The following is a 72,089-nucleotide window of genomic DNA, read 5'->3' as shown; positions in this document are numbered from 1 at the left end:
CAGAAGTTAATATAATAACAAGTGAAAAAACAAAGCAAGTAGACTGTTTAAAGTATGTAGTATTACTGCAGCAGAAGGCAGGTTACAGCCAGAAGAGTGGCGAAAAATATTGAAAGAAAAGAGAGGAATTTTGAATGATAACAACCTGCTGAAGATAGCAGAAGCCTGGTTTAATGTTACCAAGGCTGTCCAGAGAAAAATGGACCGAGCAGGAGATAGAAAAGGGAGGGAAGATTGTTTTAATTGTGGTGTGACTGATTTATCTATACTCACTCCTTTGTTACCTTCGCTCCCAGCTCCAGCAGCACCCCCACCTATACAACCCACTACCCCGCCCACAGATGACAAACCAACCTTGACTGTTCATGCAGCAGAACTATATCCTGTGATGCAGGCGGATGGTTCCTATTACACCCCGACTGTGCCCCTAATGCCCCTGATGCCAGTCCTTTCACCCCAAACAATCACTGCCCCAGCAGTAGGGATTCAAGTCTACCCTGACACAACAATAGCACACAGACCCAGCAGCAGTGTCCACTATAGTACGCCTGGTAGTTTTGACTCAGATAGTGAGTCACAGGCCGTTGCACAGGAGGCAAACATGACCTGGAATACTAACCCCAGACACCCCCCAGTACCCGACCCCTGCCCATGGTTATATGGGCAGATGCCCAAGCAGGTAGAAAGCGCCCCAATAATGTATGTCACCTCACCCCCTTCCTGGTAGACACAGGTGCAGCCAGGAGCGTAATTAGAGCTGCAGACATACCTGACCCTTCCTATTTGTCTGATATTGATGTTTCATGTGTGGGGGTAGATGGCACACCGCGCTCTAGCCCATTAACACGACCCCTACAGATAGGTCCCTACCCTGAACTATTTGCACGATTTGTAGTTTCCTCTACTTGCCCGCTTAATCTGCTTGGTGCTGATGTTTTGTCCAGGTTACAGGCCTCCATAATATTCTCCGAGGACGGCACCATTGATGTAACCTCCCTGCTCTGGGAGTCAGATGTCTCTGCCCTTTGTTCCCTTCCAATACTTTTGGCATTAGCGGACAAACCCTCAGCCGCCAGTATACCGCCCGCTGTCATGGATAGGATCCTGTCCAAATTATGGTCCACAGGCCCTGAGGATATCGGGCACCTAAGGGTACCACCCATTGTTGTACAGCTCAAACAAGGGGCCCCGCTTCCCCATAAACTGCAATACCCCTCTTTTCCCTGTGAAGAAACGCACCGCGAAGGGTGAACCTGATAAGTATAGAATGGTTCAAGATCCTCAAGCAGTAAAAGATGCAACCATTGTACGATGTCTTAACAACAAATCTTTTCCAGATGACCCCAGAGGCTTCCAAGAATTTCACTGTTCTCAAACAGGTAATATCCTCGGCCCCTGCCTTGGGCCTCCCAGACTATGATTTACCCTTTAAGCTTTTCGTATCAGAACGAAATGGACATGCAACTGGAGTGTTAACGCAGCCACATGCTGGCCGATGTCGACCTATTGGTTATTACTCCAGCCGTCTCGATGCTGTGGCTCGTGGTGGACCGTCCTGTCTTCGTGCTGTCTTTGCTGCTCAAGCACTGCTGGATAAAACTTTGGATATTGTTCTAGGGCATGACCTCATTCTCCTGGCACCACATGACATTGCTGCTATTCTCAATCAGACACAGCCAAAACATCTGTCCGCTGCCAGACACCTCAAGTTGCAATGCTCGCTTCTCATTCCAGACAATGTCACCCTTCCTCGTTCTCCGGTGACAAGTGCTTAACCCCTCCACTCTTCTTCCACTTCCCGAGGGGGGAGATGTGCAGGGACACGAACAAGAATAAAGCACAGCTGGAGTCGACCTACCCTATGATTGCTTCGAACTCATGAAGCTAGAAACTGCTCATCTGCCCACGGTGAGTGAAACGCCGATACAGAACCCAGATCTAATCCTGTTTGTGGATGGTTCTCGATATGCTGATCAACAAGGCACCTACTATACGGGTTATGCTGTCACCACAGACTCTGTGGTCCTACTGGCAAGCACACTACCGTCAACAGGATCTACACAGGAGGCCGAATTACAAGCTCTCACTGCAGCGTGTAAACTGGCAGAAGGACAAACGGCGAATATCTACACTGACTCTAGATATGCCTTTGGAGTAGCACATGATTTTGGCGTCATTTGGCAAACCAGGGGATTTCTGACAGCAGCAGGAACACCAGTGAAACACAGCTCAGCCATACAAGCTCTGGATGGACGCCCTACTCCTTCCAAGCCATGTGGCCATCCTGAAGGTAAAAGCCCATGGGAAACTGAACACAGAAGAAGCCAGAGGAAACCATCTGGCGGATGCTGCGGAAAAACAAGCTGCCAGCGGGATACGAGAAGTGGAAGATCGAGTGGACACGACAAGGATGGTTCCGTTAATGCAGAACCTCCCAGTGAATCGAGAATATCTGAAGAAGTTGCAAGAATCTGCAACAAAGGAAGAAAAGGAAAGCTGGAAGAAAAGAGGTGCATCGCCCCAAGAAGGAATTTATGAGTACAAAAAGAAACTTTGTCTGCCACGGGCACTGTATCCTGCTGTGGTACAATGGGCACATGGAGCAGCACATCTCTCAAAGACTCTTATGAATGCATTGATCGACAAATACTATGTGGCACCTGGAATTACCCCAATGACTAGTAATTTCTGCAAATTATGTACAATTTGTGCAACGTGTAACCCAGGATGTGTGGAAAAACCACCGCAGAAATACCTTGCAAGGCCCTGCTTTCACTGCTACGCTAGCTAAAGAAATTTGGTCTTCGCTAGGGACCACCCTTGCTTTCCACACACCATACCATCCCCAGAGTAGCGGAAAGGTAGAAAGAATGAATGGCACACTAAAAACTAGAATGTTGAAAATGGCCCAGGAAACAAATATGCCCTGGCCAGATAGTCTACCCCAGCGGTGCGCAAACTGTGGGGCGCGACCCCCAGGGGGGGCGCGACACTGCTGACGGGGGGCGCGGGGTTTACAGAGGCCCCGCGCGCTTCCCGAAGGCACTTAAATTAAGTGCCGGGGGAGCTGCAGGGCCTCTGTAAACCTAACTTACCGTGGCTCCGGCGGCTTCCTCCCTGCGGCGCCATGGCAACGCGGCGTCAAAATGACGCTGCGAGGTCATGTGACGTCACGTTGCTATGGCAACGTGACGTCATTACGCCGGAGCGCGGGTAAGTTGGGGTTGGGAGGGGGAGCGCGGGTAAGTTGGGGTTGGGAGGGGGGGCGCGGGAGCGAGGGGACAGCCGTCAGGGGGCGCAGGGAAAAAAGTTTGCGCCCCCCTGGTCTACCCATTGCTTTGTTCAGTATTCGATATACCCCACGAGGGGAATATGCTCTATCCCCATTTGAGATACTGTTTGGTACTGCCCCCAAACTTGGTTGTTACTACCCACAGCAGTTATAGATGCAGTCTGATGTTTTGACCAAATATGTAACTGCCTTAGCGCAAGGACTAACCAATATGCATGGTCGAGTGTTTTCTTCTATTCCAGATCCAGATCTAGATACCGGGACTCATAAACTCGTGCCCGGAGACTGGGTGCTCGTGAAGAAATTTGTAAGGAAACATTCCCTAGAGCCCAGATATGATGGTCCTTTCCAAGTTCTGTTGACCACAGCGACATCAGTCAAGCTAGCTGGCAAGAACACCTGGATACACACCTCTCATGGCAAGAAGGTTCCAGCTCCCAACGAGGACACCTCAGAAGGAAAATGATGCCATATATCCTTTGCTTGTTGGGTCTAGGGGGGGCACAAGAGATTGCTATCACCCAACATGAAGGGATAGTCACGTTTTGGTATAATTCATCCAATACTCATGTAGCTACCTTCTCCTTTGATTATTGTAATATTGTCAGCTGCCCCTCAACACATTGGCAATATAATCGATACAGCAATGTCGGTTTCAGGTCTACTTATATATGCGTAACGGATTCCTACTGGGGAAAGGAATGTGATTACTGGGGAGCAGTAGGATGGAACACGGGAACAGATTGGGGATACCGACCACAAAATGGTCTAGCAAGGAAAGACGGGATGGCAAAAGATTCTTGCCCAAATAGGCATCGCAATAGTTATTATTTTTGTTTTGTTTGTGATTATTGTCTGCTGTGTTCTCCCATGTTTTAAAAAGTTCATGACCAAAGCTGTTGACAATAGCACACCTACCTTTTTTCTGCAGTCAGATAATAATACTCCACTCTCGGAAGATGGTCCATTTACTCCGTTACAGTCCCTCCCAGTTAAGTACAATAGTATAAATCCATAGGGACAGCATCTGACTTCCTTATGTGCAAAGTCTGTGGCAAGGGGGGTCATGGACAAGCCATGACTCGTCTAACGTACAGCACAAAAGAGTTCCCAGGCACATCTGGACAGATGAGTTAGTATACATCTAGGGACAGACTCAGAAATAGACATTTCAAGGGGGGACTGTGATGGATTGGATAAAATGCCTATTTTTTCATCTGTAATACTTTGCTATGATTCCTTACTCAAAATGGCTACCACAGCTACCCCTCCCATCAAGTAAGGAAGATGGCACCGAGGAATTCCCCTCAAATGCTGATGTGTCCAAGAAAACCTACAATAACAAGACCATAAATCATAACAACAAGACCATACAAGGACGAGACCTAACAAAGAACCACTGAGACAGCTCTTTTGCATACAAACCCCCTCCCCTACAGCCCCTGTATATGAACGCAGGCTGTGTAGGAATAAAGTCAGACATTATCATACTGAACTCTTGTGTGTCAGCGTGATATTTTCTCAGTGCATGCACTATATATATATATAGGGAAAATAATCTGGACGGGGACAGATACTCTGCAGACGTTTTTGGTCTGATCCAAATTATCCAAATCACTGGTTACGGGAGACACTTTGCACAATGGTCTCTCCTGTTCACCAGCTCGCAACTGTGGGCCAGGAAGCTCACACCCAGCTCCTCCCTCAGACAACTCGGGTCTTGCCTGGCAGAGATAGAGACCCCTCCCCCTGGTGAATATTTGGGGAGGGTCCCACAAGTTAATTGGATGTCCTTTAATTGAGGCCGCACCTCTTTCAGTCCTAGAGGGCGCGGCCTCAGCTTTCGTGCCATACCCCCCATCAGGGCGGGGCTCACCTGTTGGCGCCGCTCTCGGCCAACTCCCTGCAATTTTTGCATTTGCAGAATTTTCTGCAACTGGCCCACGCGGTCTCCCAGGGAAGCAGGAACCGCCATTTTGGATCGCTCTGCCATCCATATTCGCAGCAGCTGCAACTTCATATTCCTCTATCTCATCCATTAGCCTACTCAAGGACAGGGGGTCACCCCGCATCCAGGAGCACCGCATCTTGGCCACGACAGGATGGTCAGGTCTCGCTCCTCTCAGAATTTGATCACAAAAGTACGCCTCCACCTCAGTGGCCTTAATACAATCCCCCTTTCGCATCTCCCATAAGGCGATTCCAATCCGCAGGAGGAACCCAGGTAGATCCTCTCCGTCTTTCTGACGAAGACTGAAGTACCGCTTCATCAATTGTCCCATGTCCTCATCACACACAACGGACTGATTGCGCATTACTACTGACTCCAACGCCGTCGCCATCTTGCGTTGCGGTGTTTGTTCTGATTGTATATGGGCTCCGCTCTGCGGGGCAGCCACCACACCGATACAATAAAGATTGCCCTGATGCACCACCACATGTGTACCTAATGTAGGCTGGACTCATGTATGCACTACCTCAGGCTAGGCTCACTCTCTCAGTGTCTGCTGTGACTCCTTCCTCCCAGTCTGTGCTCCCTACGGTAAGAGGTCTGGAATGGGCTAGAGTACTCTGGAGCATCCATGCAGTACTTGGGGCGTCTACCTGTCTTGGTTAGCCTAGCGCAGACCCTCTCCAGGATTCCTGACCACGTTAACAGGCTATCCCTTCTGGCATCCTACCAACTAGCACTACCTCACGGTGACTAGAACAGCTATAGCCCGGCTCCAAACCCCCCACTCCTTTCAGGCCCCTAGGTCGTCCCTGCGAACTGACAATACCCCGTCAGCCCCTTGACCACCCCTAGGTCCGTCCCAACGCAGCACAAAGTGGCAGCAGACACTCTCCCTGTTTCCCAGTGACCTAGCAAAAGCCTGTCCTGTTGACAGGTCTCTCAGCAGCGCCTCCAAATGTAACGGGTTTTGTGGACCGGCCTGACCCACCCAATCTCATATTGGCCCCTGTGGTCTAACCAGTCCCCATTACAGTGTGATTGTGTCTGGTGGTGCACCTGTTGGCTACAGGACTCCTGAGTCTCCCGCATGATGGTGTATGGGGATGACCCGTCCAGACAGGCAGCTGAGGTAGTGGGCTTGAGTCCTACCTAGATCCAGTGCAGCGCCTCCACCTCATCAGGATCCCTGCGTCCGCATGGGGATGGTTCTGATGAGGAACTCCTCTGTGGTGCCTCCCTCTGCAGAGTAATCCCAGACTCACACACGAGGGTGTCTTTGATCAGATGCATCTTTATTGCTTGAGGTGGGCTAGCTGCCCCTCGCAGTAGTCTCTTTAGCCACACATAATCATTAGTGCTTCCCTTTGAAAGGTATGTCCTTGTCTTAATTGGTGGGTTCCCTATCTCCCCTTCAGGGAGATATCCCTGTGCCAGGTCCCTGGTCAGTCTTATAAACTGTCTCCTCCCAAGCCTGCACTCAGATTTGCTCCTTGTCTCATAGTTCTTACATCAGCCACCAACAGCTTTTCTCTGTCTGCTTTGTGCTGCCAGACTCACAGCTCTGCATCAGACTTCTTCAACAATGTTGCAGACCTCCATGTGCCTCTTACTGACAGAGGCAGCACAGCAACAGGAACTCACTCTAACAACTCAGCAACAACTAACTTTTGATCAGTGCTGTGCCTTATGTATACTCTGGAGGCTGACACACCTCTGACATCACTAACCATGGAGTCAGAGCCTGTGACCACTCCCATCCATACATAGGGCACCTCACCAGGGTGTGAGGGCAAACCTCCATAATTACTGCTGGCATGCCCACAACTTACCAGGCCTTACTGTCAGCAGGAGAGATGACTGTAGCCATTTTACAGGACCGCTACATGTATAAAGTCGTGTTGGGCTATATATTTCCCATTGTATAAAGTCGTGTTAGGCTGTATATTTCCCATTGTATAAAGTCGTGTTAGGCTGTATATTTCCCATTGTATAAAGTCGTGTTAGGCTGTATATTTCCCATTGTATAAAGTCGTGTTAGGCTGTATATTTCCCATTGTATAAAGTCGTGTTAGGCTGTATATTTCCCATTGTATAAAGTCGTGTTAGGCTGTATATTTCCCATTGTATAAAGTCGTGTTAGGCTGTATATTACCCATTGTATAAAGTCGTGTTAGGCTGTATATTTCCCATTGTATAAAGTCGTGTTAGGCTGTATATTTCCCATTGTATAAAGTCGTGTTGGGCTGTATATTTCCCATTGTATAAAGTCGTGTTGGGCTGTATATTTCCCATTGTATAAAGTCGTGTTGGGCTGTATATTTCCCATTGTATAAAGTCGTGTTGGGCTGTATATTTCCCATTGTATAAAGTCGTGTTGGGCTGTATATTTCCCATTGTATAAAGTCGTGTTGGGCTGTATATTTCCCATTGTATAAAGTCGTGTTAGGCTGTATATTTCCCATTGTATAAAGTCGTGTTAGGCTGTATATTTCCCATTGTATAAAGTCGTGTTAGGCTGTATATTTCCCATTGTATAAAGTCGTGTTAGGCTGTATATTTCCCATTGTATAAAGTCGTGTTAGGCTGTATATTTCCCATTGTATAAAGTCGTGTTGGGCTGTATATTTCCCATTGTATAAAGTCGTGTTGGGCTGTATATTTCCCATTGTATAAAGTCGTGTTGGGCTGTATATTTCCCATTGTATAAAGTCGTGATGGGCTGTATATTTCCCATTGTATAAAGTCGTGTTAGGCTGTATATTTCCCATTGTATAAAGTCGTGTTAGGCTGTATATTTCCCATTGTATAAAGTCGTGTTAGGCTGTATATTTCCCATTGTATAAAGTCGTGTTAGGCTGTATATTTCCCATTGTATAAAGTCGTGTTCGGCTGTATATTTCCCATTGTATAAAGTAGTGTTAGGCTGTATATTTCCCATTGTATAAAGTCGTGTTAGGCTGTATATTTCCCATTGTATAAAGTCGTGTTAGGCTGTATATTTCCCATTGTATAAAGTCGTGTTAGGCTGTATATTTCCCATTGTATAAAGTCGTGTTAGGCTGTATATTTCCCATTGTATAAAGTCGTGTTAGGCTGTATATTTCCCATTGTATAAAGTCGTGTTAGGCTGTATATTTCCCATTGTATAAAGTCGTGTTAGGCTGTATATTTCCCATTGTATAAAGTCGTGTTAGGCTGTATATTTCCCATTGTATAAAGTCGTGTTATGAGCATTGTTGTGAATGTTTTCTCATGCGGGGGCTGATGAGGTCTTTGTTAGGGGGAGAGTGTAGCAGGGTACTCTCCCTTCTCTCCTCCCTGGCAGTGGTCCCGTCGCGTGGGAGGGTTTGAGTGAGCTGTGTTGGCCATGTTGTGGTTGGCGCAGCCACATACATATGTACTGTGTGTAAGGCAGTGGCCATCTTGAGGTTGGTGCTGCAGGAAGAGGAGGTCCTGTGTTCAGCGTGCTCAGTCCTCAGTCGGCGAAGGGAGAGGTAGTGTCCGGGGAGCTAGTTAAGCCCCCTGGACTAGGATAGACCCATTCCCCGTAGGCCCCAGCTAGTTTCCCCTACACCGTAGTGGAGTACTGTAGAGCTGGACAATAGTTAGGTACTTGCCCCTTAGTGTGCGGAAGATCTAGCAGAGCAGACGGAACCGCAGTGGACGATTCCCCAGGCCTGGTGTAACGGCCACGCGGTGCTACTGGACGTAAGACGAGAGGGGATTGTGTCGGAGGCCCTGCATCGTGGGATCACGGATGTGGCTTGTCTGAGCATACCCTGGTGTACCCGAGTACCCAGGAAGGTACCCACGTGCACCTGTTTGGGATTGTTCTGCCGGACACTGGGTTCTAGGTGCCCAGGGCATCCTAAGTACTTTGGGGGACAATTGGGTTCTTGTTACCTACCAGGGATTGTGTATTGTGTGTATATTGTATTGCGGGCAGTACTACGGGACCATAGTAAAGTGTGTTGCATATACATTGTTTGGATTGTGGTTATTTGAGGTATACCCGGAGGCTCAGGCCTCTTGTAAGCCTAACAGGTCAGCACCAGAACACCCATATCAGCCAGGTCTCCCTGAGGAGGAGGCGTGTTACAAGAGGTATGGTGTGTTTACAGGTGATCCTGCCCATAAAGACAAAGACCTGTGGATGATTCCTGGTCCGGAAGCATGTGGCCCTTTTTGGATTAGGGCCAAATGGAGGAATATAAGACCTTATCCATGGACCCTGTCAAGATTAGACCATTAAAATAGTCAGTCTTGTAATAATCTGGTTGTAAGGAATCGGGGAACACGTCCTTTGTGACGTGTTCCCTCCTTACCTGCATTACTTCAGACCTCCGCTCTGGCACCAGTGCGTGCGCGCAACCCCGCTCTGTCTCTCGCACGCGGCGCACACACGTGATGACGTGCACTGCTCCCCAGCTGCGTGTCAAGTGTTCTATTAGCCCACTTGTCTCCTAGCCTATCCGTGTCTCCGCGGAGGCCGCGCCTCCGCCTCCGGTCTCATTGGATCTGGTATCCTTTCTATGCCTTGCTCATTCACTCCTGCGTTGCTGAGCATAACTGGTTGTAGCCTGTGAGGAGTTTGGGATACCGGCGCCCGTGGCCAGGCCCCTCCTCACCTTCGTTAACCCCCGCTGCCGTGGTGCGTGCCCCTCAATGGCGTCACTTACCTCCTGCTGTCCTGGAGGCCCCTCGCCGTCCCCGGCGGTCTCCCGTGCCTGCTGGCTCTTCCCTCTCCCATGCGGCTGCCATGTGTCCCGGCCACGCGCGTGTACAGCGCGCGCCAGGTGAAGATAATTTATTCACTGCTCTAGCAGTGAAACCACGCCCCCAGCAGAGTAATAGGACCTCCTACCAAAACAAGAGTCCTCACATGCCTGCCAATCAAGTGGACCTATCCAGGATAGCTCCACGCACTCCTCCAGGCCTGCCTCCACCTCTGATTGGTCAGCCGCACTTTATAATGCCTGTCCTTCCACTCATTCATTGCTCGACATAGTTTCCACTAGAATTACTACTCTGGCGTTTTCTCTCTCTTATTCTCTCAGGTTACTACTTGGCTTGGCGGACGTTCTTCTCTGGCTCTCGACCCCTGCTTGGACAACGACCTTCCGGAATTCTCCAATCCCTGATCTTGGCTAAAACGGCAACGACGACGGCACTCTTTCTCCGGTACCGGCAAGTATTGCTAGCTAACATCACCTGGCTTGGCAACGCCTAATACCACACTCCGGACATGCTCCTTTTGCTGCGGGTGCGTGCCCATATACGTTCCTCAACTCAGTAGAAGGGACGGGTCTGGTCTGCGGGCAGCACCGGCGTAACATTATGTCGAGCCCACAAGACGCAGACCAGACTGATGTGGACTCTATGATGACGGCCATGTACCAACAAATCCAGGCCTTAACGGATCAAGTGGATCTCCTCTCCCAACAGGTACAGGACCTTTCTCTACAGGCACCACCTGCGCCTGCGCCGCCGGCGCAGTCCGATTCAACATCCACTTTATCCTCAGCTCCGAAGATTCCGGCTCTGAAGCCCTACGCAGGGGACCCCCACACTTGTCGTGGCTTTCTCAACCAGTGTGAGATCCAGTTCGAGATGGCTCCAAGATGGCTCCGCAGTTGTATTCTACTGGTCGGAAAAAGGTAGCTTATGTGTACAGTCTGCTTACAGGTAATGCACTGGCATGGGCCTCTCCGATATGGGAACTGTGCCCTGATATTACCCGAGATTACGCAGCCTTCAGACGAGACTTTCGACAGGTCTTTGATACCCCCGCATGACAAGAGACTGCTTCTGATTCCCTGCTGCAGCTTACACAGGGACGTCGGCCTGTGGCCCAATACGCCTTGGAATTCAGGACCATAGCAGCTGAGACTCGTTGGGGTCAGGAGGCATTAGTCTCCGTCTTCTGGAAAGGCCTATAGGACTCCCTGAAGCATGAACTTGCTTCTCAACCCAGCCAGGACTGCTGGAGGACCTCATCACCCTGGCCATTCGTATGGACCAGCGTCTTCAGGTACGCCGCGCTCAGCGTCAGCAACCACGGTCTACGCCTTTCTGTGCTCCCTTCTCCAGGTTCTCTACGACCTCGAGACCTGTCTTCTCCCCGCTGCCTGCGCTGGAAGCCCCAGAGCCGATGCAACTCAGAGTCCAGCAACCTCAGGCATCCTTCCGACAATCTCGCTCAACCGGAGAGTCGTGCCATCATTGCGGATCTTCTCAGCAGCGTACCCATGACAATCCACCATCTCCGGGAAACGACCAAACCCAGTGAGTACGCAGGGGCGCTTTCTGGGTGCTAAATCTCCTTGCCCCTTACCCAGAAGGGAACTCCCTAAAAAATTGACCATTCCCGTTTCCCTTTCTGGTCCTACCTTCTGCACCTCCACAGCAGCTTTTATCGATTCCGGCGCAGGAGGGAACTTCATGGATCAGACCTTTTCTGAACAAAATCAGATTCCACTTTCCAAGAAGAAGTCCCCCGTTGCCTTGGTCGGGATTGATAATCGGCCACTCACTCTGGCATATATCTCCTTGGAGACCGGACCTATCACCCTTTCTTCTCACTCTCACAAAGAGACCCTGGGTTTTGACGTGATTCATGCCCCGGGTACACCGGTCACGCTTGGCCTGCCCTGGTTGCAGAAGCACAATCCGCGCATCGATTGGGTATCTTCTAATCCCATTGACTGGAGGTCAAGGTCAGAAGAATCTCCTTTGTCTACTGAACGTCCGTCCCATCTACTAGCTAACACATCCAATCCTCAGAGGGAGTTACCTTCCCCTTACGCTGAATTTTTGGATGTTTTTAGCAAGGCGCAATCTGAGCTCTTACCTCCTCATCGTTCCTATGACTGTCCGATTGACCTGGTACCTGGATACACCTTGCCCAAGGCCAAATCTTATCCTCTGTCGTTGCCCGAGACGGAAGCCATGGATGAATATATTCGGGAGAACCTAAAGTGGGGCTTTATACGTCATTCCAACTCTCCCGCGGGGGCCGGATTCTTCTTCGTCAAGAAGAAGGATGGTACTCTCAGACCATGTATTGATTACCGGGGTCTGAACCATATTACGGTGAAAAATCGTTATCCACTCCCACTCATCTCCGAACTCTTCGACAGACTTCAGGGGGCCAACCTCTTTATCAAACTTGACCTCCGTGGGGCATACAACCTCATCCGTATCCGTAAAGGCGATGAATGGAAGACTGCCTTCAACACCCGTAGTGGGCACTACGAATACTTAGTGATGCCCTTCAGTTTGTGCAATGCACCAGCAGTTTTTCAGGACTTTATCAATGACATCTTTCGGGATGTCCTTAATCGCTTTGTGATTGTTTACCTGGATGACATCCTTGTTTTTTCCCAAAACTTACAGGACCATATCATCCACACAAAGTTTGTGCTTTCACACCTCCGAGAGAACCGGTTGTTTGCTAAAATGGAGAAATGCATTTTTCACCAGTCTACCACTTCCTTTCTTGGGTATATTATCTCCAACAGAGGCTTGGCCATGGACCCAGAGAAACTGAAAGCCGTCGTGGATTGGCCGCAACCCAATTCTCTCAAATCTATTCAGCGATTTTTAGGTTTTTCCAACTATTACCGGAAGTTTATTCATAACTTTTCTACCATCATCGCTCCTATCACGGCACTGACCAAAAAAGGTGCAGATCCTTCCGTTTGGTCACCCGAGGCAGCCACGGCTTTCAAAACGCTGAAACAAGCCTTTGTCTCTGCTCCCATCCTTCGACTTCCGAACACTAATTTTCCATTCACCCTAGAAGTTGATGCTTCTGACTGTGGGGCTGGTGCGGTTCTGTCTCAGAAATTTTCTCCCCAGGATAAACTTCACCCTTGCGGGTTTTTCTCTAAAAAATTCTCCCCAGCGGAAAGAAATTATGACATTGGCAATAGGGAACTTTTGGCCATCAAGCTGGCTCTTCAAGAATGGAGACATCTTCTGGAGGGGTCAAAAGAGCCATTCACGATTCTCACGGACCATAAAAACCTGTTGTACATTGAGAATGCCCGCCGTTTAGGCCCTCGCCAAGCCCGCTGGTCGTTATTTTTCTCCAGATTTAATTTTGTTCTCTCATATATTCCCGGCACAAAAAACGTCAAGGCGGATGCTCTCTCCAGGCAATACTCTTCTGAAGAGAGACCGGAAAAGACCACCGAGTCCATCCTTCCTAAACAAAGGATCATAGCGGCTGCGGCGTTCAAGAATCTTGAGAAGATCATCAAATCACAAAAACATCTTCCGACCGGTCTTGCGGTTCCGAAAGACACTTTGTACGTAGAACCCAAATTCGTTCCTGAGATACTGGACTTGGAACATACCGTCCGTTCAGCAGGGCATCCAGGATTCAAGAAGACGTTGAATCTCATCCGTCGCACTTTCTGGTGGCCCAATATGGCCAAAACCATTCTTGAATTTACACGGTCCTGTCCGGTATGTGCACGTAACAAGATTCCTCGTCAGAAACCTCAGGGTCTTCTGTTACCCTTACACTGGCGACACACTTTATTCGAGCTCGGCTAGTCCCACGAATTCGGGTATACCCGGGTGTATTGAGGTTTGTGACTGTTTTCTGCCCGAGTGCATTGAGGTATTTTCCAGGAAGGGATTGAAGCATTTTATTTCCACTGGCTGCAATACTGCACAGTATAAATATATATACTGCATTACAATTCATGAATTTATGCCATCTGGTAGACACGCGAAGCATTGCAGCCTATTAAATCCTAATCATTATCATTTAACAGATCAGCCGCCCGTCAGCCAGGCATGAACCCAGGCTGGGAAGGCAAATGCAACGGGGCTTGTCAGAGGTGAGGAGCGGCGCATTCCAGGTATCTGCCAGGTACATACTGGGTATTTGCTCGAATAAAGTGTGTCGGTGCAGTACCTATTCCGGAGCGTCCGTGGTCACACATATCGATGGATTTTATTGTGGAGTTGCCTAGGTCGAATGGCATGAACACCATTCTTGTAGTAGTGGACCGGTTTTCCAAGATGGCACACTTTATCCCTCTCAAAGGATTACCCTCCTCACCCGCCCTAGCTGATATTTTCTCCAAAGAGATTTTCCGTATCCATGGGATTCCCATATCCATTGTATCTGATCGGGGCTCTCAATTCGTCTCCAAATTCTGGAGGAATTTCACCAAGAGACTGGGCATCTCATCTTCCTTTTCTTCCGGATATCACCCTCAATCTAACGGACAGACCGAGAGGGTTAATCAATCCCTCGAGAAATACTTAAGGTGCTTCGTTTCTAACTCTCAGGATGACTGGGCAGAATTACTTATCTGGGCTGAGTATGCCTTTAATTCCTCTAGGAACGAGTCTACCCGTGAGACTCCCTTCTTCTTTTGAGACTACGGATTCCATCCGGCTCGCCTACCCATTTCTAAAAACTCCTCTGGAGTACCAGCCGTGGACAAGCATATCGCCCTCTTACAGGACTCTTGGTCCAGAATTCAATCTGCACTGCAAAAAGCCTCCTTGACATCTAAGACCCAGGCCGATCGTCACCGCAGTCCGGCACCCAACTACAAACCTGGGGACAAGGTTTGGCTTTCTTCCAAGAACATCCATCTCAAGACTCCTTCTCCCAAATTGGCACCGAGGTTTCTGGGCCCCTTTTCCATCATGGAGCAAGTAAACCCGGTTTCCTTCCGACTTCAACTACCTCAAAGCATGAGAATCCAGAATGTCTTTCACACCTCGCTTCTCAAGCCCTTCATCTCCAGTAGCCTCTTTCCGGACCACACTTCTAAACCAGACCCTGTGATGGTACAGGGTAACGAAGAGTACGAGATCCAGGCTTTACTAGATTCCCGTCTTTCGAGAGGTAAGGTCCACTTCTTGGTCCATTGGAAGGGTTTTGGACCCGAAGAGAGGTCGTGGGTATCCCTTAAAGACATTCATGCTCCCGTACTCCTCAAACGCTTCCGAAAGAAGTTTCCATCAAAACCATGGAAGGATCGTCCTGAGGCCGATCCTGAGGGGGTGGGGGGGTACTGTGAGGAGTTTGGGATACCGGCGCCCGTGGCCAGGCCCCTCCTCACCTTCGTTAACCCCCGCTGCCGTGGTGCGTGCCCCTCAATGGCGTCACTTACCTCCTGCTGTCCTGGAGGCCCCTCGCCGTCCCCGGCGGTCTCCCGTGCCTGCTGGCTCTTCCCTCTCCCATGCGGCTGCCATGTGTCCCGGCCACGCGCGTGTACAGCGCGCGCCAGGTGAAGATAATTTATTCACTGCTCTAGCAGTGAAACCACGCTCCCAGCAGACTAATAGGACCTCCTACCAAAACAAGAGTCCTCACATGCCTGCCAATCAAGTGGACCTATCCAGGATAGCTCCACGCACTCCTCCAGGCCTGCCTCCACCTCTGATTGGTCAGCCGCACTTTATAATGCCTGTCCTTCCACTCATTCATTGCTCGACATAGTTTCCACTAGGATTACTACTCTGGCATTCTCTCTCTTACTCTCTCAGGTTACGACTTGGCTTGGCGGACGTCCTTCTCTGGCTCTCGACCCCTGCTTGGACAACGACCTTCCGGAATTCTCCAATCCCTGATCTTGGCTAAAACGGCAACGACGACGGCACTCTTTCTCCGGTACCGGCAAGTATTGCTAGCTAACATCACCTGGCCTGGCAACGCCTAATACCACACTCCGGACATGCTCCTTTTGCTGCGGGTGCGTGCCCATATACGTTCCTCACCTCAGTAGAAGGGACGGGTCTGGTCTGCGGGCAGCACCGGCGTAACATAGCCTTGAGCTCCTGCGGTTGTTGTGCCGTGCTCCCTTGTCCTGCGGTTGTTGTGCCGTGCTCCCTTGTCCTGCGGTTGTTATGCCGTGCTCCCTTGTCCTGCGGTTGTTATGCCATGCTCCCTTGTCCTGCGGTTGTTGTGTCGTGCTCCCTTGTCCTGCGGTTGTTGTGCCGTGCTCCCTTGTCCTGCGGTTGTTGTGCCGTGCTCCCTTGTCCTGCGGTTGTTGTGCCGTGCTCCCTTGTCCTGCGGTGTTGTGCCGTGCTCCCTTGTCCTGCGGTTGTTGTGCCGTGCTCCCTTGTCCTGCGGTTGTTGTGCCGTGCTCCCTTGTCCTGCGGTTGTTGTGCCGTGCTCCCTTGTCCTGCGGTTGTTGTGCCGTGCTCCCTTGTCCTGCGGTTGTTGTGCCGTGCTCCCTTGTCCTGCGGTTGTTGTGCCGTGCTCCCTTGTCCTGAGTTTTCCCTGCAGCTTGATACTTTGTGTACCGACCCGGCTTGAACTTGGAACCTCTCTGAATTATATGTACATCTAAAAGTAATGGTACTCTGGGCGTGTACATATAAAAGTAATGGTACTCAGGGTGTGTACATCTAAAAGTAATGGTACTCTGGGCGAGTACATATAAAAGTAATGGTACTCTGGGCGAGTACATATAAAAGTAATGGTACGCTGGGCGTGTACATATAAAAGTAATGGTACTCTGGGTGTGTACATCTAAAAGTAATGGTACTCTGGGCGAGTACATATAAAAGTAATGGTACTCAGGGTGTGTACATATAAAAGTAATGGTACTCTGGGCGTGTACATATAAAAGTAATGGTGCTCTGGGTGTGTACATCTAAAAGTAATGGTACTCTGGGCGAGTACATATAAAAGTAATGGTACTCAGGGTGTGTACATATAAAAGTAATGGTACTCTGGGCGTGTACATATAAAAGTAATGGTACTCTGGGCGTGTACATATAAAAGTAATGATACTCAGGGTGTGTACATATAAAAGTAATGGTACTCTGAGTGTGTACATAGAAAAGTAATGGTACTCTGGGCATGTAAATATAAAAGTAATGGTACTCTGGGCATGTAAATATAAAAGTAATGGTACTCTGGGCATGTAAATATAAAAGTAATGGTACTCTGGGCATGTACATATAAAAGTAATGGTACCCTGGGTGTGTACATATAAAAGTAATGGTACTCTGGGTGTGTACATATAAAAGTAATGGTACTCTGAGCGTGTACATATAAAAGTAATGGTACTCTGAGCGTGTACATATAAAAGTAATGGTACTCTGGGCATGTAAATATAAAGTAATGGTGCTCTGGGTGTGTACATATAACAGTAATGATACCCTGGGTGTGTACATATAAAAGTAATGGTGCTCTGGGTGTGTAAATATAAAAGTAATGGTGCTCTGGGTGTGTAAATATAAAAGTAATGGTACTCTGGGTGTGTACATATAAAAGTAATGGTACTCTGGGTGTGTACATATAAAAGTAATGGTACCCTGGGTGTGTACAAATAAAAGTAATGGTACTCTGGGTGTGTACATATAAAAGTAATGGTACTCTGGGCGTGTACATATAAAAGTAATGATACTCAGGGTGTGTACATATAAAAGTAATGGTACTCTGAGCGTGTACATATAAAAGTAATGGTTCTCTGGGCGTGTACATATAAAAATAATGGTGCTCTGGGTGTGTAAATATAAAAGTAATGGTACTCTGGGCGTGTAAATATAAAAGTAATGGTGCTCTGGGCATGTAAATATAAAAGTAATGGTGCTCTGGGTGTGTAAATATAAAAGTAATGGTACTCTGGGCGTGTAAATATAATAGTAATGGTGCTCTGGGTGTGTACATATAAAAGTAATGGTACTCTGGGCGAGTACATATAAAAGTAATGGTACCCTGGGTGTGTACATATAAAAGTAATGGTACCCTCGGTGTGTACATATAAAAGTAATGGTACCCTGGGTGTGTACATATAAAAGTAATGGTACCCTGGGTGTGTACATATAAAAGTAATGGGAGAAGGAGTGGCTCAGTGAGTAAAGACACTGACTGGCACTGAGATTATTATTACTCTGGGTGTGTGTGAGGACTCGGGGGTCACGGCGGTCGCAGCGTGACCCCCCCTCACCTCTTTTGGCTCCCGCTTTTATTTAGCCTTAAAAGATATACAGCACACAAAACAAAAATAGCTTTTCATCAGCAACAAAAAGAAAATGGCTTTTCTTCAGCAGATAGAACAAAACAGTTTTCTCTTTAGCAGACAGTGTATAACTCGGGCAGTTACCCTTTTCTATGCAGGAGACAGACAGTTCATAATTCATCCACTTTGTTTAACAGACCTTATCAGTAATCTTTAGCAGCTTTCTCCTCTCTCCTCAACAGCCAGCCTCCATGTGTCTACAGCCTGGGTTTTAACACACCTTGATTAGGCAGCTGGGATCCAACTAATTGTCCTGAGGTTCCCAGCTGAAGTTAACCTAGTCAGTGCTGCACTGCAGACTAGACATAGGTTTTCCAGGCATATAACTGGTGGCTTTTATTTACCCTGTCACATTCCTCCCCTGTTAGTGTGTGTGGCTGGGGCTACGCACGGCTGAAGCCCGACCATCCACCCCTTCTCTAGAAAAGAAATCAGCATTTGCGTTCTCTTTTCCCGGCCTATGCTGAATCTCAAATGTGGCTGGGGCTCCATGCAGCCCAAATGGCATTGTCACAAACTGGTATAAACCTATGGGAGTGGCAAAGGCTGTTTTGCATTTGGACTTTTCCTCTAAGGGTATTTGCCAGTATCCTTTTGTCAAGTCCAACGTGGATATATATTCCGCGTTACCAAGGGCGTCAATTAATTCATCCACCCTTGGCATCGGATATGCGTCAAACTTGGATACCGCATTGACCTTTCGGAGGTCCACACAAAATCTTACCTTCCCATCGGGTTTAGGGACCATAACTAGTGGACTACACCACTCACTGCATGATTCCTCAATCACTCCTAAGTGTAACATTTCTTGTACCTCCTTCTCTACCAGAGCCCTACGACTTTCAGGCAACCTATAAGGACGGGAACGTACTTTTACCCCAGGTGCTGTCTCGATTGCATGGGAAATTAAGTTAGTTTGTCCTGGTAAGTCAGAAAAAACATCCTGGAATTGTGTAATTATTGCTAACAAGTCCCCTTTTTGTTCAGACGACAACTGTTTACCCATTGGGATTTTATCGTCACTCACGATGTTCTCCCGTGGAGGCTGAGGACCCAAGTCCGTTTCCTCCTCCACCGGGTGGATGAATAGAGACCGCTGCATCTTCCAGGGTTTCAGCAAGTTCACATGGTAAATTTGTTTACCCTTCCTGGACCCTGGTTGAGCGATCTCGTAATCCACATCACCCGTACGGCGGAGTACTTCGAATGGGCCCTGCCATTTGGCCAGGAGTTTACTCTCGCAACTGGGTAACAATAACATCACCTGGTCTCCTGGGTTAAACACTCTCATGCGAGCATTCTGATTGTAATGTCTCTCCTGACTGTCCAGGGCTGATCTAAGATTATCCCTGGCAAAATGGCCGACCAAATCTAGGCGCTTCCTAAGGTCTAGTACATATTGCAAGGTATTCTTAGAAGGGGACTGCTGTTCCTCCCAGGACTCCTTTAGGAGGTCTAGGATACCCCGGGGTTGGCGGCCATAGAGCAATTCAAATGGAGAGAATCCCGTGGAGGCCTGGGGAACTTCCCGCACTGCAAACAGCAGAAAAGGGAGAAGTTCATCCCAGGCTCTCTTCTCTGAATCTACAAATTTCCTCAGCATCCCTTTTAGAGTTCGGTTAAATCTTTCCACCAATCCGTCAGTCTGTGGATGGTAGACCGATGTCCGAACAGACTTGACCTCTAGTAACTTTATGACATCCTGCATCCGTTTAGCCATGAAATTTGTACCTTGGTCTGTCAACATAACCTGGGGAAGTCCAACCCGTGAGAACACTTCCAACAACTTGTTGGCTACTTGCTTCGCCGTTGCTGTTCTCAGGGGGAACGCCTCAGGATATCTTGTCGCATAATCAACTATTACAAGGATAAACCTGTGTCCTTTTGCAGAAGGTTCTAGAGGTCCTACCAAGTCTACCCCAATCCTCTCAAAGGGAACTGACACCAAGGGTAGAGGAACCAAAGGGGCTGGTTTTTGTCCTTTTGGACTAGTTAGATGGCACTCCGGACATGCTGCACATAGTTTAGCAATATCACTATGCATCCCTGGCCAATAGAATCGGGATGAAATACGGTCCAATGTTTTATCCCTGCCCAGGTGACCACCCCAAGGGACAGTATGGGCTAGAGTGAACACAGATTTAACAAACGCCTTGGGAACCAATATCTGTCTGGTGACCTCCCCTGTTTGTGTCTGCCTATTCACCCTATATAGGATATCCTTTGATAGCTCAAAATGGGGGAATACTATCACCCCCTGTGCATCTAAAATCTGTTCATCAATTTTCACCACCTTGTTATACTGTCTAGCAAGGACTGGGTCTTCCCTTTGCTTCTGGCGAAAGTCAGGGAGGTACAGGTCTGGTAAATCTCCAGGGCCCATATCCCCCTCCCTTTGGCCATCCCCAGCCATCACTTGTGACCTCTGACTACTAGAATGGTCACCTTGAGACCCAGATTTCTGCAACCAGTCCTGTTTGTCCAAGCGTCTTTGCTTCCGAGTCTTTTGAACCCGGTGTCTACTGGGAAAAAGGTCTGCCGAGAAGGGGAACAGTTTGCCAGGGTTCTCCTGAGCCCCAGAAGGAGGCTCCTCGTGAAAGACTGGGGCCATTAGGTCTGAAAAGAAAGGCCAGTCCTGACCGAGCACAACGGGGGCAGGGAGCCAAGGAGCGACTCCTACTTCGAGGTAAGCCTCCTGACCTTTTACCTGTAGCCGGATTTTGGCCGTCGGATAGCATTTTACATCGCCGTATACATTCTATGCTCCACGGGGAGTCAAAAGAACACACGTTGGGCAGTAACAGTTCCTGGAGGACCAGAGTTTTCCCAGAGCCCGAATCTACAAGGGCCTGGACGTTTTTTCCCCCAATCAGGGCTGGAAGTAGCCAGGGCTTGTAATTTTCCCCAGTAAAAGCCGAGGCGACGGTTCTGCAGAATGAACAATCCATCAGTGGACAGTCCACATACCGGTGGCCTTGTTCTCCACAGGCGGAACATATGGAGGGTTCCCTCGCAGGAGGGAGCTGTGGATAGCGCTCCGCTGGACCGGTTACTGGAGACCAGGCATCTGGTGGGTCCTGTGGGCAACGTCGTCGGAAGTTCCTCTCACTTTGCGACGAGCCGACATCCGGAAGGAGATGAGGGTCTCTACGGGGACCAGCATTTGGACTCCGTCCTTGCTGGAACGACTGCTCCTTCCGTTGGACTTGGCGGTTCCGTGACGGGCCGTAGGTTCCCCATTGATCCGACCTCCCTCTTTGGGCATCCGCAAGTACTGGTGGAGTCGGGTCCAGGACACTCGCCTGCTGCTCAGCCCCAAGGAAGTTCTCCACGAGTCGGACCGCCAAAGCTAGGGTTTCAACAGCGTGGCGTTTTACCCACGAGCGTGCGGAAGGGGGTATTATTTGTAGAAATTGTTCCAAAACCACCTGCTCAAGAATTGCCTCCTTAGTGCACTCCTCGGATTTTATCCAGCGCATACATAACTCCAATAATCGCTGAGCGAGGACCCGGGGTCTCATCTTAGCGGTGTACTTCATGTTCCGGAACTGCTGTCGGTAGGTCTCTGGGGTCAGACCTAAGCGATCCAGTATGGCGGCTTTTACTTGTCGGTAGTCCATTGCCTGATCTGCTGGGAGACCCTGATATGAGGCCTGGGCTTCTCCTATAAGGAGCGGGGCCAAAGCAGTTGCCCAGCGATCTGTAGCCCCGCCCTGAGCTTCGGCAACTCTTTCAAAAGTCAGTAAAAAAGCCTCTGGATCCTCGTCCGGAGCCATTTTCCTCAGGAGTACCGGGGGTTTGCTTGCAAGTTCTGGACTGGCAGACCACTGGAATTGGGTCTGCAGCTTGGCCATTCGCTCCTCCTGTGCTGCCTGCTGCTGGTTTAGGTGCTGGGTTTGCTGCTGCCAAAGTCTTTCATCTCTCTCTGCTTGCAGCCGAGCCTGCTCCTGCATTAACTGTCCCTGCTGTTTGGTCTGCTCGCACAAAAACTCTTTCAAAAATTCTTCCATTTTTTTCATTCTTGTGTGTATGTGTGTGTATGGCCCTTTAACTGCAGGGGCCTTTCAAAATCCTTCCCAATTCTTAACACCATATGTTGCAGGGTACATGCAACTACACACGTGGGTTTCTTGCCAAGGCTTATTTATTTAGCCTTAACAGATATACAACACACAAAACAAAAATAGCTTTTCTTCAGCAAAAACAAAACAGTTTCTCTTTAGCAGACAGTGTGTAACTCAGGCAGCAATCCCTTTTCTAAGCAGGAGACAGACAGTTTATAATTCAGTTACTTTGTTTATCAGACCTTGTATCAGGAAATTTCTTTAGCAGCAGCTTACTCCTCTCTCATCAACACCAACCCTCCATGTGTCTACAGCCTGGGTTTTAACACACCTTGATTAGGCAGCTGGGATCCAACTAATTGTCCTGAGGTTCCCAGCTGAAGTTAACCTAGTCAGTGCTGCTCTGCAGACTAGACATAGGTTTTCCAGGCATATAACTGGTGGCTTTTATTTACCCTGTCACAGTCACTCAGGTTACGACTCGGCTTGGCGGACTTCTCTCTTTGGCTCTCGACCCCGGATCTCCCTGACGACGCAGTTTCTTTCGCCCCTGGACCCCTGCTCGGACCCCTACCTTCCGGACCTCACCTATCCCTGGCCTTGGCTAACGGCAACTACCACTACTCTGCTTCCGGTACCGGCAAGTATTGCTACAGCTATTCCCACCTGGCCAGGCAACCCCAAACACCACACTCCGGACACGCTCCTTCTGCTGCGGGTGCGTGCAGATATACGTCCCCAACTCAGTATAAGGGACGGGTCTGGTCTGCGGGCAGCACCGGCGTAACAGTGTGTAAATATAAAAGTAATGGTACTCTAGGTGTGTACATATAATAGTAATGGTACTCTGGGTGTGTAAATATAATAGTAATCGTACTCTGGGTGTGTAAATATAATAGTCATGGTACTCCGGGTGTGTAAATATACTAGTCATGGTACTCCGGGTGTGTAAATATACTAGTCATGGTACTCTGGGTGTGTACATATAAAAGTAATGGTACTCTGGGTGTGTAAATATAAAAGTAATGGTACTCTGGATGTGTAAATATCAAAGTAATGGTACCCTGGACGTGTACATATATACTCTGGGTGTGTACATATATAAGTAGTGGTCCCGTGTGCTGCGACGTCACCCTTAGTGCCAGGAGTCCTGTGCGTGAGACACTCTCCTATATCACATAAGAGGCAGTTACTCCCCCTGATCCCTGTCACTAATACCCGTTACTCCCGGCACCTCTGCGGCAGTGACAGGGGACGCTGCCGACACCAGCAGTTTGCAAGAAGCGTTATTTATTGTGATTGTGCTTGTTACAGCCCAGCAGATTGTTACACGCTTCATGCAGAGGACCTGTGTGTTATGCTTACAGACCTACCCCAGCAGTGAAAGGGTCAAGGAGTCCAGTAGCAATGATTAACCACTTCAGTGCCAGATAGGGCTGTAAATTCATTGTGCAACTGAGCCAGCTGCAGCCCTCCCTGTGTTAGTGAGAAGTGGGGTCCTCCCCTCCTCATATAAAAGCATCCCCAGGGACTGCACCCCCAAATATCACCGGGGTCTCCCGGGTGCTGAACCGGAGCAATAAACAGCACCAGATTTATCAGGAAAGGGGCCACCAGGAGGAGACCCCATAACTAACCTCTCCTGCATGTGATCCCCCCACCAGGAGGAGACCCCATAACTAAACCTCTCCTGCATGTGATCCCCCCACCAGGAGGAGACCCCATAACTAAACCTCTCCTGCATGTGATCCCCCCCAGCAGGAGACCCCATAACTAACCTCTCATGCATGTGATCCTCGTGTATAAGCCTGACCCCGACGAGAGGAGATCCAACACAGGCCATATTAGCGATTGTCACTGTGAGTCTCAGCGTCACCGTATCTGCATCACCTTGTCTTAGCGTCAACTTCTGACGCAGCGTGTGGGTTTCAGCATCACTGTGTGCCTCAGCGTCACCGCACACCTCCACGTCACTGCGCGCCTCAGGGTCACCGTGCGCATCAGCGTGTGCGTCTCAGCGGCACTGTATCTGTGTCACCGTGCGTCTCAGCGTCACTGTATCTGTGTCACCATGCATCTCGGCGTCACTGTATCTGTGTCACCATGCATCTCGGCGTCACTGTGCGTCTCAGCGTCACTGTATGTGTGTCACCGTGCGTCTCAGTGTCACTGTATCTGTGTCACCGTGCGTCTCGGTGTCACTTTATCTGTGTCACCGTGCATCTCGGCGTCACTGTATCTGTGTTACCGTGCATCTCGGCGTCACTGTGCGTCTCAGCGTCACTGTATCTGTGTCATCGTGCGTCTCGGCGTCACTGTATCTGTGTCACCGTGTGTCTCGGCGTCACTGTATCTGTGTCACCGTGCATCTCGGCGTCACTGTGCGTCTCAGCATCACTGTATCTGTGTCACCGTGCATCTCGGTGTCACTGTGCATCTCAGCGTCACTGTATCTGTGTCACCGTGCATCTCGGCGTCACTGTATCTGTGTTACCGTGCATCTCGGCGTCACTGTGCGTCTCAGCGTCACTGTATCTGTGTCATCGTGCGTCTCGGCGTCACTGTATCTGTGTCACCGTGTGTCTCGGCGTCACTGTATCTGTGTCACCGTGCATCTCGGCGTCACTGTGCGTCTCAGCATCACTGTATCTGTGTCACTGTGCATCTCGGCGTCACTGTATCTGTGTCACCGTGCGTCTCGGCGTCACCGTGCGTCTCGGCGTCACTGTATCTGTGTCACCGTGCGTCTCAGCGTCACTGTATCTGTGTCAACGTGCATCTCGGCGTCACTGTGCATCTCAGCGTCACTGTATCTGTGTCACCGTGCATCTCGGCGTCACTGTATCTGTGTCACCGTGCATCTCGGCGTCACTGTATCTGTGTCACCATGCGTCTCGGCGTCACTGTATCTGTGTCACCGTGCATCTCGGCGTCACTGTATCTGTGTCACCGTGCATCTCGGCGTCACTGTATCTGTGTGACCATGCACCTTGGCGTCACTGTGCGTCTCGGCATCACCGTGCATCTCCGGAACGCCTTTACCCTGATAATCCCTTCTCTGGGACGCCTTCCCCTGATAATCCCTGTGCTGTTCCTTGTCCCAGTTTTACAGCTGGGAGAATTAAGACACTTTCCTTTGTATAAAGTGATGCGCGTTACTGTGTATAAAGTGATACGCGTTACTGTGTATAAAGTGATACGCGTTACTGTGTATAAAGTGATACGAGTTACTGTGGAGTTGCTTCGTGGCCTCACAGGCTCAATAACACCTTACACTATCCAACCAACATTACAGGCGACACGTTGCCTGGCTGAGTGCTTTTTTATACGTTGCTGGCTGGTATTTAACCCATGCAGTGCTTTGATAATTACAGGCAAAAACACGCTCGCTGCGGAGATTCAATGAGATCTCTTTAACCCCTTCCATTCTGCTGCCACGTGCCTGCCACGCAGAAAGTTATACTATACCCCAGTGCTGTATAGTAATATACCTGTATCCTCCCATAGTGTTAGCTAACATGGTGCTTTGTGTGCAGGGATTGTTAACCCCCTGAGTGCCAGTGGGCCAGCATTGCCTAGCAGAGCCGCCTGCCTTGGGTCCCATAGCTGTTGGACTATCCGGAATGGCTGAGAGTACCAGCATCTCCCGGGTGTGCCTGTCCTGTCCTACACCCTGTTTGCTCTGCGACTCATTTGTGAGTACTTAGGGATGCTCGCGAGTTGGGTTATCATGAGGTGGAAAGATGATCCCGACTGGTAATACCTGATGGTAACCCAACCCCTGAGTGTTCGTTGTGGGACAGTGTGTCGGTGAGCATGGGGATCCATTCGCCTGGTAACAGTTTGTTGTTGCTGGGTGTCACATCTCTGTCTCTGCTAAGAGGCTGTCGCCCAGGCCAGAGGTCAGGAGCACTCCGTGAGGACCTGTGAGGGGGAGAGGACAGTGACACAAAGTGACCGGTGTTAATGACTTCTCCCGCGCTCGTTATCTCCTCTATACAGGCTACTTTCCCTCACTGCAACCACGTGACATCGGCTCTCCCTCCCGTCCTCCCTTCTGTAAACCTCCTCAGGGGACCGTGTCCAAAATGCCGTCAGGCCGCCTTCCCTTTATTGAAATGAATAGAGACCCTTTTCTGTCAGTGCTATAACCACACCTTCGTCAGGACAACGTTTCGCGCCTATAACCACACATTCGTCAGGACAACGTTTCGGGGCTATAACCACACCTTCGTCAGGACAATGTTTCAGGCCTATAACCACACATTCGTCAGGACAACGTTTCGCGCCTATAACCACACATTCGTCAGGACAACGTTTCGGGGCTATAACCACACCTTCGTCAGGACGTTTCGGGCCTATAACCCCACCTTCGTCAGGACAACTTTTCGGGCCTATAACCCCACCTTCGTCAGAACAACGTTTCGGGCCTAAACCGCACCTTCGTCAGGACAACTTTTCGGGCCTATAACCGCACCTTCGTCAGGACAACGTTTCGGGCCTATAATCGCACCTTCGTCAGAACAACGTTTCGGGCCTATAACCACACCTTCATGGAGACCCCAAACTCTCCTCTATACAACACGTGGAGACCCCAAATTCTCCTCCATACAACACGTGGAGACCCCAAATTCTCCTCTATATAACACGTGGAGACACACCTGTGAGCACCCCTGGAATACGTGGGAAATATGCTCATTTAATATGCAAAGTATATTAAAATTATTTCAATTAGCATACTTCCCAGGTATCTCTGGTGTGTATTTCTCCCTCCCTCACTCTCCCTCTCTCCTCTCACTCTCTCCCATGCTCTCCCTCCCTCCCACTCTCTCCCCCTCTACACATACCTCTCTCCCACCTCTCTCCCTCCCTCACTCTCTCTCTCCCTCCCACTCTCTCCCCCTCTATACATACCTCTCTCCCTCCACTCTCTCCCTCCTTCCTCTCTCTCTCCCTCCCTCTCAGTCTCTCACCCTCTACACATACCTCTCACTCCCACTCTCTCACCCTCTATACATACCTCTCCCCTCTCTCTCGTTCCCACTATCTCCCCCTATATACATACCTCTCTCTATTCCCCCTCTCGCTCCCACTCTCTCCTCTTTTATACATACCTCTCCCCCTCTCCCTCTCACCCCCTCTCACCCCCACTCTCTCCCCCTCTATACATACCTCTTCCGCCTCAGTCTCCCCCTCTTCCTCCCACTTTCTCCCCCTTTATACATACCTCTCTCCCTCTCTTCCCCCCTGTGACAGGGTAAACAAAAGCCACCAGTTATATACCTGGAAAACCTATGTCTAGTCTGCAGTGCAGCACTGACTAGGTTAACTTCAGCTGGGAACCTCAGGACAATTAGTTGGATCCCAGCTGCCTAATCAAGGTGTGTTAAAACCCAGGCTGTAGACACATGGAGGCTGTCTGTTGAGGAGTGAGGACTAAGCTGCTAAAGAGATTCCTGAAGAGAATTCCTGATACAAGGTCTGATTAGTAAAGTAAATGAATTGTGAACGGTCTGTGCCCTGCATAGAAAAGGGTAGCTGCATTATTTTTAGACTGTTTGGTTTGGTTTGCTGAAGAAAAAGCCATTTTTCTTTTCTCTGGTTTGCTGAAGGAAAAAAGCAATTTTTATTTTGTGTGCTGTATATCTTTTTAAGGCTAAATAAATAAGCCTTGTCAAGAAACCCGCGTGTGTAGTTGCATGTACCCTGCAACATATGGTGTCAGAAGTGGGATTTGATTTTTTCAAAAGGCTCCTGCAGTTAAAGGGCCACACACACACACACAAGAATGGAAGAAATGTTGAAAGCGTTTCTGTGCGAGCCGGCCCGGCTGCAAGCGGAGAAAGATGAAAGACTACAAACAGCACAGGATGAGCGGATTGCCAAGCTGCTGACCCAAATCCAAGAGTCTGCCAGTGCAGAACTGGCCAGCAGACCCCCCGATACTCCTGAGGAAAATGGCTCCGAATGAGGATCCAGAGGCTTTTTTACTAACATTTGAAAGAGTCGCCGAAGCTCAGGGCTGGGCTGCAGATCGCTGGGCAACTGCTTTGGCCCCGCTCCTCATAGGGGAAGCCCAGGCTTCATATCAGGGCCTCCCTACAGATCAGGCAATGGACTACCGACAAGTAAAATCCGCCATACTGGATCGCTTAGGTCTGACCCCAGAGACCTACCGGCAGCAGTTCCGGAATATGAAGTACACCGCTAAGATGAGACCCCGGGTCCACGCTCAGCGATTATTGGACTTGTGTACGCGCTGGATACAACCCGAGGAGTGCACTAAGGAGGCAATTCTTGAGCAGGTGGTTTTGGAACAATTTCTACAAATAATACCCCCTTCCGCACGCTCGTGGGTTAAACGCCACGCTGCTGAAACCCTAGCTTTGGCGGTCCGACTCGTGGAGAACTTCCTTGGGGCTGAGCAGCAGGCGAGTGTCCTGGACCCGACTCCACCGGCACTTGCGGACGCCCAAAGAGGGAGGTCGGATCAATGGGGAACCTACGGCCCGTCACGGAACCGCCAAGTCCAAAGGAAGGAGCAGTCATTCCAGCAAGGACGGAGTCCAAATGCTGGTCCCCGCAGAGACCCTCATCTCCTTCCGGATGTCGGCTCGTCGCAAAGTGAGAGGAACTTGCGAGGACGTCGCTCACAGGACCCACCAGATGTCTGGTCTCCAGTAACCGGTCCAGCGGAGCGCTATCCACAGCCCCCTCCTGCGAGGGAACCCTCTCCATGTTCCGCCTGCGGAGAACAAGGCCACCGGTATGTGGACTGTCCACTGATGGATTGTTCATTCAGCAGAACCGTCGCCTCGGCTTTTACTAAGGAAAATTACAAGCCCTGGCTACTTCCAGCCCTAATTGGGGGAAAAACCGTCCAGGCCCTTGTAGATTCGGGCTCTGGGAAAACTCTGGTCCTCCAGGAACTGTTACTGCCCAACGTGTGTTCTTTTGACTCCCCATGGAGCATAGAATGTATACACGGCGATGTAAAACGCAATCCGACGGACAAAATCCGGCTACAGATAAAAGGTCAGGAGGCTTACCTCGAAGTAGGAGTCGCTCCTTGGCTCCCTGCCCTCGTTGTGCTCGGTCGGGACTGGCCTTTCTTTTCGGACCTAATGGCCCCAGTCTTTCACGAGGAGCCTCCTTCTAGGGCTCAGGAGAACCCTGGTAAACTGTTCCCCTTCTCGGCAGACCTTTTTCCCAGTAGACAAAGGGTTCAAAAGACTCGGAAGCAAAGACGCTTGGACAAACAGGACTGGTTGCAGAAATCCGGGTCTCAAAGTGACCATTCTAGTAGTCAGAGGTCACAAGTGATGGCTGGGGATGGCCAAAGGGAGGGGGATATGGGCCCTGGAGATTTACCAGACCTGTACCTCCCTGACTTTCGCCAGAAACAGAGGGAAGACCCAGGCCTTGCTAGACAGTATGACAAGGTGGTGAAAATTGATGAACAGATTTTAGATGCACAAGGGGTGATAGTTGTGACGGGAGACGCGCTTAATAACACATTTATATTTCGTGGGTCCTGATTGAGCAGAACAGGTTGAGCAAAATAAACTGAGATTTATTCCCTTGATAGGCAAACACACGACAACTGCAGAATAAACTTAATAATTACACTCACGGGTAGAGAAACAGAGGATAATGTCCAGAAATGTGCAAAGCACCAGGAGATTGTCTTTCAAAATGTAGTCCATTTGCAAATTGCCAAATAAATAGCCAGTCCAATCCTTCTGTGCATGTGCAAAGTCTTTTCTGGTAGTTTTAAATGCTTGAAGAAATCAGGTAACAACAGCAACAACACAGGAATAACACAGGAATGAGGGGTAAAGGCCTTTTTAAGGACAAGGGCCTGTGAAGTGTTACATTAGCCTCATCCCATTGGCAAGGAATTATCTTCCTCCTATCAGAACCTGCCAGGTCACATGGGCAAATCCTACAGCCAGCTCAGGTAACTCTGAGCATGCTCAGTAAGCAGCTTGGTAGCACTGCTAAGTAAAAAGGGGCCACTCATTTCTGGGGACGCAATGTCTGGAGTTTGGTCCCAAGGTGTGAAATATCTAGGATGAGTAACAGGATCTGCTACTCAGAAACATCCTGATTAAGTGACACTTTATGAATCTGGGGTCTTTTGATATGCAACTTCCAGAGAGACTTACAGCTGTGGGCCTAGCAGGCTAGCTTTGAAGCTTGCATAGGCAAGTAACCCAGCTCATAGGTGTCAAAACATTTGGTTCTGGTATGCAAAACAAAGGCAGGCAGAAAAAAACAGCATCCTGCCGGTACATATTAACTGCACCAGAAAGGCACTTCATCAAAAATATATGTTTCCCTTATGACAAAGTTATATTTTTAATATGTGTGTACTTGGGGGATTACACTGAGGCGGCACCCCAAAAATCAGGGTGCTGGCTCACTCCGTTCCTAAATTAGCAGTCTTAAAAGGGGAACAGCATATAATATTAACCCCTTCATCCCCAATACGAAATAGGGGTAACCAGCCGAGCCCACTGCCTTTATTAATGCGCTGATTACCCCCCATTTTCGCCACAATAGTATTCCCCCATTTTGAGCTATCAAAGGATATCCTATATAGGGTGAATAAGCAGACACAAACAGGGGAGGTCCCCGGACAGATATTGGTTCCCAAGGCGTTTGTTAAATCTGTGTTCACTCTAGCCCATACTGTCCCTTGGGGTGGTCACCTGGGCAGGGATAAAACATTGGACCGTATTTCATCCCGATTCTATTGGCCAGGGATGCATAGTGATATTGCTAAGCTATGTGCAGCATGTCCGGAGTGCCAGTTAACTAGTCCAAAAGGACAAAAAACAGCCCCTTTGGTTCCTCTACCCTTGGTGTCAGTTCCCTTTGAGAGGATTGGGGTAGACTTGGTAGGACCTCTAGAACCTTCTGCGAAAGGACACAGGTTTATCCTTGTCATAGTTGATTATGCGACAAGATATCCTGAGGCGTTCCCCCTGAGAACAGCAACGACGAAGCAAGTAGCCAACAAGTTGTTGGAACTGTTCTCACGGGTTGGACTTCCCCAGGTTATGTTGACAGACCAAGGTACAAATTTCATGGCTAAACTGATGCAGGATGTCTTAAAGTTACTAGAGGTCAAGTCTGTTCGGACATTGGTCTACCATCCACAGACTGACGGATTGGTGGAAAGATTTAACCGAACTCTAAAAGGGATGCTGAGGAAATTTGTAGATTCAGAGAAGAGAGCCTGGGATGAACTTCTCCCTTTTCTGCTATTTGCAGTGCGGGAAGTTCCCCAGGCCTCCACGGGATTCTCTCCATTTGAATTGCTCTATGGCCGCCAACCCCGGGGTATCCTAGACCTCCTAAAGGAGTCCTGGGAGGAACAGCGGTCCCCTTCTAAGAATACCCTGCAATATGTACTAGACCTTAGGAAGCGCCTAGATGTGGTCGGCCATTTTGCCAGGGAGAATCTTAGATCAGCCCAGGACAGTCAGGAGAGACATTACAATCAGAATGCTCGCATGAGAGTGTTTCACCCAGGAGACCAGGTGATGTTATTGTTACCCAGTTGCGAGAGTAAACTCCTGGCCAAATGGCAGGGCCCATTCGAAGTACTCCGCCGTACGGGTGATGTGGATTACGAGATCGCTCAACCAGGGTCCAGGAGGGGTAAACAAATTTACCATGTGAACTTGCTGAAACCCTGGAAAATGCAGCGGTCTCTATTCATCCACCCGGTGGAGGAGGAAACGGACTTGGGTCCTCAGCCTCCACGGGAGAACATCGTGGGTGACAATAAAATCCCAATGGGTAAACAGTTGTTCTCTGAACAAAAAGGGGACTTGTTAGCAATAATTACTCAATTCCAGGATGTTTTTTCTGACTTACCAGGACAAACTAACTTAATTTCCCATGCAATCGAGACAGCACCTGGGGTAAAAGTACGTTCCCGTCCTTATAGGTTGCCTGAAAGTCGTAGGGCTCTGGTAGAGAAGGAGGTACAAGAAATGTTACACTTAGGAGTGATTGAGGAATCATGCAGTGAGTGGTGTAGTCCACTAATTATGGTCCCTAAACCCGATGGGAAGGTAAGATTTTGTGTGGACCTCCGAAAGGTCAATGCGGTATCCAAGTTTGACGCATATCCAATGCCAAGGGTGGACGAATTAATTGACGCCCTTGGTAACGCGGAATATATATCCAAGTTGGACTTGACAAAAGGATACTGGCAAATACCCTTAGAGGAAAAGTCCAAATGCAAAACAGCCTTTGCCACTCCCATGGGTTTATACCAGTTTGTGACAATGCCATTTGGACTGCATGGAGCCCCAGCCACATTTCAGAGACTCATGGATAAGGTACTGAGGCCCCATAGGACTTATGCCGCAGCTTACCTAGATGACATTGTCATTTATAGTAAACAATGGCGGGCCCATCTAAATAGGCTGAAAGCGGTCCTCAAATCTCTAAGAGAGGCAGGGCTCAAAGCCAGCCCTAAGAAATGTGCCTTGGGTAAAGCGGAAACCAAATACTTAGGGTATGCAGTGGGAGGTGGAAAAGTAAGGCCACTAGCCGACAAGGTAGCTGCCCTGAAAGAAGTTCCGACCCCCCAAACAAAAACGCAGGTACGCTCTCTGCTGGGTTTAGCAGGGTACTACCGGCGGTTCATCCCCAACTATTCGGAAGTGGCAGCCCCTTTAACGGACCTCACAAAAAAGTGTGCCCCTACACAAGTGGTGTGGTCAAGGGATTGTCAGAGAGCCTTTGAGGACATAAAAAGGTGTCTATCAGAGGGTCCCATCCTTAGAAGCCCAGACTTCAACAGCCCTTTTATAGTGCAAACAGATGCATCAGAGATAGGGCTAGGGGCAGTGTTGTCACAACAGTTTGAGGGAGTTGATCATCCTATTATTTTCCTGAGTAGGAAATTGTTCCCAAGGGATAAAAACTACTCAGTGATTGAGAAAGAGTGCCACGCAGTAAAGTGGGCAATAGAGGCTTTGAGGCATTACCTGGCATGAGTCCATTTTACTTTGGTGACGGATCATGCTCCACTGAAGTGGTTAAATAGCATGAAGGATTCCAATGCTAGATTGACTAGGTGGTATATGGCCCTCCAACCCTTCTCATTTGAGATTCAGCACAGGCCGGGAAAAGAGAACGCAAATGCTGACTTCTTTTCTAGAGAAGGGGTGGATGGTCGGGCTTCAGCCGTGCGTAGCCCCAGCCACACACTAACAGGGGAGGAATGTGACAGGGTAAACAAAAGCCACCAGTTATATGCCTGGAAAACCTATGTCTAGTCTGCAGTGCAGCACTGACTAGGTTAACTTCAGCTGGGAACCTCAGGACAATTAGTTGGATCCCAGCTGCCTAATCAAGGTGTGTTAAAACCCAGGCTGTAGACACATGGAGGCTGTCTGTTGAGGAGTGAGGAGTAAGCTGCTAAAGAGATTGCTGAAGAGAATTCCTGATACAAGGTCTGATTAGTAAAGTAAATGAATTGTGAACTGTCTGTGCCCTGCATAGAAAAGGGTAGCTGCATTATTTTTAGACTGTTTGGTTTGGTCTGCTGAAGAAAAAGCCATTTTTCTTTTCTCTGGTTTGCTGAAGGAAAAAGCTATTTTTGTTTTGTGTGCTGTATATCTTTTTAAGGCTAAATAAATAAGCCTTGTCAAGAAACCCGCGTGTGTAGTTGCATGTACCCTGCAACACCCCCACTCACTCCTTCACTCTCCCCCTCTGCCTCCCACTCTCTCCCCCTCTATACATACCTCCCCCCTCTCTCTTTCCCCCCACTCCCTCCTTCACTCTCTCCCTCTCCCTCCCACTCTCTCCCCCTCTATACATACCTCTCTCCCCCTCACTCCCCCTCTCTACCCCTCTACACATACCTCTCTCCCTCTCTTCCCCCCAATCCCTCCTTCACTCTCTCCCTCCCACTCTCTCCCTCTATACATACCGCTCTCCCTCTTTCCCCCCACTCCCTCCTTTACTCTCTCCCTCTTCCTCCCACTCTCTCCCCCTCTATACATACCTCTCTCCCCCTCACTCCCCCTCTCTCCCTCCCACTTTCCCCCCTCTCTCCCCCTCTCTGAATCCTCCCGGGCTGCTCCTGTCTGTAAGAGAGGCGATACAGAATCAGTCGCCCTCCCTGCGCCTCTAACAGGCGATCGCGGGGGGTTTATTTTAATAATCACAGTATTGCAGCAGGGGGTCTCCGGAGCTGAACTGCATTAATTTCAGCCTCTGCGACCCCCTGCTTCCCAAGTTACAGACCCCGGTATGGGGTGCTGGTATCTCCGCCATGTTTAATGTCCCGGTCGCGTGACTGGGACATTTATACAATGCAGGAGATACCGGCACCCCACCCCGGGGGGCCTGTAATATTAGTATCGATATGTTGCCTAGTTCACCTCCTCTGGCTGACCCCTCTGTGTTAGGTCCCTGAGTGAGCCCCTCTCTTCTCACGTGTATTGGTTGTGACAGGGATAGGGTGGGCTATTGGTGGAACAAACACGTGAGTAACAAGCGCCCCCCATTCAGAGACCCGATGGAAAGAAAACTCTTCTTAACTTCCGAAGAAACCAAACCAGCGCCGTGCGAGATCTGCGCCCGATCCCGCGAACATATCGGGAGGTTATTGTCCCACACTCCCTGCCCCTGCGCTAAGCTCCCCTCCCCCGTGGCACCCGAGGCTTCCTTCTCACGCCATACTGTCCCACACTCCCTGCCCCTGCCCTAAGCTCCCCTCTCCCGTGGCACCCAGAGACTTCCTTCTCACGCCATTGTCATGGGAGAGGGGGTTTGGCCCGGTATTAAAGGGGTTACACCCCATTTGGCCACCCCCTGCTTTCACTTGGGAAGCAAGGGGTTAACTGGACTACGGTCCAGTAATGTGCTTTTACCCTGCTTCAGCAACCAAATGTATATTCCCTGTAAATGTGTATTGTTCCCATTCCAGTGTTTGCACCAACACATACACTGTGTTACGCCGGTGCTGCCCGCAGACCAGACCCGTCCCCTGTGCTGAGGTGGGACGTAGGGATACACGCACCCGCAGCAAAGGGAGCGCGTCCGGAGTGTGGTGTTAGTGTTGCCAGGCCAGGTATAGTAATGAAGACAATACTTGCCGGTACCGGTAGTAGAGGAGGAGTAGTTATTGCCGTTGCCAAGATCAGGGATAGGAGAGTTGCGGATGATCGAAGGTATAAGCCGTGTTACAGGGATGCCAGAAGTCACGAAGTCCAAGTAGAGCCGAAGTCGAGAGCCAGAGGGGGTAGTCGTCCAATCCGCGTCAATACCTGAGGAGTCACTGAGAGAGTAGTCAAATGCTTCCATACAGAGACTATGTCGAGCGACGAGTGATGGGAAGCACAGGCATAATAAAGCTGGGCAGGCCAATGGGAAAAGGGGGCAGGCCTGGAGGACTGCAAGGAGTCCTCCCTGATAGGAGGGAGGTGTTACAGCCCAGCTGAGTGTAATCATTGATTTGCATGGAACTGTGTGATGCTTGGGGGCGACGCCTCACTGCAGGAGCAGTGGTTAAAAGTGCTCTGTTAGGCGTGTGCTCTGTAAGCTGAGAATGCATGCACATAACGTCTGAGGCTGGCGTGCGTGTAGGTGTGCGTGCAGGAGGGCGTGGGCGCGCCCGGCGCTGAGCAGAGGAATCGCCGAGGGGAGTGATCCCGCGACGGCGGCAGGGGCGAGGAGCCATGGAGGACGGTAAGGCAGGATTGTTTTGTGGGTCCAGGGACTCCCTGCGGAGAGGGGGTGCTCTGTGTGGGAAGCGAGAAGAACGCCGATTCCTGACACACTGGGATTGATGCGGAAGGGAAAGGGTTGATGTTAATTCAGTGTTTATAGCCCTTTGTTCCATTTTCCCGCCTTTTCAGGCTCCATATTGCAGCCTCCCATAGGTCGCCATTGCAGCTCCATACATTCCAATGGCGGATCTGGCGGTTTGGGCCCGTTTCCATGGAAGACCTGCGGGTGGCGCCCGAGAGGAGGAGCGGCGGTTCCCCATTGTAAGTCAATGGAGCCATCCATTTCAATGGGGATTCCTCGACGCCGACCTCCAGGAACAGGTTGGCAGCCATCCAAACCGCAAACCGCAGAAGCGGATACAATATCTTAAAAAGAGCTTTTATCACACTAGTTCAAGGTCAAGCACAATTGGCGTGGGAAACTTAGGATCTAGGGCACCCAGAAATAAAACTCTTTTTGCACCTAGACCCTAGGAGCCCTCACACACGACCATCACCGGGTCCGGGAATGAAGGACCCCCGTAAAGGGTCGCGCTCATCAAGAGGGTCGCGCCATTGACTCTAATGGCGGAGTGGAGGTCCCATTGAATCCCATGGCGGCGCTCGCCCATGCATTGCCTATGGCGGCGCCGGCCATTGATTCCAATGGGGAAAAGCCACGTGGCGTTAAAACGGCTAAGTCCGAAAGTGTAAAATGTGTAAGCCCATATCTCCGGTTCTGTGAGGACCAGAGGGCTGGGATTTGGGTCGCATGTAGTCACTGCTCCGGCATGACTGCATGGCCACTTCCAGCCCTCTCCGATCAACCAGACGGAGTATGGGCAAATGTAAAGAATTGTGGTTTTCCTATAGACTTCAAAGCGGAGTTGCTCCATTGAAAGCCTATGGCGGCAGAGCGCATTGACGTCAACGGCGGAGTTGCTCCATTGAAAGCCTATAGCGGCGGAGCCCGTTGATTTCAATGGGAGAGTGAAAAGCAGAGATTTATTTTAGCTATGGCGGAGAATCCTGCATTAAAGTTAATAGGGGATTTTAACTGTTTTTTTGTATCTCCGGTTCTGGGGGTCGTGGAAGGCTGAAACTTGGCCACTTTTGCAAAGATCCTCCGGCATGAGGACCTGGCCAATTTCAGCCCGCTCAGACCCACAGAATGGATTATTTTAATATGTGAAGGTATTAAAGAATGAATTGTATTTTTGGTCTGGTATAAAAACTCAGAGCCCATATGGTAGGTTAATGCTCACAGGGGAGACAAGTTGTCTACCATAAACCCTCTGATCAAAGGCTGACCGCTCTGATTGTGTACAATAGGGCGGAGAAACGCAGGGCCTGAGTGTTCTGTAAGTGTCATAATTCACACATGCAGACAGAGGGATTTCCTGACTACAAAGCAATCTGCTAGACAGCCAGGGGCCCCAGGGTTAAGGTATGGGGGCTGAAACTCCATATAAACGAGGTTAAGCCCTATGCCCATTGTTTCTCGTGTCTTTTCGTGATGGCTTCATCTGAACCTGTATTACCAACTGCTTGATGTCTGATCGCTGGGTGAATTGCTAATCCTGTATCCTGATTACTTCACCATCCCATCCCCCTAAGTAAGTGTCTATATTTTGCCTGTTATTTGTATATCTTGTGTGTTCACCTTCTTCAAGGAATAAACTCTATTTTATTATATCTAAGTCGTGTTCAATTCAACCCAGATATATTTTGGTGTGTATTATTATACCCTATCACTAGCTACCGTGATAGCCATACTGTCCCACACTCCCTGCCCCTGCGCTAAGCTCCCCTTCCCGTGGCACCCCGAGACTTCCTTCTCACGCCATACTGTCCCACACTCCCTGCCCCTGCTCTAAGCTCCCCTCCCCCGTGGCACCCCGAGGCTTCCTTCTCATGCCATACTGTCCCACACTCCCTGCCCCTGTGCTAAGCTCCCCTCCCCCGTGGCACCCCGAGGCTTCCGTCTCACGCCATACTGTCCCACACTCCCTGCCCCTGCGTTAAGCTCCCCTCCCCCGTGGCACCCCGAGGCTTCCTTCTCACGCCATACTGTCCCACACTCCCTGCCCCTGCTCTAAGCTCCCCTCCCCCGTGGCACCCCGAGGCTTCCTTCTCACGCCATACTGTCTCACACTCCCTGCCCCTGCTCTAAGCTTCCCTCCCCCGTGGCACCCGAGGCTTCCGTCTCACGCCATACTGTCCCACACTCCCTGCCCCTGCTCTAAGCTCCCCTCCCCCGTGGCACCCCGAGGCTTCCGTCTCACGCCATACTGTCCCACACTCCCTGCCCCTGCTCTAAGCTCCCCTCCCCCGTGGCACCCCGAGGCTTCCTTCTCACGCCATACTGTCCCACACTCCCTGCCCCTGCTCTAAGCTCCCCTCCCCCGTGGCACCCCGAGGCTTCCTTCTCACGCCATACTGTCCCACACTCCCTGCCCCTGCGCTAAGCTCCCCTCCCCCGTGGCACCCCGAGGCTTCCGTCTCACGCCATACTGTCCCACACTCCCTGCCCCTGCTCTAAGCTCCCCTCCCCCGTGGCACCCCAAGGCTTCCGTCTCACGCCATACTGTCCCACACTCCCTGCCCCTGCTCTAAGCTCCCCTCCCCCGTGGCACCCCGAGGCTTCCGTCTCACGCCATACTGTCCCACACTCCCTGCCCCTGCTCTAAGCTCCCCTCCCCCGTGGCACCCCGAGGCTTCCTTCTCACGCCATACTGTCCCACACTCCCTGCCGCTGCGCTAAGCTCCCCTGCCCCGTGGCACCCCGAGGCTTCCTTCTCATGCCATACTGTCCCACACTCCCTGCCACTGCGCTAAGCTCCCCTCCCCCGTGGCACCCCAAGGCTTCTGTCTCACGCCATACTGTCCCACACTCCCTGCCCCTGCTCTAAGCTCCCCTCCCCCGTGGCACTCCGAGGCTTCCGTCTCACGCCATACTGTCCCACACTCCCTGCCCCGGCGCTAAGCTCCCCTCCCCCGTGGCACCCCGAGGCTTCCTTCTCATGCCATACTGTCCCACACTCCCTGCCCCTGCGCTAAGCTCCCCTCCCCCGTGGCACCCCGAGGCTTCCTTCTCACGCCATACTGTCCCACACTCCCTGCTCCTGCGCTAAGCTCCCCTCCCCCGTGGCACCCCGAGGCTTCCTTCTCACGCCATACTGTCCCACACTCCCTGCCCCTGCGCTAAGCTCCCCTCCCCCATGGCACCCCGAGGCTTCCTTACGCCATACTGTCCCACACTCCCTGCCCCTGCGCTAAGCTCCCCTCCCCCGTGGCACCCCGAGGCTTCCTTCTCATGCCATACTGTCCCACACTCCCTGCCCCTGCGCTAAGCTCCCCTCTCCCGTGGCACCCCGAGGCTTCCTTCTCATGCCATACTGTCCCACACTCCCTGCCCCTGCGCTAAGCTCCCCTCCCCGTGGCACCCCGAGGCTTCCTTCTCACGCCATACTGTCCCACACTCCCTGCCCCTGCGCTAAGCTCCCCTCTCCCGTGGCACCCCGAGGCTTCCTTCTCACGCCATACTGTCCCACACTCCCTGCCCCTGCGCTAAGCTCCCCTCCCCCGTGGCACCCCGAGGCTTCCTTCTCACGCCATACTGTCCCACACTCCCTGCCCCTGCGCTAAGCTCCCCTCCCCCGTGGCACCCCGAGGCTTCCTTCTCCCGCCATACTGTCCCACACTCCCTGCCCCTGCTCTAAGCTCCCCTCCCCGTGGCACCCCGAGGCTTCCTTCTCACGCCATACTGTCCCACACTCCCTGCCCCTGCTCTAAGCTCCCCTCCCCCGTGGCACCCCGAGGCTTCCTTCTCACGCCATACTGTCCCACACTCCCTGCCCCTGCGCTAAGCTCCCCTCCCCCGTGGCACCCCAAGGCTTCCTTCTCACGCCATACTGTCCCACACTCCCTGCCCCTGCGCTAAGCTCCCCTCCCCCGTGGCACCCCGAGGCTTCCTTCTCACGCCATACTGTCCCACACTCCCTGCCCCTGCGCTAAGCTCCCCTCCCCCGTGGCACCCCGAGGCTTCCTTCTCACGCCATACTGTCCCACACTCCCTGCCCCTGCGCTAAGCTCCCCTCCCCGTGGCACCCCGAGGCTTCCTTCTCACGCCATACTGTCCCACACTCCCTGCCCCTGCGCTAAGCTCCCCTCCCCCGTGGCACCCCGAGGCTTCCTTCTCACGCCATACTGTCCCACACTCCCTGCCCCTGCCCTAAGCTCCCCTCCCCCGTGGCACCCAGAGACTTCCTTCTCACGCCATTGTCATGGGAGAGGGGGTTTGGCCCGGTATTAAAGGGGTTACACCCCATTTGGCCAACCCCTGCTCTCACTTGGGAAGCAAGGGGTTAACTGGACTACGGTCCAGTAATGTGCTTTTACCCTGCTTCAGAAACCAAATGTATATTCCCCTGTAAATGTGTATTGTTCCCATTCCAGTGTTTGCACCAACACATACACTGGGATTGATGCGGAAGGGAAAGGGATAATGTTAATTCAGTGTTTATAGCCCTTTGTTCCATTTTCCCGCCTTTTCAGGCTCCATTTTGCAGCCTCCCATAGGTCGCCATTGCAGCTCCATACATTCCAATGGCTGATCTGGCGGTTTGGGCCCGTTTCCATAGAAGACCAGCGGGTGGCGCCCGAGAGGAGGAGCGGCGGTTCCCCATTGTAAGTCAATGGAGCCATCCATTTCAATGGGGATTCCTCGACGCCGACCTCCAGGAACAGGTTGGCAGCCATCCAAACCGCAAACCGCAGAAGCGGATACAATATCTTAAAAAGAGCTTTTATCACACTAGTTCAAGGTCAAGCACAATTGGCGTGGGAAACTTAGGATCTAGGGCACCCAGAAATAAAACTCTTTTTGCCCCTAGGAGCCCCCACACACGACCATCACCGGGTCCGGGAATGAAGGACCCCCGAAAAGGGTTGCGCTCATCAAGAGGGTCACGCCATTGACTCTAATGGCGGAGTGGAGGTCCCATTGAATCCCATGGCGACGCTCGCCCATGCATTGCCTATGGCGGCGCCGGCCATTGATTCCAATGGGGAAAAGCCACGTGGCGTTAAAACGGCTAAGTCCGAAAGTGTAAAATGTGTAAGCCCATATCTCCGGTTCTGTGAGGACCAGAGGGCTGGGATTTGGGTCGCATGTAGTCACTGCTCCGGCATGACTGCATGGCCACTTCCAGCCCTCTCTGATCAACCAGACGGAGTATGGGCAAATGTAAAGAATTGTGGTTTTCCTATAGACTTCAATGGCGGAGTTGCTCCATTGAAAGCCTATGGCGGCAGAGCGCATTGACGTCAACGGCGGAGTTGCTCCATTGAAAGCCTATAGCGGCGGAGCCCGTTGATTTCAATGGGAGAGTGAAAAGCAGAAATTTATTTATTTTAGCTATGGCGGAGAATCCTGCATTAAAGTTAATAGGGGATTTTAACTGTTTTTTTGTATCTCCGGTTCTGGGGGTCGTGGAAGGCTGAAACTTGGCCACTTTTGCAAAGATCCTCCGGCATGAGGACCTGGCCAATTTCAGCCCGCTCAGACCCACAGAACGGATTATTTTAATATGTGAAGGTATTAAAGAATGAATTTTGGGTCTGGTATAAAAACTCAAAGCCCATATGGTAGGTTAATGCTCAGGGGGGAGACAAGTTGTCTACCATAAACCCTCTGATCAAAGGCTGATCGCTCTGATTGTGTACAATAGGGCGGAGAAACGCAGGGCCTGAGTGTTCTGTAAGTGTCATAATTCACACATGCAGACAGAGGGATTTCCTGACTACAAAGCAATCTGCTAGACAGCCAGGCGCCCCAGGGTTAAGGTATGGGGGCTGAAACTCCATATAAATGAGGTTAAGCCCTATGCCCATTGTTCTTCGTGTCTTTTCGTGATGGCTTCATCTGAACCTGTATTACCAACTGCTTGATGTCTGATCGTTGGGTGAATTGCTAATCCTGTATCCTGATTACTTCACCATCCCATCCCCCTAAGTAAGTGTCTATATTTTGCCTGTTATTTGTATATCTTGTGTGTTCACCTTCTTCAAGGAATAAACTCTATTTTATTATATCTAAGTCGTGTTCAATTCAACCCAGATATATTTTGGTGTGTATTATTATAACCTATCACTAGCTACCGTGACAGCCATACTGTCCCACACTTATAGTATGAGTTAAATTATAAATGACAGTACCCTTAGTTGTCAACAGGTAATCATACAGGTAATCATACAGTTTCTCTGACATTATATGAATTATGGATGATAATAAGAATCTGTATATATAAAAGTATATTACAATTGTTGTTCCTCAGCCTTGGGGACATTAAGGACAAGACATACCGACAAGTCTTGTTAAATGTCTTTATTGTTTTTAATTTATATTTTGTATTTTCGATTTATACATGTTTTTGAACCCAGTTTCAAGGTGCATATTGTATCATGTTAGCAGTAATTTTGTTCGTTTTTTAACAGAGTGCTATATGTACCACATTGTATGTTTTTGTTTTATATGGGATCAGTATGGATAAAGCCCATCATCTATGACAGGTAGACCTGATAATTAGATCTTGTTTTCATATCCCTGTCATATACAAAATTGTAGTTGTCCTTGGTTAATCCTAGCCTGTATGTTCCGTGATTGCCTCTAGTGTGGGCGCGGGGGACCCGTTCTGATTGGTGCATTGTCGGCCGTGCACCACTTCCATTGGTGGGCCAGCGACATGCACCGGCCTATGGGAGACCCGCGATGACGTCACTACTGGCAGGAGCGGAGACACTGACTAGAGGAGTCTTGTCAGCCTCACGCTCCGATGTGAGCATGCGCGGACAGGCACAGGGGGCGGTACTTACCCACAATCCTTTGGCTTGGTGGTGCGGCGCCTCAGGTGACGTCACGCGCATGCGCACTGGGTGGCGGCGGCGATTTTGCACAGATTTTCTAAATTTACCAATTATCAATCAGGTACATAAGGGGCCTTATCCTAACACATCCCATACTCCTTGATAAAGGACCCCCAGGTCCGAAACGCGTAGGAGGCTCCTGTTTTTGTCCCCCAAGGGGGTTACCTGTCTTCCTGCATGCACGAATAAAGAATAGCAGTTTTATCCTACACCTGGCTCTCTGGCTGTGCGCCATTCGTCTTTTTATACTGTCCCACACTCCCTGCCCCTGCGCTAAGCTCCCCTCCCCCTGCCCTAAGCTCCCCTCCCCCGTGGCACCCTGAGGCTTCCTTCTCACGCCATACTGTCCCACACTCCCTGCCCCTGCTCTAAGCTCCCCTCCCCCGTGGCACCCCAAGGCTTCCTTCTCACGCCATACTGTCCAACACTCCCTGCCCCTGCTCTAAGCTCCCCTCCCCTATGGCACCCCGAGGCTTCCTTCTCACGCCATACTGTCCCACACTCCCTGCCCCTGCGCTAAGCTCCCCTCCCCCGTGGCACCCCGAGGCTTCCTTCTCACGCCATACTGTCCCACACTCCCTACCCCTGCTCTAAGCTCCCCTGCCCCGTGGCACCCCGAGGCTTCCTTCTCACGCCATACTGTCCCACACTCCCTGCCCCTGCGCTAAGCTCCCCTCCCCCGTGGCACCCCGATGCTTCCTTCTCACACCATACTGTACCGTGGTGAGATTGCTTGTGTCTTTTCTCCCGCGCCGGATGCCTGTCCTCGCGCCCTTCACCCTCCTCTTCCTCCTCCTCCCCCTCCTCGGACAGGAGGTCTGCTATCTGCCGCTGCAGGTCTCTGCTGATGTTGTTCTCAGACACAACCAGGGACCTCAGGGGGGTGGGGTAATTCTGCACCATGTCCAGCAGGATCTGAGAGGGGCACGGGCAGGGAGCCGTCATGTGGGGGAAGAGGGGGGGTTATAGGGAGCCGTCATATGGGGCAAGAGTGGGGGTTATAGGGAGCCGTCATATGGGGCAAGAGTGGGGGTTATAGGGAGCCGTCATATGGGGCAAGAGGGGGGGTTATAGGGAGCCGTCATATGTGGCAAGAGGAGGGGTTATAGGGAGCAGTTATATGGGGTAATAGGAGAAGTTATAGAGAGCGGTTATATGGGGCAAGAGGAGGGGTTATAGGGAGAGGTTAAATGGGGCAATATGAGGGGTAATAGGGAGAGGTCATATGGGGCAAGAGGAGGGGTTATAAGGAGTGTTTATATGGGGCAAGAGGAGGGGTTATAGAGAGAGGTTATATGGGGTAATAGGAGGGGTTATAGGGAGCGGTTATATGGGGTAAGAGAAGGGGTTATAGGGAGAAGTTATATGGGGTAATAGGAGGGGTTATAGGGAGTGGTTATATGGGGCAAGAGGAGGGGTTATAGGGAGAGGTTATATGGGGCAATAGGAGGGGTTATAGGGAGAGGTTAAATGGGGCAATAGGAGGGGTTATATGAGTAAGAGGAGGAGTTATAGGGAGAGGTTATATGGGGTAATAGGAGGAGTTATAGAGAGAGGTTAAATGGGGCAATAGGAGGGGTTATAGGGAGAGGTTAAATGGGGCAATAGGAGGGGTTATAGGGAGAGGTTAAATGGGGCAATAGGAGGGGTTATAGGGAGAGGTTAAATGGGGCAATATGAGGGGTTATAGCGAGAGGTTGTATGGGGCAATAGGAGGGGTTATAGGGAGAGGTTAAATGGGGCAATAGGAGGGGTTATAGGGAGAGGTTATATGGGGCAATAGGAGGGGTTATAGGGAGAGGTTATATGGGGCAATATGAGGGGTTATAGGGAGAGGTTATATGGGGAAATAGGAGGAGTTATAGAGAGGTTATATGGGGTAATAGGAGGAGTTATAGAGAGAGGTTATATGTGGTAATAGGAGGAGTTCTAGGGAGTGGTTATATGGGGTAATAGGAGGGGTTGTTTGTGGTTATATGGGGTCATAGGAGGAGTTATAGGGGGGTTATATGGTGCAATGAGAGGAGTTATAGGGAGGGCTATATGGGAGAGAAAGAGAAAGGGGGATATGTGGGGGAGAAGCTGGTGAGGAAGGAGCATGTGGGGGAGAAGCTGCTGAGGAGGGAGCATGTGGGGGAGAGGCTGGTGAGGAGGGGAGCATGTGGGGGAGAGGCTGGTGAGGAGGGGAGCATGTGGGGGAGGATGGTGAGGATGGGGGCATGTGGGGGAGAGGCTGGTGAGGAGAGGGCATGTGGGGGAGAAGCTGGTGAGGAGGGAAGCATGTGGGGGAGAAGCTGGTGAGGAGGGGAGCATGTGCGGGAGAAGCTGGTGAGGAGGGGGCATGTGGGGGAGAAGCTGGTGAGGAGGGGAGCGTGTGGGTGAGAAGCTGGTGATGGGGGGAGCATGTGGGAGAGGATGGTGAGGATGGGGGCATGTGGGGGAGAGGCTGGAGAGGAGGGGAGCAAATAGGGTAGAGGCTGGTGAGGAGGGGGGCATGTGGGGGAGAGGCTGGTGAGGAGGGGAGCATGTGGGGGAGAGGCTGGTGAGGAGGGGAGCATGTGGGGGAGAGGCTGGTGAGGAGGGGGGCATGTAGGGGAGAAGCTGGTGAGGAGGGGAGCACGTGGGGGAGAGGCTGGTGAGGAGGGGAGCATGTGGGGGAGAGGCTGGTGAGGAGGGGAGCATGTGGGGGAGAGGCTGGTGAGGAGGGGAGCATGTGGGGAGAAGCTGGTGAGGAGGGGAGCGTGTGGGGGAGAGGCTGGTGAGGAGGGGAGCATGTGGGGGAGAGGCTGGTGAGGAGGGGAGCATGTGGGGGAGAGGCTGGTGAGGAGGGGAGCATGTGGGGGAGAAGCTGGTGAGGAGGGGAGCCTGTGGGGGAGAGGCTGGTGAGGAGGGCAGCATGTGGGGGAGAGGCTGGTGAGGAGGGGAGTATGTGGGGGAGAGGCTGGTGAGGAGGGGAGCGTGTGGGGGAGAAGCTGGTGAGGAGGGGAGCGTGTGGGGGAGAAGCTGGTGAGGAGGGGAGCGTGTGGGGGAGAGGCTGGTGAGGAGGGGAGCATGTGGGGGAGAGGCTGGTGAGGAGGGGAGCATGTGGGGGAGAGGCTGGTGAGGAGCGGAGCATGTGGGGGAGAGGCTGGTGAGGAGGGGAGCGTGTGGGGGAGAGGCTGATGAGGAGGGAAACATGTAAGGGAGAAGCTTGTGAGGAGGGGAGCGTGTGGGGGAGAGGCAGGTGAGGAGGGAAGCATGTGGGGGAGAGGCTGGAGAGGAGGGGAACATGTAGGGGAGAAGCTGGTGAGGAGGGGAGCATGTAGGGGCGAAGTTGGTGAAGAGGGGAGCGTGTGGAGGAGAGGCTGGTAAGGAAGGGAGCGTGTGGGGGAGAGGCTGGTGAGGAGGGAAGCATGTGGGGGAGAAGCTTGTGAGGAGGGGAGCGTGTGGGGGAGAAGCAGGTGAGGAGGGAAGCATGTGGGGGAGTGGCTGGTGAGGAGGGGAACATGTAGGGGAGAAGCTGGTGAGGAGGGGGGCATGTGGGGGAGAGGCTGGTGAGGAGGGGGGCGTGTGGGGGAGAGGCTGGTGAGGAGGGGAGCATGTGGGGGAGAGGCTGGTGAGGAGGGGAGCATGTGGGGGAGAGGCTGGTGAGGAGGGGAGCATGTGGGGAGAAGCTGGTGAGGAGGGGAGCGTGTGGGGGAGAGGCTGGTGAGGAGGGGAGCATGTGGGGGAGAGGCTGGTGAGGAGGGGAGCATGTGGGGGAGAGGCTGGTGAGGAGGGGAGCATGTGGGGGAGAAGCTGGTGAGGAGGGGAGCCTGTGGGGGAGAGGCTGGTGAGGAGGGCAGCATGTGGGGGAGAGGCTGGTGAGGAGGGGAGCATGTGGGGGAGAGGCTGGTGAGGAGGGGAGCGTGTGGGGGAGAAGCTGGTGAGGAGGGGGGCTTTGGTAAGCTTCGTGGGCTACAGACAATGTAGATTCTATATAAGTGTGGCCCACGCAGCTTACCACAGCTTGTGAAGTGGCCCTGCAGCCCGGAGTTAGAGGGACTCATCGGCCAGAATTGGGTATGTGGTGCACGGAACCGTATTAGACAGATCTGGAACACAACGGCCCTGCGGTGTAATGGTGCAGGGACATCTCCTGATGTGGGAGGAGGGCATAGGGAGCAGGTTACCTGAGCAGACTGATTGGTCAAACCCGTCCCTTCCAAATCTAGAACCTCCAGGGTCCGACTGGATGCAACACACACAGCTAACATGGAGGCAATGTGATCCCCTGCAGAGAGACACACACAGTGACACAATGACACACAAACAGTGACACAATGACACACACAATGACACACAGTGACACACAGCTAACATGGAGGCAATGTGATCCCCTGCAGAGAGACACACACAGTGACACAATGACACACAAACAGTGACACAATGACAACACAGTGACACACAGCTAACATGGAGGCAATGTGATCCCTTGCAGAGAGACACACACACAGTGACACAATTACCCACATACACACACAGTGTAAGGTTAAAAATTGTTCTGTCAGCTCTGTTCCCTTCAGGGACTGAAAAGGTTAAAGCAATATGTGCCAGCTTTTTTCTTCTCAGGGACTAAAATTGTTAAATATTTTAGCTTCGTTAAGTTTTAGATCAGCTGTCTCAGTATGTCTTACACGAGAAATAAAACCACCAGCCTTATGTGACCCCATTGATAACTGTTGTCCCTTATCCCTATTTCCAGCAGTAAAATGTTTTAGGTTTGCAGGGAAGGCATTTCCAGATGGTATATGTAATTTTAGATGTGTAATCTGTAGGTAGGAACTCAGTTTGTAACAACAGATGTATGGAACTGACAACGTTTTTTTCTCCTTGCTTTCCTGTATATAATACCGCTCCGTCCAATTATTAAACAGAAGTGAGAAATCAGCCACTTGTGTGTCTCTGAATTCTTGCCTCTCCGAGCTCGATACTCGATACTATCATATCTGGATATAGCGGTGCCATGGAAAGCTCCCCGGGGAGAGTTAAGGTTTCCTGCTCTAGGTCTGACCAGGTGGATCGGACCAAACACACAGCTAACATGGAGGCAATGTGATCCCCTGCAGAGACACACACAGTGACACACATACACACACAGTAACACACAGCTAACATGGAGGCAATGTGATCCCCTGCAGAGACACACACAGTGACACACACAGTGACACACAGTACCACACAGCTAACATGGAGGCAATGTGATCCCCTGCAGAGACACACACAGTGACACACACAGTGACACACATACACACACAGCTAACATGGAGGCAATGTGATCCCCTGCAGAGACACACACAGTGACACACATACACACACAGTAACACACAGCTAACATGGAGGCAATGTGAACCCCTGCAGAGACACACACAGTGACACACATGCACACACAGTACCACACAGCTAACATGGAGGCAATGTGATCCCCTGCAGAGACACACACAGTGACACACACAGTGACACACATACACACACAGCTAACATGGAGGCAATGTGATCCCATGCAGAGAGACACAAACACAGTGACACACATACACACACAGTAACACACAGCTAACATGGAGGCAATGTGATCCCCTGCAGAGACACACACAGTGACACACATACACACACAGTAACACACAGCTAACATGGAGGCAATGTGATCCCCTGCAGAGACACACACAGTGACACACATACACACACAGTAACACACAGCTAACATGGAGGCAATGTGATCCCCTGCAGAGACACACACAGTGACACACACAGTGACACACATACACACACAGCTAACATGGAGGCAATGTGAACCCCTGCAGAGACACACACAGTGACACACACAGTGACACAATGACACACACAGTGACACACATACACACACAGCTAACATGGAGGCAATGTGATCCCCTGCAGAGACACACACAGTGACACACATACACACACAGTAACACACAGCTAACATGGAGGCAATGTGATCCCCTGCAGAGACACACACAGTGACACACAGTAACACACAGTAACACACAGCTAACATGGAGGCAATGTGATCCCCTGCAGAGACACACACAGTTACACACACAGTGACACACATACACACACAGCTAACATGGAGGCAATGTGATCCCATGCAGAGAGACACAAACACAGTGACACACATACACACACAGTAACACACAGCTAACATGGAGGCAATGAGATCCCCTGCAGAGACACACACAGTGACACACTACACACACAGTAACACACAGCTAACATGGAGGCAATGTGATCCCCTGCAGAGACACACACAGTGACACACAGTAACACACAGTAACACACAGCTAACATGGAGGCAATGTGATCCCCTGCAGAGACACACACAGTGACACACACAGTGACACACATACACACACAGCTAACATGGAGGCAATGTGATCCCATGCAGAGAGACACAAACACAGTGACACACATACACACACAGTAACACACAGCTAACATGGAGGCAATGTGATCCCCTGCAGAGACACACACAGTGACACACATACACACACAGTAACACACAGCTAACATGGAGGCAATGTGATCCCCTGCAGAGACACACACAGTGACACACATACACACACAGTAACACACAGCTAACATGGAGGCAATGTGATCCCCTGCAGAGACACACACAGTGACATACATACACACACAGTAACACACAGCTAACATGGAGGCAATGAGATCCCCTGCAGAGACACACACAGTGACACACACAGTGACACACATACACACAGCTAACATGGAGGCAATGTGATCCCCTGCAGAGACACACACAGTGACACACATACACACACAGTACCACACAGCTAACATGGAGGCAATGTGATCCCCTGCAGAGACACACACAGTGACACACATACACACACAGTAACACACAGCTAACATGGAGGCAATGAGATCCCCTGCAGAGACACACACAGTGACACACATACACACACAGTAACACACAGCTAACATGGAGGCAATGAGATCCCCTGCAGAGACACACACAGTGACACACATACACACACAGTAACACACAGCTAACATGGAGGCAATGTGATCCCCTGCAGAGACACACACAGTGACACACATACACACACAGTAACACAAAGCTAACATGGAGGCAATGTGATCCCCTGCAGAGACACACACAGTGACACACATACACACACAGTAACACACAGCTAACATGGATGCAATGTGATCTCCTGCAGAGAGACACACACAGTGACACACACACACACAGTGTCACACATACACACACAGTGATACACACACAGTGACACACATACACACACAGTGACACACATACACACACAGTGACACACATACACACACAGTGTCACACATACACACACAGTAACACACAGCTAACATGGATGCAATGTGATCTCCTGCAGAGAGACACACACAGTGACACACACACACACAGTGTCACACATACACACACAGTGATACACACACAGTGACACACATACACACACAGTGACACACATACACACACAGTGACACACATACACACAGTGTCACACATACACACACAGTGATACACACACAGTGACACACATACACACACAGTGACACACATACACACACAGTGTCACACATACACACACAGTGATACACAGACAGTGACACACATACACACACAATGACACACATACACACACAGTGACACACATACACACACAGTGACACAATAACACACGGCAGTTACATGATCCTCTGCTCTGGGCTGCACTTACCCAATGGATTATAGTCCAGGTTTAGGGTCCGGATTTGGGAACTGTGAGCCACAGCGACAGCCAGACGCGCCCATCCCGTGCCTGTGATGGCCGGGTTTGCACTGAGCGTCAGCTCCCGTAACCCTGCACAGAGACAGACAGACAGCTCCCGTAACCCTGCACAGAGACAGACAGACAGCTCCCGTAACCCTGCACAGAGACAGGCAGCTCCCGTAACCCTGCACAGAGACAGACAGCTCCCGTAACCCTGCACAGAGACAGACAGCTCCCGTAACCATGGACAGAGACAGGCAGCTCCCGTAACCCTGCACAGAGACAGACAGCTCCCGTAACCCTGCACAGAGACAGACAGACAGCTCCCGTAACCCTGCACAGAGACAGACAGACAGCTCCCGTAACCCTGCACAGACAGACAGACAGCTCCCGTAACCCTGCACAGAGACAGACAGACAGCTCCCGTAACCCTGCACAGAGACAGACAGCTCCCGTAACCCTGCACAGAGACAGACAGACAGCTCCCGTAACCCTGCACAGAGACAGGCAGCTCCCGTAACCCTGCACAGAGACAGACAGCTCCCGTAACCCTGCACAGAGACAGACAGACAGCTCCCGTAACCCTGCACAGAGACAGACAGCTCCCGTAACCCTGCACAGAGACAGACAGACAGCTCCCGTAACCCTGCACAGAGACAGACAGACAGCTCCCGTAACCCTGCACAGAGACAGACAGCTCCCGTAACCCTGCACAGAGACAGACAGACAGCTCCCGTAACCCTGCACAGAGACAGACAGCTCCCGTAACCCTGCACAGAGACAGACAGACAGCTCCCGTAACCCTGCACAGAGACAGACAGACAGCTCCCGTAACCCTGCACAGAGACAGGCAGCTCCCGTAACCCTGCACAGAGACAGACAGCTCCCGTAACCCTGCACAGAGACAGACAGACAGCTCCCGTAACCCTGCACAGAGACAGACAGACAGCTCCCGTAACCCTGCACAGAGACAGACAGCTCCCGTAACCCTGCACAGAGACAGACAGCTCCCGTAACCCTGCACAGAGACAGACAGACAGCTCCCGTAACCCTGCACAGAGACAGACAGACAGCTCCCGTAACCCTGCACAGAGACAGACAGACAGCTCCCGTAACCCTGCACAGAGACAGACAGCTCCCGTAACCCTGCACAGAGACAGGCAGCTCCCGTAACCCTGCACAGAGACAGGCAGCTCCCGTAACCCTGCACAGAGACAGACAGCTCCCGTAACCCTGCACAGAGACAGGCAGCTCCCGTAACCATGGACAGAGACAGACAGACAGCGCCCGTAACCCTGCACAGAGACAGACAGACAGCTCCCGTAACCCTGCACAGAGACAGACAGACAGCTCCCGTAACCCTGCACATAGACAGACAGACAGCTCCCGTAACCCTGCACAGAGACAGACAGCTCCCGTAACCCTGCACAGAGACAGACAGACAGCTCCCGTAACCCTGCACAGAGACAGACAGCTCCCGTAACCCTGCACAGAGACAGACAGACAGCTCCCGTAACCCTGCACAGAGACAGACAGACAGCTCCCGTAACCCTGCACAGAGACAGACAGCTCCCGTAACCCTGCACAGAGACAGACAGACAGCTCCCGTAACCCTGCACAGAGACAGACAGACAGCTCCCGTAACCCTGCACAGAGACAGACAGCTCCCGTAACCCTGCACAGAGACAGACAGACAGCTCCCGTAACCCTGCACAGAGACAGACAGACAGCTCCCGTAACCCTGCACAGAGACAGACAGCTCCCGTAACCCTGCACAGAGACAGACAGACAGCTCCCGTAACCCTGCACAGAGACAGACAGACAGCTCCCGTAACCATGCACAGAGACAGACAGCTCCCGTAACCCTGCACAGAGACAGGCAGCTCCCGTAACCCTGCACAGAGACAGACAGCTCCCGTAACCCTGCACAGAGACAGACAGACAGCTCCCGTAACCCTGCACAGAGACAGACAGCTCCCGTAACCCTGCACAGAGACAGACAGACAGCTCCCGTAACCCTGCACAGAGACAGACAGACAGCTCCCGTAACCCTGCACAGAGACAGACAGACAGCTCCCGTAACCCTGCACAGAGACAGACAGCTCCCGTAACCCTGCACAGAGACAGACAGACAGCTCCCGTAACCCTGCACAGAGACAGACAGACAGCTCCCGTAACCCTGCACAGAGACAGGCAGCTCCCGTAACCCTGCACAGAGACAGACAGCTCCCGTAACCCTGCACAGAGACAGACAGACAGCTCCCGTAACCCTGCACAGAGACAGACAGCTCCCGTAACCCTGCACAGAGACAGACAGACAGCTCCCGTAACCCTGCACAGAGACAGACAGACAGCTCCCGTAACCCTGCACAGAGACAGACAGACAGCTCCCGTAACCCTGCACACAGACAGACAGACAGCTCCCGTAACCCTGCACAGAGACAGACAGACAGCTCCCGTAACCCTGCACAGAGACAGACAGACAGCTCCCGTAACCATGCACAGAGACAGACAGACAGCTCCCGTAACCCTGCACAGAGACAGGCAGCTCCCGTAACCCTGCACAGAGACAGGCAGCTCCCGTAACCCTGCACAGAGACAGACAGCTCCCGTAACCCTGCACAGAGACAGACAGACAGCTCCCGTAACCATGCACAGAGACAGACAGACAGCTCCCGTAACCCTGCACAGAGACAGGCAGCTCCCGTAACCCTGCACAGAGACAGGCAGCTCCCGTAACCCTGCACAGAGACAGACAGCTCCCGTAACCCTGCACAGAGACAGACAGACAGCTCCCGTAACCCTGCACAGAGACAGACAGCTCCCGTAACCCTGCACAGAGACAGACAGCTCCCGTAACCCTGCACAGAGACAGACAGACAGCTCCCGTAACCCTGCACAGAGACAGACAGCTCCCGTAACCCTGCACAGAGACAGACAGCTCCCGTAACCCTGCACAGAGACAGACAGCTCCCGTAACCCTGCACAGAGACAGACAGACAGCTCCCGTAACCCTGCACAGAGACAGACAGCTCCCGTAACCCTGCACACAGACAGACAGCTCCCGTAACCCTGCACAGAGACAGACAGACAGCTCCCGTAACCCTGCACACAGACAGACAGCTCCCGTAACCCTGCACAGAGACAGGCAGCTCCCGTAACCCTGCACAGAGACAGACAGACAGCGCCCGTAACCCTGCACAGAGACAGACAGCTCCCGTAACCCTGCACAGAGACAGACAGACAGCTCCCGTAACCCTGCACAGAGACAGACAGACAGCTCCCGTAACCCTGCACAGAGACAGACAGCTCCCGTAACCCTGCACAGAGACAGACAGACAGCTCCCGTAACCCTGCACAGAGACAGACAGACAGCTCCCGTAACCCTGCACAGAGACAGACAGCTCCCGTAACCCTGCACAGAGACAGACAGACAGCTCCCGTAACCCTGCACAGAGACAGACAGCTCCCGTAACCCTGCACAGAGACAGACAGCTCCCGTAACCCTGCACAGAGACAGACAGCTCCCGTAACCCTGCACAGAGACAGACAGACAGCTCCCGTAACCCTGCACAGAGACAGACAGCTCCCGTAACCCTGCACAGAGACAGACAGCTCCCGTAACCCTGCACAGAGACAGACAGACAGCTCCCGTAACCCTGCACAGAGACAGACAGACAGCTCCCGTAACCCTGCACAGAGACAGACAGCTCCCGTAACCCTGCACAGAGACAGACAGACAGCTCCCGTAACCCTGCACAGAGACAGACAGCTCCCGTAACCCTGCACAGAGACAGACAGCTCCCGTAACCCTGCACACAGACAGACAGCTCCCGTAACCCTGCACAGAGACAGACAGACAGCTCCCGTAACCCTGCACAGAGACAGACAGCTCCCGTAACCCTGCACAGAGACAGACAGCTCCCGTAACCCTGCACAGAGACAGACAGACAGCTCCCGTAACCCTGCACAGAGACAGACAGACAGCTCCCGTAACCCTGCACAGAGACAGACAGACAGCTCCCGTAACCCTGCACAGAGACAGACAGACAGCTCCCGTAACCCTGCACAGAGACAGACAGACAGCTCCCGTAACCCTGCACAGAGACAGACAGCTCCCGTAACCCTGCACAGAGACAGACAGCTCCCGTAACCCTGCACAGAGACAGACAGCTCCCGTAACCCTGCACAGAGACAGACAGACAGCTCCCGTAACCCTGCACAGAGACAGACAGACAGCTCCCGTAACCCTGCACAGAGACAGACAGCTCCCGTAACCCTGCACAGAGACAGACAGACAGCTCCCGTAACCCTGCACAGAGACAGACAGCTCCCGTAACCCTGCACAGAGACAGACAGGCAGCTCCCGTAACCCTGCACAGAGACAGACAGCTCCCGTAACCCTGCACACAGACAGGCAGACAGCTCCCGTAACCCTGCACAGAGACAGACAGACAGCTCCCGTAACCCTGCACAGAGACAGACAGACAGCTCCCGTAACCCTGCACAGAGAGAGACAGCTCCCGTAACCCTGCACAGAGACAGACAGACAGCTCCCGTAACCCTGCACAGAGACAGACAGCTCCCGTAACCCTGCACAGAGACAGACAGCTCCCGTAACCCTGCACAGAGACAGACAGCTCCCGTAACCCTGCACAGAGACAGACAGCTCCGTAACCCTGCACAGAGACAGACAGACAGCTCCCGTAACCCTGCACAGAGACAGACAGCTCCCGTAACCCTGCACAGAGACAGGCAGACAGCTCCCGTAACCCTGCACAGAGACAGACAGACAGCTCCCGTAACCCTGCACAGAGACAGACAGACAGCTCCCGTAACCCTGCACACAGACAGACAGCTCCCGTAACCCTGCACAGAGACAGACAGACAGCTCCCGTAACCCTGCACAGAGACAGACAGACAGCTCCCGTAACCCTGCACAGAGACAGACAGCTCCCGTAACCCTGCACAGAGACAGACAGCTCCCGTAACCCTGCACAGAGACAGACAGACAGCTCCCGTAACCCTGCACAGAGACAGACAGCTCCCGTAACCCTGCACAGAGACAGACAGACAGCTCCCGTAACCCTGCACAGAGACAGACAGACAGCTCCCGTAACCCTGCACAGAGACAGACAGCTCCTGTAACCCTGCACAGAGACAGACAGCTCCCGTAACCCTGCACAGAGACAGACAGACAGCTCCCGTAACCCTGCACAGAGACAGACAGCTCCCGTAACCCTGCACAGAGACAGACAGCTCCCGTAACCCTGCACAGAGACAGGCAGCTCCCGTAACCCTGCACAGAGACAGACAGACAGCTCCCGTAACCCTGCACAGAGACAGACAGACAGCTCCCGTAACCCTGCACAGAGACAGACAGCTCCGTAACCCTGCACAGAGACAGACAGCTCCCGTAACCCTGCACAGAGACAGACAGACAGCTCCCGTAACCCTGCACAGAGACAGACAGCTCCCGTAACCCTGCACAGAGACAGACAGCTCCCGTAACCCTGCACAGAGACAGACAGCTCCCATAGCCCTGCACAGAGACAGACAGCTCCCGTAACCCTGCACAGAGACAGGCAGACAGCTCCCGTAACCCTGCACAGACAGACAGACAGACAGCTCCCGTAACCCTGCACAGAGACAGACAGCTCCCGTAACCCTGCACAGAGACAGACAGCTCCCGTAACCCTGCACAGAGACAGACAGACAGCTCCCGTAACCCTGCACAGAGACAGACAGACAGCTCCCGTAGCCCTGCACACAGACAGACAGACAGCTCCCGTAACCCTGCACAGAGACAGACAGCTCCCGTAACCCTGCACAGAGACAGACAGACAGCTCCCGTAACCCTGCACAGAGACAGACAGCTCCCGTAACCCTGCACAGAGACAGACTGCTCCCGTAATCCTGCACAGAGACAGACAGACAGCTCCCGTAACCCTGCACAGAGACAGACAGCTCCCGTAACCCTGCACAGAGACAGACAGCTCCCGTAACCCTGCACAGAGACAGACAGACAGCTCCCGTAACCCTGCACAGAGACAGACAGACAGCTCCCGTAACCCTGCACAGAGACAGACAGCTCCCGTAACCCTGCACAGAGACAGACAGGCAGCTCCCGTAACCCTGCACAGAGACAGACAGGCAGCTCCCGTAACCCTGCACAGAGACAGACAGCTCCCGTAACCCTGCACAGAGACAGACAGACAGCTCCCGTAACCCTGCACAGAGACAGACAGCTCCCATAACCCTGCACAGAGACAGACAGCTCCCGTAACCCTGCACAGAGACAGACAGCTCCCGTAACCCTGCACAGAGACAGACAGCTCCCGTAACCCTGCACAGAGACAGACAGCTCCCGTAACCCTGCACAGAGACAGACAGACAGCTCCCGTAACCCTGCACAGAGACAGACAGACAGCTCCCGTAACCCTGCACAGAGACAGACAGACAGCTCCCGTAACCCTGCACAGAGACAGACAGCTCCCGTAACTCTGCACAGAGACAGACAGCTCCCGTAACTTTGCACAGAGACAGACAGCTCCCGTAACCCTGCACAGAGACAGACAGCTCCCGTAACCCTGCACAGAGACAGACAGACAGCTCCCGTAACCCTGCACAGAGACAGACAGCTCCCGTAACCCTGCACAGAGACAGACAGCTCCCGTAACCCTGCACAGAGACAGACAGCTCCCGTAACCCTGCACAGAGACAGACAGCTCCCGTAACCCTGCACAGAGACAGACAGCTCCCGTAACCCTGCACAGAGACAGACAGCTCCCGTAACCCTGCACAGAGACAGACAGCTCCCGTAACCCTGCACAGAGACAGACAGACAGCTCATGTAACCCTGCACAGAGACAGACAGACAGCTCCCGTAACCCTGCACAGAGACAGACAGACAGCTCCCGTAACCCTGCACAGAGACAGACAGACAGCTCCCGTAACCCTGCACAGAGACAGACAGACAGCTCCCGTAACCCTGCACAGAGACAGACAGACAGCTCCCGTAACCCTGCACAGAGACAGACAGCTCCCGTAACCCTGCACAGAGACAGACAGACAGCTCCCGTAACCCTGCACAGAGACAGACAGCTCCCGTAACCCTGCACAGAGACAGACAGCTCCCGTAACCCTGCACAGAGACAGACAGACAGCTCCCGTAACCCTGCACAGAGACAGACAGCTCCCGTAACCCTGCACAGAGACAGACAGACAGCTCCCGTAACCCTGCACAGAGACAGACAGACAGCTCCCGTAACCCTGCACAGAGACAGACAGCTCCCGTAACCCTGCACAGAGACAGACAGCTCCCGTAACCCTGCACAGAGACAGACAGCTCCCGTAACCCTGCACAGAGACAGACAGCTCCCGTAACCCTGCACAGAGACAGACAGACAGCTCCCGTAACCCTGCACAGAGACAGACAGCTCCCGTAACCCTGCACAGAGACAGACAGCTCCCGTAACCCTGCACAGAGACAGACAGACAGCTCCCGTAACCCTGCACAGAGACAGACAGACAGCTCCCGTAACCCTGCACAGAGACAGACAGCTCCCGTAACCCTGCACAGAGACAGACAGCTCCCGTAACCCTGCACAGAGACAGACAGACAGCTCCCGTAACCCTGCACAGAGACAGACAGCTCCCGTAACCCTGCACAGAGACAGACAGCTCCCGTAACCCTGCACAGAGACAGACAGCTCCCGTAACCCTGCACAGAGACAGACAGACAGCTCCCGTAACCCTGCACAGAGACAGACAGACAGCTCCCGTAACCCTGCACAGAGACAGACAGACAGCTCCCGTAGCCCTGCACAGAGACAGACAGCTCCCGTAACCCTGCACAGAGACAGACAGACAGCTCCCGTAACCCTGCACAGAGACAGACAGACAGCTCCTGTAGCCCTGCACAGAGACAGACAGCTCCCGTAACCCTGCACAGAGACAGACAGCTCCCGTAACCCTGCACAGAGACAGACAGCTCCCGTAACCCTGCACAGAGACAGACAGACAGCTCCCGTAACCCTGCACAGAGACAGACAGACAGCTCCTGTAGCCCTGCACAGAGACAGACAGCTCCCGTAACCCTGCACAGAGACAGACAGACAGCTCCCGTAACCCTGCACAGAGACAGACAGCTCCCGTAACCCTGCACAGAGACAGACAGCTCCCGTAACCCTGCACTGAGACAGACAGCTCCCGTAACCCTGCACAGAGACAGACAGCTCCCGTAACCCTGCACAGAGACAGACAGCTCCCGTAACCCTGCACAGAGACAGACAGCTCCCGTAACCCTGCACAGAGACAGACAGCTCCCGTAACCCTGCACAGAGACAGACAGCTCTGTAACCCTGCACAGAGACAGACAGACAGCTCCCGTAACCCTGCACAGAGACAGACAGCTCCCGTAACCCTGCACAGAGACAGGCAGACAGCTCCCGTAACCCTGCACAGAGACAGACAGCTCCCGTAACCCTGCACAGAGACAGACAGCTCCGTAACCCTGCACACAGACAGACAGCTCCCGTAACCCTGCACAGAGACAGACAGACAGCTCCCGTAACCCTGCACAGAGACAGACAGACAGCTCCCGTAACCCTGCACAGAGACAGACAGCTCCCGTAACCCTGCACAGAGACAGACAGCTCCCGTAACCCTGCACAGAGACAGACAGACAGCTCCCGTAACCCTGCACAGAGACAGACAGCTCCCGTAACCCTGCACAGAGACAGACAGCTCCCGTAACCCTGCACAGAGACAGACAGCTCCCGTAACCCTGCACAGAGACAGACAGCTCCCGTAACCCTGCACAGAGACAGACAGCTCCCGTAACCCTGCACAGAGACAGACAGACAGCTCCCGTAACCCTGCACAGAGACAGACAGCTCCCGTAACCCTGCACAGAGACAGACAGCTCCCGTAACCCTGCACAGAGACAGACAGCTCCCGTAACCCTGCACAGAGACAGACAGCTCCCGTAACCCTGCACAGAGACAGACAGCTCCCGTAGCCCTGCACAGAGACAGACAGCTCCCGTAACCCTGCACAGAGACAGACAGCTCCCGTAGCCCTGCACAGAGACAGACAGCTCCCGTAGCCCTGCACAGAGACAGACAGCTCCCGTAACCCTGCACAGAGACAGACAGCTCCCGTAACCCTGCACAGAGACAGACAGCTCCCGTAACCCTGCACAGAGACAGACAGACAGCTCCCGTAACCCTGCACAGAGACAGACAGACAGCTCCCGTAACCCTGCACAGAGACAGACAGCTCCCGTAGCCCTGCACAGAGACAGACAGCTCCCGTAACCCTGCACAGAGACAGACAGCTCCCATAACCCTGCACAGAGACAGGCAGCTCCCGTAACCCTGCACAGAGACAGACAGCTCCCGTAACCCTGCACAGAGACAGACAGCTCCCGTAACCCTGCACAGACAGACAGACAGCTCCCGTAACCCTGCACAGAGACAGACAGCTCCCGTAACCCTGCACAGAGACAGACAGCTCCCGAAACCCTGCACAGAGACAGACAGACAGCTCCCGTAACCCTGCACAGAGACAGACAGCTCCCGTAACCCTGCACAGAGACAGACAGCTCCCGTAACCCTGCACAGAGACAGACAGCTCCCGTAACCCTGCACAGAGACAGACAGCTCCCGTAACCCTGCACAGAGACAGACAGACAGCTCCCGTAACCCTGCACAGAGACAGACAGACAGCTCCCGTAACCCTGCACAGAGACAGACAGCTCCCGTAGCCCTGCACAGAGACAGACAGCTCCCGTAACCCTGCACAGAGACAGACAGACAGCTCCCGTAACCCTGCACAGAGACAGACAGACAGCTCCCGTAACCCTGCACAGAGACAGACAGCTCCCGTAACCCTGCACAGAGACAGACAGCTCCCGTAACCCTGCACAGAGACAGACAGACAGCTCCCGTAACCCTGCACAGAGACAGACAGACAGCTCCTGTAGCCCTGCACAGAGACAGACAGCTCCCGTAACCCTGCACAGAGACAGACAGACAGCTCCCGTAACCCTGCACAGAGACAGACAGCTCCCGTAACCCTGCACAGAGACAGACAGCTCCCGTAACCCTGCACTGAGACAGACAGCTCCCGTAACCCTGCACAGAGACAGACAGCTCCCGTAACCCTGCACAGAGACAGACAGCTCCCGTAACCCTGCACAGAGACAGACAGACAGCTCCCGTAACCCTGCACAGAGACAGACAGACAGCTCCCGTAACCCTGCACAGAGACAGACAGCTCCCGTAACCCTGCACAGAGACAGACAGGCAGCTCCCGTAACCCTGCACAGAGACAGACAGCTCCCGTAACCCTGCACAGAGACAGACAGCTCCCGTAACCCTGCACAGAGACAGACAGACAGCTCCCGTAACCCTGCACAGAGACAGACAGACAGCTCCCGTAACCCTGCACAGAGACAGACAGCTCCCGTAACCCTGCACAGAGACAGACAGACAGCTCCCGTAACCCTGCACAGAGACAGACAGCTCCCGTAACCCTGCACAGAGACAGACAGACAGCTCCCGTAACCCTGCACAGAGACAGACAGGCAGCTCCCGTAACCCTGCACAGAGACAGACAGACAGCTCCCGTAACCCTGCACAGAGACAGACAGACAGCTCCCGTAACCCTGCACAGAGACAGACAGCTCCCATAACCCTGCACAGAGACAGACAGCTCCCGTAACCCTGCACAGAGACAGACAGCTCCCGTAACCCTGCACAGAGACAGACAGCTCCCGTAACCCTGCACAGAGACAGACAGCTCCCGTAACCCTGCACAGAGACAGACAGACAGCTCCCGTAACCCTGCACAGAGACAGACAGACAGCTCCCGTAACCCTGCACAGAGACAGACAGACAGCTCCCGTAACCCTGCACAGAGACAGACAGCTCCCGTAACTCTGCACAGAGACAGACAGCTCCCGTAACTTTGCACAGAGACAGACAGCTCCCGTAACCCTGCACAGAGACAGACAGCTCCCGTAACCCTGCACAGAGACAGACAGACAGCTCCCGTAACCCTGCACAGAGACAGACAGCTCCCGTAACCCTGCACAGAGACAGACAGCTCCCGTAACCCTGCACAGAGACAGACAGCTCCCGTAACCCTGCACAGAGACAGACAGCTCCCGTAACCCTGCACAGAGACAGACAGCTCCCGTAACCCTGCACAGAGACAGACAGCTCCCGTAACCCTGCACAGAGACAGACAGCTCCCGTAACCCTGCACAGAGACAGACAGACAGCTCATGTAACCCTGCACAGAGACAGACAGACAGCTCCCGTAACCCTGCACAGAGACAGACAGACAGCTCCCGTAACCCTGCACAGAGACAGACAGACAGCTCCCGTAACCCTGCACAGAGACAGACAGACAGCTCCCGTAACCCTGCACAGAGACAGACAGACAGCTCCCGTAACCCTGCACAGAGACAGACAGCTCCCGTAACCCTGCACAGAGACAGACAGACAGCTCCCGTAACCCTGCACAGAGACAGACAGCTCCCGTAACCCTGCACAGAGACAGACAGCTCCCGTAACCCTGCACAGAGACAGACAGACAGCTCCCGTAACCCTGCACAGAGACAGACAGCTCCCGTAACCCTGCACAGAGACAGACAGACAGCTCCCGTAACCCTGCACAGAGACAGACAGACAGCTCCCGTAACCCTGCACAGAGACAGACAGCTCCCGTAACCCTGCACAGAGACAGACAGCTCCCGTAACCCTGCACAGAGACAGACAGCTCCCGTAACCCTGCACAGAGACAGACAGCTCCCGTAACCCTGCACAGAGACAGACAGACAGCTCCCGTAACCCTGCACAGAGACAGACAGACAGCTCCCGTAACCCTGCACAGAGACAGACAGCTCCCGTAACCCTGCACAGAGACAGACAGCTCCCGTAACCCTGCACAGAGACAGACAGACAGCTCCCGTAACCCTGCACAGAGACAGACAGCTCCCGTAACCCTGCACAGAGACAGACAGCTCCCGTAACCCTGCACAGAGACAGACAGCTCCCGTAACCCTGCACAGAGACAGACAGACAGCTCCCGTAACCCTGCACAGAGACAGACAGACAGCTCCCGTAACCCTGCACAGAGACAGACAGACAGCTCCCGTAGCCCTGCACAGAGACAGACAGCTCCCGTAACCCTGCACAGAGACAGACAGACAGCTCCCGTAACCCTGCACAGAGACAGACAGACAGCTCCTGTAGCCCTGCACAGAGACAGACAGCTCCCGTAACCCTGCACAGAGACAGACAGCTCCCGTAACCCTGCACAGAGACAGACAGCTCCCGTAACCCTGCACAGAGACAGACAGACAGCTCCCGTAACCCTGCACAGAGACAGACAGACAGCTCCTGTAGCCCTGCACAGAGACAGACAGCTCCCGTAACCCTGCACAGAGACAGACAGACAGCTCCCGTAACCCTGCACAGAGACAGACAGCTCCCGTAACCCTGCACAGAGACAGACAGCTCCCGTAACCCTGCACTGAGACAGACAGCTCCCGTAACCCTGCACAGAGACAGACAGCTCCCGTAACCCTGCACAGAGACAGACAGCTCCCGTAACCCTGCACAGAGACAGACAGCTCCCGTAACCCTGCACAGAGACAGACAGCTCCCGTAACCCTGCACAGAGACAGACAGCTCTGTAACCCTGCACAGAGACAGACAGACAGCTCCCGTAACCCTGCACAGAGACAGACAGCTCCCGTAACCCTGCACAGAGACAGGCAGACAGCTCCCGTAACCCTGCACAGAGACAGACAGCTCCCGTAACCCTGCACAGAGACAGACAGCTCCGTAACCCTGCACACAGACAGACAGCTCCCGTAACCCTGCACAGAGACAGACAGACAGCTCCCGTAACCCTGCACAGAGACAGACAGACAGCTCCCGTAACCCTGCACAGAGACAGACAGCTCCCGTAACCCTGCACAGAGACAGACAGCTCCCGTAACCCTGCACAGAGACAGACAGACAGCTCCCGTAACCCTGCACAGAGACAGACAGCTCCCGTAACCCTGCACAGAGACAGACAGCTCCCGTAACCCTGCACAGAGACAGACAGCTCCCGTAACCCTGCACAGAGACAGACAGCTCCCGTAACCCTGCACAGAGACAGACAGCTCCCGTAACCCTGCACAGAGACAGACAGACAGCTCCCGTAACCCTGCACAGAGACAGACAGCTCCCGTAACCCTGCACAGAGACAGACAGCTCCCGTAACCCTGCACAGAGACAGACAGCTCCCGTAACCCTGCACAGAGACAGACAGCTCCCGTAACCCTGCACAGAGACAGACAGCTCCCGTAGCCCTGCACAGAGACAGACAGCTCCCGTAACCCTGCACAGAGACAGACAGCTCCCGTAGCCCTGCACAGAGACAGACAGCTCCCGTAGCCCTGCACAGAGACAGACAGCTCCCGTAACCCTGCACAGAGACAGGCAGACAGCTCCCGTAACCCTGCACAGACAGACAGACAGCTCCCGTAACCCTGCACAGAGACAGACAGCTCCCGTAACCCTGCACAGAGACAGACAGCTCCCGTAACCCTGCACAGAGACAGACAGCTCCCGTAACCCTGCACAGAGACAGACAGCTCCCGTAACCCTGCACAGAGACAGACAGACAGCTCCCGTAACCCTGCACAGAGACAGACAGACAGCTCCCGTAACCCTGCACAGAGACAGACAGCTCCCGTAGCCCTGCACAGAGACAGACAGCTCCCGTAACCCTGCACAGAGACAGACAGACAGCTCCCGTAACCCTGCACAGAGACAGACAGACAGCTCCCGTAACCCTGCACAGAGACAGACAGCTCCCGTAACCCTGCACAGAGACAGACAGCTCCCGTAACCCTGCACAGAGACAGACAGACAGCTCCCGTAACCCTGCACAGAGACAGACAGACAGCTCCTGTAGCCCTGCACAGAGACAGACAGCTCCCGTAACCCTGCACAGAGACAGACAGACAGCTCCCGTAACCCTGCACAGAGACAGACAGCTCCCGTAACCCTGCACAGAGACAGACAGCTCCCGTAACCCTGCACTGAGACAGACAGCTCCCGTAACCCTGCACAGAGACAGACAGCTCCCGTAACCCTGCACAGAGACAGACAGCTCCCGTAACCCTGCACAGAGACAGACAGACTGCTCCCGTAACCCTGCACAGAGACAGACAGCTCCCGTAACCCTGCACAGAGACAGACAGCTCCCGTAACCCTGCACTGAGACAGACAGCTCCCGTAACCCTGCACAGAGACAGACAGCTCCCGTAACCCTGCACAGAGACAGACAGACAGCTCCCGTAACCCTGCACAGAGACAGACAGCTCCGTAACCCTGCACAGAGACAGACAGACAGCTCCCGTAACCCTGCACAGAGACAGACAGCTCCCGTAACCCTGCACAGAGACAGGCAGACAGCTCCCGTAACCCTGCACAGAGACAGACAGACAGCTCCCGTAACCCTGCACAGAGACAGACAGACAGCTCCCGTAACCCTGCACAGAGACAGACAGACAGCTCCCGTAACCCTGCACACAGACAGACAGCTCCCGTAACCCTGCACAGAGACAGACAGACAGCTCCCGTAACCCTGCACAGAGACAGACAGACAGCTCCCGTAACCCTGCACAGAGACAGACAGCTCCCGTAACCCTGCACAGAGACAGACAGCTCCCGTAACCCTGCACAGAGACAGACAGACAGCTCCCGTAACCCTGCACAGAGACAGACAGCTCCCGTAACCCTGCACAGAGACAGACAGCTCCCGTAACCCTGCACAGAGACAGACAGACAGCTCCCGTAACCCTGCACAGAGACAGACAGCTCCCGTAACCCTGCACAGAGACAGACAGCTCCCGTAACCCTGCACAGAGACAGACAGACAGCTCCCGTAACCCTGCACAGAGACAGACAGCTCCCGTAACCCTGCACAGAGACAGACAGACAGCTCCCGTAACCCTGCACAGAGACAGACAGCTCCCGTAACCCTGCACAGAGACAGACAGACAGCTCCCGTAACCCTGCACAGAGACAGACAGCTCCCGTAGCCCTGCACAGAGACAGACAGCTCCCGTAACCCTGCACAGAGACAGGCAGACAGCTCCCGTAACCCTGCACAGACAGACAGACAGACAGCTCCCGTAACCCTGCACAGAGACAGACAGCTCCCGTAACCCTGCACAGAGACAGGCAGACAGCTCCCGTAACCCTGCACAGACAGACAGACAGCTCCCGTAACCCTGCACAGAGACAGACAGCTCCCGTAACCCTGCACAGAGACAGACAGCTCCCGTAACCCTGCACAGAGACAGACAGCTCCCGTAACCCTGCACAGAGACAGACAGCTCCCGTAACCCTGCACAGAGACAGACAGACAGCTCCCGTAACCCTGCACAGAGACAGACAGCACCCGTAACCCTGCACAGAGACAGACAGCACCCGTAACCCTGCACAGAGACAGACAGACAGCTCCCGTAACCCTGCACAGAGACAGACAGCTCCCGTAACCCTGCACAGAGACAGACAGACAGCTCCCGTAACCCTGCACAGAGACAGACAGCTCCCGTAACCCTGCACAGAGACAGACAGCTCCCGTAACCCTGCACAGAGACAGACAGCTCTCGTAGCCCTGCACACAGACAGGCAGACAGACAGGCAGGCAGACAGACAGACAGGCAGGCACACAGACAGACAGGCAGACAGGCAGACAGACAGGCAGACAGACAGGCAGACAGGCAGGCACACAGGCACACAGACAGGCAGACAGCTCCCGTAACCCTGCACAGAGACAGACAGACAGACAGACAGACAGACAGGCAGGCACACAGGCAGACAGACAGGCAGACAGACAGGCAGACAGACAGGCAGGCAGACAGACAGGCAGGCAGGCACACAGACAGGCAGACAGACAGGCAGACAGACAGACAGGCAGACAGACAGGCAGACAGGCAGACAGACAGACAGGCAGACAGACAGGCAGGCAGGCACACAGACAGGCAGACAGACAGGCAGGCAGACAGACAGACAGGCATGCAGACAGACAGGCAGACAGACAGACAGACAGACAGACAGGCAGGCACACAGACAGGCAGGCAGACAGACAGGCAGACAGACAGACAGACAGACAGACAGGCAGGCACACAGACAGGCAGGCACACAGACAGGCAGACAGACAGACAGGCAGGCAGACAGACAGACAGACAGACAGACAGACAGATACACACCTGGCTTGGCTCCATCAGGAGGGAGGAGGCCGCAGATCAGACTGATCCCCGCATCACCCAGCAGGCAGTCCCCAAGATCCAACGCCACCAGAGATGGGTGCACAGCCAGCGCGGGGTTAAGGAGGGACACGCCTGTGTCTGTTAGAGGGTTACCATGCAGGCTGAGAGAGCGCCAGAGAGCGAGAGTGAGACAGAGAGAGAGAACAGGGCAAGTTAGAGAGAAGAGAGAAGGAAACATGAGAGAGGGAGAGAGTAAGAGAGAGAGACGGAGAGAAATAGAGAGGAAAGAGTGAGAGAATTAGAAGGGGGAGAGAGGAGGAGATAAATAGATAGAAGGGAGAGAGAGGGAGAGGGAGAGAGAAATAGATAAAAGGGAGAGAGAGGGAGAGGGAGAGGGAGAGAGAAATAGATAGAAGGGAGGAAGAGACAGAAAGAAATAAATAGAAGGGAGAGAGAGGGAGAGGGAGAGACAGAGAGATAGAGAGAAATAGATAGAAGGGAGAGAGAGGGAGAGGGAGAGACAGAGAGAAATAGATAGAAGGGAGAGAGAGGGAGAGGGAGAGACAGAGAGAAATAAATAGAAGGGAGAGAGAGGGAGAGGGAGAGACAGAGAGATAGAGAGAAATAGATAGAAGGGAGAGAGAGGGAGAGGGAGAGGGAGAGACAGAGAAATAGATAGAAGGGAGAGAGAGGGAGAGGGAGAGACAGAGAAATAGATAGAAGGGAGAGAGAGGGAGAGGGAGAGACAGAGAGAAATAGATAGAAGGCAGAGGAAGGAGATAGATAGAGAGAAATAGATAGAAGGGAGAGAGAGGGAGAGGGAGAGAGGGAGAGGGAGAGAGGGAGAGACAGAGAGAAATAGATAGAAGGGAGAGGAAGGAGATAGATAGAGAGAAATAGATAGAAGGGAGAGAGAGGGAGAGACAGAGAGAAATAGATAGAAGGGAGAGAGAGGGAGAGGGAGAGACAGAGAAATAGATAGAAGGGAGAGAGAGGGAGAGGGAGAGACAGAGAGAAATAGATAGAAGGGAGAGAGGGAGTGAGAAATAGATAGAAGGGAGAGAGAGGGAGAGAGAAATAGATAGAAGGGAGAGAGAGGGAGAGGGAGAGACAGATAGAGAGAAATAGATTGAAGTGAGAGAGAGGGAGAGGGAGAGAGGGAGAGACAGAGAGAAATAGATAGAAGGGAGAGGAAGGAGATAGATAGAGAGAACTAGATAGAAGGGAGAGAGAGGGAGAGAGAAATAGATAGAAGGGAGAGAGAGGGAGAGGGAGAGAGAACAAATTAAGAAATAGAAACAGAAAGAAAATGAGACAGAGATGCCAGCGACTTCAATACAGTAATATAGTGTGCGGGAGAGGCTACCGCCTGGCCATATATCCTTTATATACGTGTATCCCTATATATTCCTGTATCACTACATAGTTATATATCGGTATCTCCATATATCCTTTATATACCTGTATCCCTATATATGCCTGTATCCCTACATATTTATATATCGGTATCTCCATATATCCTTTATATACGTGTATCCCTATATATGCCTGTATCCCTACATAGTTATATATCGGTATCTCCATATATCCTTTATATACCTTGCTAGGACCAGTATGTCAGGCCAGAATCTGCACTCATGTTAAGCTTCCATTTTGTCTGAGCATAACTAGTTAAGATTCTGTAGTCAGCCTTTTGCTGAAATATAATTCCTAAATGCACTGTTTACATTTCTTTTCTTCCTGCTAAGGATATTGCTAAGATACTTTTTGTGTTGTCAATTTCCTGCTGTTTTAGTTAGAATACAATAAACTGGTTCTAACCAAGAAGCAAAATAGTGTAATATAGTTGCTAAAGATTCAAGGTCTCTTTTGATAACAGACAATGAATAAGCTATGTATTCAGACATTGCTTGTATTGGGAAAGACACGTCCCAAAAGTCACGCCACTAATATGTCCTGCCCCAAAATCACACCTCTAATCAAAGCTACGCCCAAGACACACCTAGGATACGCCTATGTCACGCCTATGTCACGCCTATGTTACGCCTCTAACCAATATCTTCTTTTTTCTGTATAAAAGTCATTACCCTATCTACTATATATTTCTGAAGTCTGTATGTTTGTCTGCATGCCCTGTGTCCCTAGGGCCAATCGCATTGCACCTTTGGCCTGTCACTCCACCTCAACACTGTCCCACCCCTCACCACACTGTCCCACCCCTCACTGACTCTCATTGGCCTTCGGCCAACACCACTGCCACACTGTCCCACCCCTCACCCCACTGTCCCACCCCTCACTGACAATCCTCACTGCTCTGGGGCGACCTCTCAACCCACAAAACCCTCACCGCCTGCTACCACAGATCAGGTACAGAATCTCTATATCAACATTCACCTCCACAGCGCAACACTGCCTCTTACAAACACCCCACTCCACCACCACCCCCCCCAACCTCATGCACCCCCCTCCACCACCACCCCCCTCAACCTCATGCACCCCCCTCCACCACCCCCCCCCTAACCTCATGCACCCCCCTCCACCACCACCCCCCCAACCTCATGCACACTACGAACGCACGCCACAGCTCTCACCAACCTCCCTCACCCAAACATACAACGCACGATGCTCCATCACCCCCCCCTCACACGAACAGCAAACGCATGCTGCTGAACATACAACGCACGATGCTCCATCACGCCCCCCCCCCCCTCACCCGAACATCCCCGGAGCCCACCCAAAAAAACCACACCCCCCTCACCCATACATCAACCGCACGATGCTCCTCCGGAGCACCTCAACCCCCCCCCCTCACCCCAACACAAAACTCACGCTGCCGACCATCCAACGCAAGATGCTGCTCCGGAGCCCCTCACCCCCCCCCCCCCACTATCCAATGCACGATGCTGCTCCGGAGCCCCTCACCCCCCACCATCCAACGCACGATGCTGAACATCCACCTCACGATGCTGCTCCGGAGCCCCTCACCCCCCCCCCACACTCACCCGAACATCCACCGCACGATGCTGCTCCGGAGCCCCTCACCCCCCCTCCTCACCCTCTGTCCGCCCGCCCCCCTCACCCTCTGTCCGCCCCCCCCCCTCACCCTCTGTCCGCCCAACCCCCTCACCCTCTGTCCGCCCAACCCCCATCACGTGCGCCGCCCTGCTCCGGACGGGAAGCGCGGCCCTCCTACCCCAGCCGCTCCCTTACCTCCCCGGCGCTACCTCCCGCTCAGGTAAGTCACTGCGCGTCCCGCCTCAGCTTATGGCGCCAGTAAACAGCCTCGCGCCTCAGGCCCACCCGCGCAGCCTCGCGCCTCAGGCCCACCCGCGCAGCCTCGCGCCTCAGGCCCACACAGGGCGCTACCTGCCGCCGCATGCACGCGCCTCACTCAGCCAAGCGAGCGCCGGGGGGGGGGGAAGCGGGAGTCACGGGGAGGGAGTCACGGAGAACGGGGGGAGGGGCCACCAGCCGAACCAGCAGGGGGACGGACGCAACGGACGGGGGGGGGACATGCACATACATTAATTATGACAATACATATGCCCACTGCTCTCCACCCCCCCCCACACTCCCCTTCCCCCCCCCACTCCCCTTCCCCCCCCACTCCCCTTCCCCCCCCCACTCCCCTTTCCCCCCCCACTCCCCTTCCCCCCCCCACTCCCCTTCCCCACTCCCTTTCCCCCCCCCCACTCCCTTTCCCCCCCCCCACTCCCCTTCCCCCCCCACTCCCCTTCCCCCCCCCCACTCCCCTTTCCCCCCCCCACTCCCCTTTCCCTCCCCCCCCCACTCCCCTTTCCCTCCCCCCTCCCCCCTCCTCCCCTTTCCCATCTGTTATGTCACCATAATATACATTGTACTGTGGTGTGTTTACAATAAAACATTTTTAAACAACATCGTATTACATTTTATTCCATCTTTCTTTTCAATATTATTATCCAACCTTTCCAACAAATACTCACCTATTGTTCCACGATTTATAAATAATACTACCTATTACGCATTTACATCCCGGGCAACGCCGGGTCTCTCAGCTAGCGAGTAATAAATGGAGACAAAGGATTTGAAACCTGGCTTGCGTTACGTTTCATTTCGTTCGTCTACCAGGCCTGAAAGTTCCCCAAAGATCGAAGATAACAGTGGCAGGGCGTGAAAGCTTCCCGGGGAAGTCTGCTGCAAAACGGTGCAGATTGTGTCCAGTCACAAGGCTTCAGTTTTCTTGGCAGAGAATAGGTTCCTTTTGGTTCTGAAGCCTAGGTGAGGAAATTAAGGTTTTCCTTCAGTTTTGGTGTCCAGAAGTGGCAAATTCACAAAGGTGGTGAGTATATATGTAAATTTTTATATATGATGCTTCACCCCCTCTGGGAATTTAAAAATACCTAAATTATGCTGGTTAGAGTCCAGATAATGACTGAAGATTGGGTTAGAGTCCATTTGAACAGAATTATGCTGGTTAGAGTCCAGATAAATTCTGAATTGTGACTGAAGAATTGGGTTTGAGTCCCTTTTAAACAGAATTTTTGGTTAGAGTCCAGAAAATTTTGTGCACGACTGAACTGTTATCTCTGATCTAGCTGAACGACCATTGTATATTGTGTAAGTATAAATATTGCAATTATTTGTCATAATTAAGCTGTTTTTCTATAAGCTACTAATGGTTTATGCTGGTCTCAGAAATCAATCAGGAATAATAGCTCAGAATAATGGTGTCTGTTTTAATTGTGGTGGTTTTGGTCATTGGCAGAGAGTGTGCCACTATCAGTCAGAAGCAGGGAAGTGCTGCTTTGCCCGTGGGGGCTCAGAGTGCAAGTCTCTGTAAAAAATAAATTAAAAAAAACACCGCTACCTTATGTAAAAGAGTTTGTTTGTAACCCTGATGAATTTTTTCCTGAATGATTTCTTGTGTGAAAGTCATGCTGATTATCATCTGTACAAAAAATATGAATATTAGTTGCTCATGATGAAATCTAAATTTTAAAAGGTTTTAAAAAGGTGTACACCGCATATAGGAGAGAAATACCTCAC

The 72,089-nt window shown here is 52.5% G+C and overlaps 1 protein-coding gene across 1 annotated transcript; it reads right to left on the bottom strand.

Annotated features, from left to right (window-relative positions):
• Window positions 1-22,403: 22,403 nt before the first annotated feature.
• LRRC73 (leucine rich repeat containing 73) lies at window positions 22,404-67,926 on the bottom strand. Its single transcript, XM_075598832.1, has 5 exons — window positions 67,065-67,926; window positions 50,741-50,863; window positions 47,141-47,241; window positions 43,709-43,904; window positions 22,404-26,241 (listed from the first exon to the last, which is right to left on the bottom strand). The coding sequence occupies exons 1-5, from the start codon at window positions 67,300-67,302 to the stop codon at window positions 26,177-26,179; spliced, it is 723 nt and encodes a 240-aa protein (XP_075454947.1). The 5' UTR covers window positions 67,303-67,926; the 3' UTR covers window positions 22,404-26,176.
• Between the last annotated feature and the right edge of the window lie 4,163 nt (window positions 67,927-72,089).

The sequence above is a fragment of the Ascaphus truei genome, chromosome 4 (genome assembly GCF_040206685.1).
Source record: "Ascaphus truei isolate aAscTru1 chromosome 4, aAscTru1.hap1, whole genome shotgun sequence".
Taxonomy (NCBI): Eukaryota; Metazoa; Chordata; class Amphibia; order Anura; family Ascaphidae; genus Ascaphus; species Ascaphus truei.
The sequence above is the reverse complement of the archived record's forward strand: the minus strand, read 5'-3'. Positions and strand labels throughout refer to the sequence as shown.

Bases quoted from the DNA above. Each gene is read 5' to 3' on its own strand.
- LRRC73 (XM_075598832.1), bottom strand. From the start codon at position 67,302: ATGTTTCCTTCTCTCTTCTCTCTAACTTGCCCTGTTCTCTCTCTCTGT. The intron at 47,242-50,740 runs GTAAGTGCAGCC...GTCTCTCTGCAG, and splicing joins CCTGGACTATAATCCATTGG to GGGATCACATTGCCTCCATG. The intron at 43,905-47,140 runs GTAACCTGCTCC...TGCCCCTCTCAG, and splicing joins TGACCAATCAGTCTGCTCAG to ATCCTGCTGGACATGGTGCA.